This window comes from Peromyscus californicus, unplaced genomic scaffold (assembly GCF_007827085.1).
Source record: "Peromyscus californicus insignis strain IS unplaced genomic scaffold, ASM782708v3 Scaffold_13__1_contigs__length_99412109, whole genome shotgun sequence".
In the NCBI taxonomy this organism is placed as follows: Eukaryota; Metazoa; Chordata; class Mammalia; order Rodentia; family Cricetidae; genus Peromyscus; species Peromyscus californicus.
In genome coordinates, this window is record NW_026294424.1 from 47,338,342 (window position 1) to 47,410,193 (window position 71,852).

The following is a 71,852-nucleotide window of genomic DNA, read 5'->3' on the forward strand; positions in this document are numbered from 1 at the left end:
CGGTATTTTCAGTTTTTCCCAAGCCTTTGAGCATCCTTGCTTTGCTGGAAAAATTCCAAGGTGAGCCCCCATGTAGACTAACTCAGAATCTTCCACAGAAGCAGCCAGCCCCACCACCAAGCAGGAAGCTCTGCCACGCACAGTGCTTAAAATCCTAGAAAAGAACACCGGTCCGTGCACCCCAAATGCTTTTTAATAAACCCCTTTCTGCTTAGCAGCTGAGTCTGCTCAGTTGCCTGCCCCCATGTTTTAGCCAGGGTTCTCTTCAGAACAGACCAAGGGATGGATACATATATGTATACCTATGATGTGTGTGTGTGTGTGTGTGTGTGTGTGTGTGTGTGTGTGTGTGTATCAGAATTTATTAAGTGAGCTTTAAAATAGTAACAATGGCCAAATTGCGCCTGAGATTCTGAGAAGCTGGTACTCAGTCCTTGAGTAGTGGGAGTAGTCCCAGGAAAGCTGTTTCTCACAGTGATGGGCCAGTGTGTGTGTGTGTGTGTGTGTGTGTGTGTGTGTGTGTGTGTGTGTGTGTGTGTGTGTGTGTGTGTGTGTGAGACTGGCAGTCATTCAGCCTACAAGCACAGTACCACAGTAGTCCCAATCTGGCACCGGGAGTCCCAGAGTTCCTGGAGAGCCACTGATCCCTCTTCCATGATGAAAGCCTGGAGAAACTGGTTCTAATGTCAGTGGAGGAATCAGCAGCAGCAGCAGCAACTGGGCAAATTGAGCAAAGAAGAGGATGAGTGTCTGGGTTCTAACCTGAAGGTGCCTCCTACAATTGAGATGGGTCTTCCCACATCAATTAGGACAGTTCATCAGGTAAGGCTCCCTACTCAGGTGATTCTAATTTGTGGCAAGTTGGCATTAAAACCAACCGTAGTGCCTCTAGAGGTGGTGTGGACATGTCAGGGACTTGGCTGGGGTCTGGCCACTCCCAGTGTCTTATTAGAATCCAGTTCCACATAGAATGAATGACCCATCTTAGTAGAGAATGACCAGGTAAGGTACCTCCTTTCAGTAGACCTCTGTTACTTGGGTAAATTGCGAAGCACATCCAATGATATCTAACTACCTGTGCCAAAGGAACACACACCTGCTGGACACACACAGGGCATTGACAGCTAATCACTTTTTGAGGCTTAGGGGATACTCCTTAGCCTCTGGCAGCTTGGCAAACCATTCTTTTCAGCTCACCCTCTGGCTCCAGCCCAAGAACATTTGATAGAGTTACACACGGGATTCCAATTCTGGTACCAACAGTCACGTGTCCTGAGGTCTTAGGCAGGTCACTTACCTTCCCTGAGCTTCTGTTTCCTCCTCTCTCAGGCTATTGTCAACAACACAAGAGCTGTGCCCTACGCCTCCATCCCCAGCTTCCTCCGCTGCTTCCTGTCTTGCTATGCACCATCATTAGGAATTTTCGAGTAAAGGGCCCACCTTTCTGGTTTGCATCGGGCCCTGTAGATTATGTAAGCAATCCTGCTCCTCTATAAAATAGGGATGCTATTTACCTCAAAGATTCACAGTGAGAATTAAGTGAGAAAACATCTTGTACGTGCTTAGCCAAGTAAGTGGGAATGGAATGTTCTCAAGAAACGACAGCTGTTCCCTGCCAGCCGGGTTAATTCTCTCACAGTGTCTTTCCCAGCAGTCAAGCACTGCTCCTCATTGACCTCACTACCCCAAAAGCCAATACACACTGAGGTGGGGGTGAATCCCACACCCACCGCAGCAGCGAGTAGATGGGAGTTCAGAAGCAACCTTGAAGACCCTGAGTTGGGACCTCAGTCTGAGGCGCCCAAACACACACCTGTGGAGCTGCCCATGTGATTTGACACTGCGGGTGACCTTTGCTAGCGGGCTCTGAGCTAAGGAACCCAGGCCATGGCCATGGGACTAGTAGAAATACTTCAATGTCAATCTGCTCCACCCCCATCCTCCATGAGCTGACTCTTGTCTGTACAGGAAAGTTTGAGGAATAGACACACCTGTCTAGAATGTTCCTTAAGTGCCACCCCGCCCCACCTTCCTCCAGATAGCCATTTCCACAGTTACCAGATGCAGTGGGCCTTTGGCTAACTTTGGGTAGATATAACCAGCAGCATTGTGGATACAGCTCACACCTTATTCTTCCACACTGGGAGGACTTACATCCTGAGGTTACCTTGCAAGGCACCCTGGGAGTTTGCCCATCCCAGATGTGGGGTAACTAAATATAGGGTGTCGCCCCTGGCCACTATGGAATGAAAGTTGATGACAAAATACTTCTCTTTCCATCACCTTACTATGTAGCCTCCAGACCACCAAAGTCACTCAGGAGTCCTGGGGGCCAGCTGCATCTAGAGCATCACCACACTGGTCACCTGCCAGCCTTCCCTCAGCAACTACAAATCCTATGGATCAGTAGGACAATCCTAGAATCCAGGGCTGTGCCCGTCTCTGCCTGCTCAGATAGTCCCTCCCCTGAAAGGAAATCCATTTGCTATATAACAGTCAACTACCTCCACACATACTTTATTAAATCAATATTCTGTTAGGGTTTGAGTGTAAAATATTTCCTGCAGGCTGATGCTCTTGAACATTGGGTCCCCGGCTGGTGGCGATGTTCTGGGAGGTTGTCAAACCTTCAGAAGGTGGAGTCTAGCTGGAGGAAGTGCATCCGTGGGAATGAGCCATTATAGCCCAGGTCTGTTTCCTGTTCCCACCGTGTTTCATTCAGATGTAAGGCCATGAGGTTTCCCAGCTAAGCTCCACCACTTCGAATGCCTTCCTGCTGTGATGGGTAGAACCCTCACACTGGGAGCTCACCCTCTAAGTCCACCCTCCCTTACCTTGCTTTCATCAAATGTTCAGTCATAGAAAGAGAAGTTACTAAAACATGTTCTAACTGTGTTCTAAGGGGCCAAGGGAAATCGTCTATTTCTAAAATGAAATAAATATCTTTCTATTTGCATCTACCACAGCCACAGTCTCCTAAATATACAAGATGGCTATGAAGTCCGGACACCTTCCTGCGGACTTATCCTGAGAAGAGCTGACCCTGGGGAGGGTCAGGGGCCACATCTGCCCTTTTAACCCCATGGGGTATTTACTCCTTCGCTTTGAGCACCCGTTTCCTCGAGGCTGGAGTGTGGCCTTGTGCCTGTGCTGTCTAAGAAGTATTCCAGGTCTCTCTTGACACCGTCTTCCAATCTTCTGCCTTTGCTGGGTGCTCATTTTCTCATTCTGGCCTCCCCGTCACTGTTAGATCAGTCGCTGCTGGTGAGAATATTAATCTAATGGCTTTTCCTGAGCATGTACACCTGTCAGGGATGGACATGACACTCTCACTGGGAGACACCGTGGTCCTGAGAGTAGATGACCATCTGGAACGATGGGATGGGTCAGGGAATAGCTGAGGACAGAAGAGGCCGTTAAAGAGATTCCCTACAAACATCATCCCACAGAGGGGCCAGCCTGAGTAGCTGCTTTCCAACTATCCCCATTTGGGATGCCTGCTGCTCCAGTTACCACAGATGTACAATGAATGACCCTAAAAGCTTGGAGCTTAAAACCATAAGCATCTGATTTTCTTTCCATGTGTCTGTTGGCCCATAATTTCCAGAGGTACTCAGCTAGGTGTCCAGGTGGTGGATGGAGCTGCAAGAGCAGGAGACTGAAGTGGCCAAGCTGTGACATCTCTTGTCTCATGGAGGTGCAGGGTCTCTCCAGAGATCCCCCTACTTGAGCTGGCTTGGACCTTCTCATAGCATGGAGTCATCAAGACACTGGCACTTCCATATGGAGCTCCAGGAGCAAGCAGTCCAGAAAGGAGTGGCCACATCTTTTGTGGTGGCCATTCTTAGAGATGCCCCAGGAGTGTTACTTCCCCAACCTCTACCGTGTGTAGAATCTTTTGAAGTCTAGGGTGCATATAATTCTCTAAAGTCTAGACCGTGCACAACCCCCAAGGTCCACCCTGTGTGTGTCATCCCCTAACGTCTACATAGAAAACATGAGGCAGTGTCATGCTTAGTCACCAGAGTGTGACTAACATGCCTTTAGTGATACAACTTTGGATGTCACAAAATCACTTCTGAAGCACTGTGTTGATGACAAGCGAGCCATAGGCCCACCCATCCTTCAATATGGGAAAGCAACATATTACCACGGCTGGACAGAAGCACCCAGCCTGTGACGTCTGCAGAATTGAATTTAAATTTGTGGCCCACTAGAAGTGGAGCTGGCTCTCTTCTTCCACATCATCTTAATCTGCACTACAGGTCTCCTGTTCTTCACATGGGGCTTCACGGGAAAACCACGTGAGCACTTCTCAAGGGTGTCGGCCTGTCCCTTGGTAGAGTCCCTGAGTCACACAGGCAGGATCCACTGTAAAGCAGGCTGCTCCAAGCACGCCCCCTGTCCTACGTAACGTCTTCATAGGTAGGAATGTGACAGGCTCACATCTGAGCCTGCAGGACACCCACTGAAGCTTCTAGAGTCTCATGTCCCAGGACCGTGAGCTGTACCAGGGACACATGGTTAGCAATGGAACTAGAGACCATTTCTTGAGAAAGGAAGTGCTCTGACAATCAGAGTGGGCTAGTGAGCAGGGAAAGAGCATTGGCTCCAAAAGCACTGAGCCACCAGACTCATGCCCCTTTCTTTATATGTCATTTACACAAGATATCTCCCACCTCTGTACACCTGGGGATCTTCTTGAGGCTGCTCTGTTTGTTGTATGTAGCCCAGGTGGGGGAGGGTTTCTAGTCTTTTCTTGTCCTTTGGCTTCTTTTCTGTTAATATTCCTCTTCCTCTCTCCAGTCTCCTGACTCACTTACTGCAGAAACCGTTGTGTATGTCTATGAATTTCCCTCATCCCCTACCTTTCCCACCATCACCGGGCTCCACTGGGCAAACCGGAAAGCCTGGGCACTGACACGTGTGTGTCTCAGCCTCTTATGAAGTGGCTTCTGGCATAGGTGCATCCAGCCAGTTCTCAGGGCTAAGCCTGCTCTTAAAAAGTCCCTTCTGGTCCTGCACTGTTCCAGAGACCCAACAGAAAAACCCATTAGCTATGACACGGGCTCTTGAGCCCTCAGTAAGGAAGGACATTTAGGCCAAGCAGATTGAGCTGGGGCTGAGTTGTCTTCTGCAATACCCCCACCTAGTGGATCTGCTGGAACGCTTCTCCAAAGGGGATCATGATTCCCAGTTGCCCCAGGGAAGGGAAGGAATAGTTCCAGTCAAAGAAAGAGACCACCGGGCAGCTGGAGTCAATGAGCAGCCTTCCTTGACCTCTTCAGCAAAAGTATAGACTCGACGGCAGGCCCTGTCCAATTGAGACGTGTTATTGTAGACACCCTCAGTTTCATTACCACACTGAAGCTTGACCGGCTGCATCACAGAGCTTTTACAAAGACACAGAGGAGCACACAGCTGTGGGATGGTGAAGAAGAGGGACCACCATGCCTTCTGATCCAGGAGATGGGGGATGGACATGGAGGGAGGCAGGGGGAGCAGAGAGCAGCTGACTGAGGTCCTGGGTGTTGGAGGCATGCTTGGAGGTCAGGGGAAGGACCAACAGGAATGCGCAGCCTGGGCCGCAGCATCTTACACATTCCTAGAGAACTTTCCTCCCCTCCGTCCACACCCCATACACACATACACACAGCCCCAGTAACCAGGGGGAAATTCCAGTGGGCTCTTTCAACACGGCAACATGAGGGGTAGCCTCGCTGTCAGAACTTCTGGCTCCAGGGAGCTCAGAATGTATACATGCACCCTGGTGAGGTCAGGTGAGGGGACCGGCAGGGACTGAGAGGGTGGGGGAGGGGCCTGTCAGGGGGAAAGGCTGCTGCAGGGCTGTTCTTGCCATGGGTCAAGTGGTTGCTATCCAGAAATATTCTGGTTCAACTGCAACAGCATTGGAGGCCATTGGACCCCCTTCCCAAATGTGCAGCCTCATATCAGTGCGGTCCACCCATTCTCTCAGGCCAATCTTCGAATCGGGTGTTTAGAGTAAGAACAGTGATGACGCTCATTTTGCACAGGAGGAAGCTGAGGTTAGACAGAACCAACTGGACTGCAGGGGTCATGAGTCAGGTTAAACAAAGACAGGGCAGAGGACAACCAGGATCCAGAAAGCAGCAGGGTCCCTCCTGCTCCAAGGACCCTGAAGGAGTCCAGGAAAAACTGAAGACGGTGGGAATCTGGAAGATGATGCACTGGTAAGGCTCGCTAAAATATCACCTTAGTTTGGGGTTATTGGGTTAGTCTGCGAATACTGGATTGGCCTACATGTGGTTTCCTTGCTACTTAGTGTTGCGGGATCCATAAGGAAATATTAGCACAGGCTGGACTTGGCGTAGCAGTAATTGCAGAACATAAGAGACTGGAGCAGAAGGATTGAGAGAGCTCAGGAGCAGCCTGGGATCCATAGCAAGTTCCCGGCCAGCCTGGGCTACTTATCAAAACACCATCTCAAACAAGCAAGCAAACAGGCCAATCAGAGGGAAGATGAAGAAACTTAGCTTCTGGCACACTTGAGTTGACTAACGCCTGACTGACGGCTTAGCCCCGTCTACCCGAGGCACGTCTTGGTTTGAACTTGAAAGTCAGGCCGTTCTGGGTCGGAATGCAGCTGAGCTGTTCGTTACTCGATCCACGCACTCGTGGGGGCTTCATTTTCTTCACATCAAAGTGAGTAGAACAAGTGTATTTTACGTGTGGCAGAGACCAGCAAACATCTTTTACAATGGGCCAGAAAGCAAATACTGAAGGCTTGAAGTTCACAGGGCCTCACCTGCAGCTGATCCACTCCACCACCAAGACAGGAAATAGCAGCAGACAATACTGAGTATGCCCTATGCATGGTGATATTTTAATTGTACTGAAATGTGATTTTATTTTTATGTTAATAAATAAAGCCGGGCGGTGGTGGCGCACACCTTGAATCCCAGCACTAGGGAGGCAGAGCCAGGTGGATCTCTGTGAGTTCAAGGCCAGCCTGGGCTACCAAGTGAGTTCCAGGAAAGGCACAAAACTACACAGAGAAACCCTGTCTTGAAAAACAAAAAAATAAATAAATAAATAAATAAATAAATAAATAAATAAATAAATAAATAAATAAATAAATAAATAAAGTTGCCTGGGGTCAGAGCTAACAGCAAGCCATAGGAGAAACTGGGCGGTGGTGATGCACGCCTTTAATCCCAGCTCTTGGGAGGCAGAGCTAGGCGGATCTCTGTGTGTTCAAGGATACAGCCAGCATGGAGACACATGCCTTTAATCTCAATACCAACTATAGAAGACCTGGAGGTCTGCACAGACAGTGAGGAGGAGGTCATGTGGTTGGGTTTACAACCAATGAGAAGGCAGAATAGAAAGTCTATAAAAAAGACAAACAGACAGGAAGTAGGTCTCTTGCAGCAGCGGCAGTGAAGGGTAAGGTTTTTAGCTCTTAGCTGTCACTCTGACCTCTTGGACTTTCATCTTTGCATTGGCTCTGTGTTTCTTATTTAATAAGATGGTTACATCTACACCTATGTGCCAGCAAAACTTTATTTACAAAAGCAGGCAGACAGAAAGCCAGATTTGCCTCAAGAGGAGTAGTTTGCCAACCCCCGATTGTGGTAGAGAGCATCTGAAACATCACCCCTCAGGCAAAAGTATCACTCCGCCTCGACAATTTAGAGAAGACCACATAGGCACGGCAGCTCTGCTCCCGCTGTTCCTTAGGGACCAGGCTTGCTCTCGGAATGCTGAGGACTGATCCACAGCAGCAAGGCCAGTGAGGCTGTGGCTGTGTAAAGGGAGATTGCAGGAGAAGACAGAGACAGCAGTTTTGCAGTGTGGTGGCTCCAGAATGAAGAACATGGAAGCGACATAGAAAGGAGCTGGTGCTTGAAGGCCACTGTGGAGGTTTAGTGTCTGTGACTGATGGGAAATGGTAGCTTTGCCCTGAGCCACCTGGACTTGCCTTTTCTCAGGATCTTTCCAACCCGAGTGCAGAACAGACTGCGGGATGGAGTCAGACAGGCAGCTGGGACCCACAAGGCTGCCAGAGAGGAGATACAGGAAAGACAGCAGTGACTGGGCGGGAAGAAGCAGGCAGATTCGGGACAGATTTTTTAAACGCTTTTTCTTTTTTCCCTTTTCTGTCGAGAAGGTTCATGATTTTGCTCAGCTTATCAAAAAATTACCAGTCACTCAGCAGTCACATCTAGGATGTGACCAAAGCCCTCCAGAAACATTTCATCTCTGAGTGCCATTGTACAAATAGCTCCACACACACACACACACAGGAGCTGCGTGTCCTCTGTTGGGCACTGAAGGATACTGCTTAGCATAGTGTTTGACACACGAGACAACAGTAGTTTGCAGAGAGAGGAAGAGGTAAGGCAGGAATCCCTCTCCACAAATGTAAGAATCTAGGCAAGTACATTGTATAGCAACTCCCCAGAGTCAGCCGTAAAGCAAACCGTGTGTTACTCTCTTTAAGATGTACACCTTTTATTGCAGAGTCCTATCAGTCAGGAAACGAGTTCCAAGGTAAGATGGAGGTGTGGCACAGCCTAGTCACTTCACTTTAAGGAGCCCCAGCCTCCTGGCATGCCTCAGGAAATGGAAAGGACCTTCACATCCTGCTTCTTCAGCATGGAGGTAGGTGAGGCTGCTGAGGGATTCCAGTGGGTATCATGCACTTCACCTTGGATGGTAAGGACAAGACACAAGCAGGAAGTGACCAGGTCACGCCTGGGGAAAGACACATCATCTGTGGACCTTGGTTTCCTCCCCAGACCAGCTAAGAGCTCAAAAAGATCTCAAACCCGCCGGGCGGTGGTGGCGCACGCCTTTAGTCCCAGCACTCGGGAGGCAGAGCCAGGCAGATCTCTGTGAGTTCGAGGCCAGCCTGGTCTACAAAGCAAGTTCCAGGAAAGGCGCAAAACTACACAGAGAAACCCTGTCTCAAAAAACCAAAAAAAAAAAAAAAAGATCTCAAACCCATTTTGGCCCCATGACTCTTGGTCAGGCTTGGTCTCTTCCCATGTCCCGGCATCAGAGGGAATGGCAGGCTGAAGAGGACAAGAGAGTGATGCTGTGGACGGGAGAAATGACCGGCCTCAGGAAGCATCAATCCCGCCTATCACTAGGCAAGGGCCACATCAAGGTCAGGTAGTGTAGCTAGAGTTTTCCTGCCTGGCCCACAGTCAGGACAAATCTCTCTCACCCGCCAGTCCCACAGCCTCTCAGACCCAACCAAGTAAACACAGAGGCTTATATTGCTTAAAAACTGTATGGCCATGGCAGGCTTCTTGCTAGCTGTTCTTATATCTTAAATTAATCCATTTCTATAAATCTATACCTTGCCACGTGGCTCATGGCTTACCGGCATCTTCACATGCTGCTTGTCATGGCGTCGGCTAGCAGTGTCTCCTTCCGCCTTCCTGTTCTCTCAATTCTCCTGTTAGTCCCGCCTATACTTCCTGCCTGGCCACTGGCCAATCAGTGTTTTATTTATTGACCAATCAGAGCAAGAGATTTGACATACAGACCATCCCACAGCAAGATAGGACCATTTTCCATATCACTCTGGGCAAATGTCATGAACTGTGTCTCAACTTCTTCAATCATATTGAAGTTGCTCATGTGAAACTTTACATAAAGTATAAACTGTCCGTGCATGTAAGCTAACCTGAGGCCAGCATGGCTCTGCCAGGATGCCCTCGGGGCTTGTTGGGAAGGTTCAGGGCAAAGATTAGAAGTGTAGACCCTGGGGGAGGGTCCCAGGACTTAGACGAGTGAGGGAGAGAGAAAAAGGAAGAGACACCGAAAAACTTAATTTATACTCCAGGGCGGTAGGAAGATGGCTCAGCCTTGCAAGCGTACCTGTTCCCCCAGCTTGAATTCCCAGCACCCAGGTAAAAAGTGGAGCCATGGTCATGCTGGAAAGTGGAGACCGGAGAATCCCTGGGACTGGGTGGCCAGCCAGTCCTGCCTCACTAGTGAGCTCCACATTAGTGAGCTGTTGTTTGTCTGAAATTTCAATTTTACTTAGCAATCCTCATTGTATCTGGCATCTCTATTTTAGGGGTAAAATGGTTGTGTTGTGTTCTGGGTACAAAGCTGAGTAAATTCCTTAACCATTCCAGACCACATCACCCTAATTTTGCTATCCTTTCACTGTGTGACTTTGGTGAAACCCTCAACCTCTCTATGAGTCTACTTCCTCATCTGTAAATGAGCAGGGGGTGGGGGCGGGAGGTGTCTGCCTCCCAGAAGACTCCTGAGAACTACGGAGTAAAGGTCAGGTCCACTCTGCTTGGTGCCCAGCACCTAACAAGGGCCCATCCCTCTCTGTACCCACATGGCCAGAGGCCTGCTAGAGGGGTAGTGGGAGCCTACCAGGCCCAGCTCTGCAGCCAGCAGTCCCTCCTGCCCCAGCTCCCCCACCACCACCCCTACAACAGCTTTGCTGAATCTGCTCTCATTCACTTTCCCTTCCTCTGAGCGGTCAGGACTATAAATCATTGTCTGGGATTCCTGGGCTAGAAGGAGCCTGGGCTAGAACCTACATATGGGAGGTTCTGTTGGGGTTATTTACTGTGACAGAAGATGCAAATGGCTGGCCTGCAGAGGGAGGGAAAGCCACCTCAGCAGTGTGTGCCACCGTAAATGCAGATGGCGAGGCCATGGGGAGCTGCATTTTCAGTGAGTAGAGCAGATACTCCACTCAGCTGGACATACGAATCACCAGACACTCCTCACTTTCTATGTGAGAAGTGGCCAGCTTCTTTCAGGACCCCGGATGACACTGTAGTTCACGGTCCTCAGGACGTTGCGATGTGAAAATCTGATCGCAGTAAACTGGTGAGCCGGGAGGGGTGGCGAGGAGATTGGTTCCCGTCTCTTTGCCTCGGCCTGGTTCCCATCGCAACCCTGGTCACCCGCACTGCAGACGCGTCCTTCCTTAACAAACAGGTCTCCTTCCCTAACCTGCTTCAGAGGAAAAAGATCTTCTCCAACAGGGTAAAAATAGATGCCCTGGTCGCTGGGCAGAACTTGCAAATGGAATCAGGAGATGGGGAGCCAGGCTCTCGAGCTTCTCAGGGACACCAGAGTGTTGTCTTGTCCTCAGAAGAGGACATACTTGACAACTGACCTTGGTGGAAAAGGTTTTGCTCCTACTTCATAGGATTCTTTCCCCATGGTGGAAGCCTAGCCGTGAGGCGCCTGGCAGCCTCCTTGGGGCCTTGCTCTCTCCAGTTTCTACACGGTGAGCTGGGTGACTTAGGAGCAGGAAACTGGGCATGGAGATGCTTGCCTCAGCCTGGCCTCTCTGGACTCCTGTATGGAGTAAGAATTTCTGCTAACCTTTCGGCAAGTCTGCACCGGGGGGAGCATTACAAATCCACAGTATGATCCTTACTGCCCAAAAAGGTGCTGTTCAGGCATTTTCCCTGCTTTTCAAAAGGTGCAGCACTCAGGTGAATATGTGGGTTAGGACAAGGTGATCTCAAATCCCAGGAGCTGACAGGGATGCTATTCTCTAAGGTCCAGAGAATGTTGTGTGGTAGCCATACCTTCGGTTTCAAATGAGTGAGCTTAAGTACGTAGCATAGCAGTAGTCAAGAGGTGGACAAACATCATCCAATCAGGTGCTTACAACATCCAATAGAGACCACTAGACTTGCCTGATTAAGAAAGAGCAAACAGAGGTGACACATGCCAGCCTGAGTTTAAGTTATTTATAGAAAATGCATCTCTCAGTGGTGGGGCATGTATATGTTGGTTCCTAACCCTTCTCAAAGTAATGAGTCCATCTACAGTGACTTCATCCTATAAGACAATAAAAAGGGAATATATTACCCTTTGATTTGTTCCAAACTTCACCCAAACTCAACAGTTTTAAAACAATAAGCACTCACCAGGCGGTGATGGCATACACCTTTAATTCCAGCACTCAGGAGGCAAAAGCAGGCAGATCTCTGTGAGTTCAAGCTCAGCCTGGTCTACAAAGCAAGTTCCAGGACAGCCAAGACTACACAGAAAAACCATCTCAAACAAACAAAAAACATTCAAATCTCACATTGTTTGTGAGCTAGGAATCATTCAGTGGCTTCATGGCACAGGGAGGTGACGTTCAAGATGGCAGCCAGATCTGTGGTCATCCCAAGGCTTGGCGAGGTTGTCAGGACTATATTAGCTGTTGATGAGAAGCCCGTTTCTCCCATGGGCTCCCCGATAGACTGCTGGAGGGGCTCACATAGCAGACCTTCCTCAGAGAGAGTGATCCCGGAGATGAAAAGACACCCAGTGCATTTTAAGACCTCTTCTCTTGAGAGGCAGAGGAAAGCAGATCACTGTCAGTTCTAGTCTAGCCTGATCTACATAGCAAGTTTCAGGCCTGTCAGCACCGCATCAAGAGACCTTGTCTCAAACACAAACAAACAGAAAGTGCCTATTCTTATAAATGTTTAACCCTTCTGTTACATTTTTACCCTAGAAGCAAGTCTCCAAGTACAGCTCACACCCCAGGGTGAGAATTCAGGCCCCACCCCATGATGGGAAGAACATGGAGACATTGGGAGAATGTCAAGTAGAACGGCATAGAGGAGGGAAGCAAAGGCCAAGTGACAATAGAAGTCAATACAAGACTATTAGCTGCCTTAGGGCATCCCCACCCCACCCCCCCTTTCACCTGCTGAGGGAGATGGACGTGGAGAAAGGAGAAGAGGTTGGGCATGAACAGTGTTGATGTACAGAGTTTGAAGAGGATGGAAACATGAGAGAATTAGCTAGAGAGAATCCAATGAACAAGAGGATTTCATGTGACTTAGGATCTGATGTGCGGTATAATGTAAAGGGACTGGAAAGGGTGTAAAGTTGAAATTTAAACAAATTAAACAAATCTTATGGAATGGCGATGTGTCCAGAATTCATGGAAGATTGAAAGGAAACGAATGTGGAAGCCTTGGCCGGGACAAGTGTTCAGAGTGCCACTTTAACTGCAGCCCTTCCCCTGTTTTCGTTGGAGTCAAAGGCTACAATACCCTCTCTGAGCAAACAGGGTTGGCTGAAGTGGCTACCTCTCACCCAACCTGGAGCTGAAGACAGGGCTCTGAGCTCTGTGCTATCTTGAGGGGTGAGCGCAATGACGGTCTTGATGTGGTGAGCTAAACTTTCTCCTCCTGCCCTGAGGGAAAGCTGTCCTTTACTTCCTGTCTGGTGGAAGTCTCCTGGATTGGACACCCAGAGGTCTGGACAGGAAATTCGGGAGCATCTGTAGAAGGCAGCAGTTGCTAGGCTGCCTCCAGAGGAAGCCTTTCACCTTCAGCGGCCTCCTTGCCTGGTTTGCTGTCTGACTCCAGGCTGGACCAGAAGCTCACACTTAAGGAGAGACTGCCTGGAGCAGAGGCCAGGAGGTAGGGTTTGTTGGAGGCCTTCAGGATCACCTCTGCTACCAATTTGTTGGGTTTTTTTTTAGTCATTTGTGCCCATTAGACCCTGGTTAGTAAAGGGATATCCTGTCTGGGAGGCAGATACAAGCCAATTGATCGGTGAAGCTGACATGTTACTCGAGGCTCCAAGTCTTCACCGACTTCAATTAGTGCTCTGAGAAATAGAGGAAGGAAGTATTCTTGCCTCTCTCGGGTTGCAGAACCTCAAAGAGCTCTTGCTATCCAAGACCAACCACACCAGGGTGTTAGAATGCGCCTCTAGCTTAATGAGTTTCAGGATTGCAGGCTTGTGGGTTTTTACTTCTTTTCTTTATGAAACAATGACTTACGAGCAAAATCAGAATGCAAAGCCCCAGATGCTTTTCCTGTGTCTACTGGTCAAAAACGTATTTCCTATGGCCCACAGTGACCTTTCCCCTAAGAATCGATTCTCTTATATGTACAGTTCCTGTTGCCCTGGGTCTGAGTGATGGCTGTTGATGGTTGGGGCTGGTTCTGATGAGTGGGGCATCTGATCTAGAAAGGAGACATTTTAGGGTGACTTCTCAGTTCCCATAAACCGTGTCCTCGGAGGGCCCTTCAAGGGGTGAGAGTGGAATCCATGACCTGCCTCAAAGCCAGAGAACCAGGCCAAAGTGATGGATTTTCTCTTCTGGAGCTCCAGATGACCTGAAGAAGCCACCAGCTGTAGGGCTGAGGACCAATGGAGAAGGGGAAAGACATAGGTGGGCTCTAGATGCTGAAAGAGGCCTCCAACCAATGGCCAGCAAGGAGGTGGGGATTCCCCCATCACAGTCACAAGAAGATAAATTCTACAAATAATGTGAACAAGCTGGCCCTCCAGGAGGTCTTGGGAGACCTTGAGGAAAGGCACGAGCTACGCCATGCCTGGGCTCCTGCCCCTGGGAATGGGATACAGTTGTAAAATTAGAAAGCCAGTACTGTCATTGCCTGAGCAGTCATTAGTTGTCTAATTTTGACCTTAATGACTGTTTTTATTGCTCAACTAGTCACACAGCCCTCTATGATGGATAATTGTACCTACCTGAGCAATTTATAAGGAGCCCATAACACATCAGAGTGCTCTGCACACAGTAGGTATTTTTTTAATGATTATTAATGATTTTTTAAAGGATTTTATTTATTTATCATGTATACAGTGAGTGTTCAGCCTGCAGGCCAGAAGAGGGCACCACATCTCATTGTAGATGGTTGTGAGCCACCACGTGGTTGCTGGGAATTGAATTCAGGACCTCTGGAAGAGTAGCCAGTGCTCTTAACCTCTGAGCCATCTCTCCAGCCCCCACAGTAGGTATTTATAAGGAGCCCATAACACATCAGAGTGCTCTGCACACAGTAGGTATTGCCACAGTTATATGAATTAGGATCTTGACCTTTCCTTTGTCCAGATAAACCAATGGGTCTTAGGTTAAGGAACACGTGACAAGCATGGGCTGTAGACCTACTATGTGCTGGTTAGATTTTTAGACATGCAGAGGGACCAAGGTCCCTCCCTCAAGGAATTCAGCAAGATTTAGACATCCCCCCTTCTATCGATAATCAGATAATAATCGGTAACAGATAATCACAAGCTCCTCAGGGATTCCTAGAACTTGTAGCCCACCCACCAGGTTTCTGGGTCCGCAGACCAAGTAGACATATACTGGGCAAGTTCTTCAGTGGTTTTTAGTGACTTTTAAATGAATTCTTGGTTTCAGGTGAAAAAAACAAAGGGACATCCCATGGCACCCGTCTTCCACTTAAACAGCAAGGAAGCCGCAAAGGTATTTCCATCCTCCCAAACCAAATCAGCTCTCCGCAGCACCCTTCAGCTGTGACTCAAGTGGACACTTCCATTTTTAAACAGACCAGAGATCAAAGCTGTGTTAGGCATTTGCTACTTTTTATTCACAGGATTACAGAATATATAGAATTAAGAGGCATATCATGTGTTGAATCTATTTTCCAAAAAGAGCTAAGTATATCTACAGCTTCAAAACACATCCATCATTGTCAGACTACTGTAAAACTTACTTCCATATACATATAAAGTATTATTTCACCTAAGTTGTACATTTAAAATACATAAAAACAGTACCAAATGGCATAGTGGCCTATTTTATCACAGTTCTCGTACATTCCTGATAGTCAAGGGGTTGGAGAGGGAATGCATAGTTTCCCACTAGAAAGAGGTGGCTGCTGGCACAAGCGATGAGCTAGGGTAAGGGGCAGAGTGCCTGGGCTGAGAGCTCAGTGGCCAGATGATGTCATTGTTATCTGAATCAGCATCACAAAGGATGCTGTTCAGTTATTGGCATGCTGTTGATGAGCCTGGTCATTCTACCCTCTGCTAAGGAACAGAAATTATGATTGCTCTTTTCTTTCCTTTCAAGCTTATTCCCACTTGCCCCAAAGCATATGCTCCATGGCCGTCTGCCCTGCGTTCCTCCCCATTTTTCCATGGTGCCCCAGATGGGAACCACCTTGCTTACATCACCTGCAGCTAGACTGCTGATTCTGCTCTAGCGCACTGTCGAACAAAATCCTCGGCACTGCCTAATGAGGTAACTTCCTTCCAAAGCTTCACACAAGGACTGACTCTTCTGCAGAACAATCCGGACGCGGGCTGGAGGTTTCCTTTAGGTGGCAAGCAAACAGAAGCCCCTCCCACAGACATTCGTCTGGCTCGCATGGGACACCGCGCCCCCGGCCCCCCCCCCCCCCGCCCCCAGCCAGAGAAATTTCCATCATGAGCAGCCCAACTTCCAGCATCTCACACTGATTTCTTTCCTAAAAACATGGCAGCCTCACTCCGCAGGAAGAACACAACACTGTCTCTCTCTGTGAGCTCCCCAAAGGCTGGAGAGGGCCCCAGAGCAATTCATCATCGCTCCTGCATTTGGGTTTTTAATTTCTCGCTCGCAGAACTCATCTTATCTGGTGGACATCGTGACAGGAACCAGATGTGTCCAGCCTCAGCATTCCTGTAATGGGATTGTGGGAGGAGACACAGTCGTGCCTGCTAGAAACCCTCTCTAGACAACTGAAGCTATCCAACGTTTCTGGAAGGCTTTCTCAAGCCTGGCTGGGCATGTCACACAGTTCTGGGGTGTTTGTTAATTGTTCAATGGTACCGATGATTGAATGTTGTCTGTCAGGCACGTCTTTCCTCCTGGCTCTTCATCCTGCTTTGTACTTTTACTTAATCTACAAGAATTGCTGTCTTCACTGTCATGGCAACAGTGTCTGTCTTTGGGTGGGCACAGCAGAGCGTTAGAGAGAGAAAATGCAGCACCTGCAGTCCAAGGGGAAGTTCTAGCTTTGCTGCTTAAAACTGGATCATCGCAGGCAGGCCATCCACTTCGGCTCTGTGTCTATTCCCTTCCCTTTGACCTTAGGATAACACCTGCCCTCTGTAAACCAAAGAGTTACATACGACACATGAGAGGGACATAGATGTACAGGGCCGGGAAATAAAGCTTCCGGAATGCGGGCTGCTCTTATCCGCAGTCCAAGAACAAAGTGCTTGTCAGCCCAAAGGTTTATTTTTAGTCTTTGGAGAGAGCTACAACCGATCTTACAGAGTCTGAGGACTCACCCTCGCTTTCAGGTTATGGCCTGAGAGCCACATGACGACTGATTGGATCAGCCTAGGAACCCAGGTGCAGAGACCACACAGACAAGCAGATGACAGTGTATGGCTGATGGGAAGGAAAGAAAGGAGAGGGAAGTCACGGGGAGAGGGAAGGAGGGAGCAATCCCCCTCAGCTGGACAGTCCTGTGCATTTCTCCACCTTGGACTTTGGTCACGGTTGCGTGGGTGGGTTTTGTTATTTTACATCATTACAGGACGAAAGGCTTTTGCAGAAATTGCTTAAAACTTCAGGGATTCTTGGGAGAGAGCAGTAAGATTAATGAAGCAAAGCTCCCCCACCTTCTGCCAAGAACATCTCTGCTCCTTCGCTGTGCTGGCCAGAACAAATATCTCCCTGCACAGCGCAGAACTCAGAAGACTGCAGACTCCAGGCTTTAGAAACTTATTTTTAAAGAAAAAGGAAACTTGACTTGCAGCTGAGAGGACTGGCAGTCCTCTCATATCCCAGCCCCACCACCTACCCTACTAGGGACCTCTTTTGCTACTCAAATGCTTCATCTGGGTGTGACGAAGCCCCCCACCCCAAGCACAAACCCTGAGTGTCTTGACTTTCCAAACTCTAAGCAACAGCCACATCAAGTCCCTGGACTTCACTCTGTGAGGGAGCACAGAACAGCTGGTACAAGGCTCTGTGGAGGTAGCACTCTGAGAGATGCCCCTGTGGGTTCCTCTAGGAGCAGCAGGAAACAAGAGTGTTCTTTCTACCTGGCATCAGTGCTAGAAGGCTGTCTGGGGAACCCATGCATGGGGGATTGGGGAAGGAGCATGGCTCAGTTGTTCTCCAGGGGAAGGAAAAGCAGAAACATCGAACTTTCGGCCTCCAACATGGAGAGCTGGGAACTCGTGGTCAAATTAAATGAACCAAGAAGACAAAAGGATGCAAAGAAAGAGTAATTTGTGCTTAAAAATTAAAACAGACCACTCTTTCTGTTTGCTTGGCATTTAGCACCAAAGTTCCAAGCAACCACACTACAGAACGTGATTGACAGGGCTCATTAAAGTCCTTGCTCCCCTAGGCTGGGAACATCAGCCAGGGATGCTGATGATCGTCAAAGCATAGCTCGCCAGTGTGGCGTATTGATCAGTCCCCGCTGCTTACAGGAAAGAACAGACGCGTTCACATTTCTGACAGACCCTCTACCTACATACAGTGTGGTGATGACCATTAAAACCCCACAGCACACTGCAGTGGGTCTGTGCTACCTTCACAGCTAGAAGAGATACAGTGAGTTACTCTGCAAGACGCTCCCCTAAAAAACATCTGCTTTATATTCTCAAAGAGAACTAGCTTCTTAGACAGAAATCCACCGTGGAACCATCTACAAAACCAGACCCCAAGAGCTCCCCTGCTGTCCCCACTGGAGGCCTATTTTGAAATAGGCCACCTGGTCCCAAGCACAGACCTGGTCTATGAGATTAAGTCTATCTGGCTCCAGCTGGTCTCTCCTGATGCTCTACCAGATACCCCATCACAAGCACATGGCCATGCTTCCCTTTGCCTAGTGTGCTGGAAGAGGGGGGTGTGCCCCTGTCGACAGCATCCAAGCTGTGATTTTGACTTTTGTATGTGCAGAAACTTCAGTGGGGTTGCACAAACCAGCCACTGTAACAGCGACAACTGGACAAAGCCCTGTTCCAGGAGCAAGGGAGGCAGGTGGGCAGGTTTCTATTCAATCAACTACTTGAAATATTAAGTTGTCCAGAGGGCAAAGACATGCATCAATCAAAGGGCCCCCTCTGAGTCTCAAAGCACATCAAGATCTGAGTAAAGTCCCCTCTGACTCCGTAAAATCTCACTTCAAAAACCCTCCCCAATGCGCATCAGATGGAAACACCTGTTCCATCCTTCTAACGGACAGATGAAAAGCACCGTTCCCGCCTTTGGCCTGTCTGCCAGTTACCCACCAACTAAAACGATGGGTTCAGAGAAGCAAGTGAGTAACAGAGCACATCAGACACACATGATTGCTCCAGCCACCTCAAGGGTCACCTTTGAATCACACACACACACACACACACACACACACACACACACACAAAAAAAAAAAAAAAAAAAAAAAAAAAAAAAAAAAAAACAAAAAACAGGGGAAACCTCTTTATCTTGCTGCTGGGCCCACAGCCCATGCTGGCCTAGACATGTGTCACCAGAATATTTTCTCTGTGGCAGAGGAAGCGATGTCAAACATTAAGCTGTGAAGACACTCAATCCAAGTGAGGGCAGAGCCAAGGTTCTGCTCCAGGGAAGGTTCTGGAAGACTGGCCATGCCTTTCAGGAGACTGGGGTGGCTCAAAATAGCGCTGCCGAGTGTTCTGAGATATTCAAACGAACGCTCAGCACATCTCTTCAGCTCACTTTGGCTTTAACCGTTCTTAGCTGAAAGACTGCCAAGATGAGACGAGAAGGGTCTGTGGGTTTAGTGGGGTAGGGGGTTTTTGTTTGTTTTTGTTTTTGTTTTTAATTTTCACTAAAAGGGCTGGCTCATCTTGCTCTGTGTTCTCCTTTCTTATTGAAAATAAAGTAGCAGCATGTTGCTTGCTAGTTGGTAAGATGCTGTACTCTTTTCTCAGAAATTACAGGCTTTAAGATGTCATATTTAAACAGCAGCATGGGTCTGTCATGCAATCAGCCAAAATAAATGCAATCCCTGGTTAAAACGTGAGTCCTAAAAGTTTGAAAATGTCTAACTATTTCCCCAATGCGTTATGAATCTTAATTTCAGAGCTCCGAGCCTGGTTTACTTTATTTTATTTCTTCTTGGTCCCTCTCTCTCTTGTGAGAGCTAACACTACACTCATCTTTGAAACCCCCCTCCCCCCATCGCACCTTTCACAAACTTAAATCAACAATGATATGTTCAAAAATCTTTGTCTTCCCTTTGAAACTGGATGCAAAAAAGAAATCTCTCCTGTCGGTGGAGACGGCTGTGAAAGACCGGGGAGCCTGCACATAGATTTCTTTAAACTTTTTAAACTGCTGTTTCTCTTTATCCCACTGGTATATCTGTGAGAAGGTGTAGTCACTCCCCAGGGCCAGGTAGTGGTTATCTTTGAAGGAGAAGGGCTGCAAGGTCATGGCCCCCCGGGATGGGAGAGCTTGGACCTCCACAAACTGCTTACTGTTCCATCTCATGACCCGAGAGTCCCCGATGAACCGGGTGAGCGAAAGGTAGAGGGTGTTCTGCATCCGGAAGCTCTTCACAGCCAGCACATCCTCCATGTTGGGGATGTCACCGTGGGGGACAAACTTCTTGGAGCTTTTGTTCCATTGCAGGATAATGGGGACCTGGGAGCGGCTAGACAGGATGAGGTGTGACTTCCCGTCGATGTCAACAAACTCTGCATCTGTGTCCCGGAACCACTCATGTAGAGACTGGTATGAGTAGAACCCTTTGCTGTTCCACTTGTAAACCGTGGACAGGCCTGCTTTCGAGCTGTCGGCGATGATGAAGAACGTCTCGTCGTCAATCTCAAACAGCTCGATGTCATTGGGCTTAGAAATTCGAGACACTTCTATGTCTTGGAATTTGACAAACTTGGTCCAGCTCTCGTCGTATTTGTAAATGTGAGAGCCACCGAAGAGCTGGGCCACCACCACAAAGACCTGGTCATCGATGAGGATGGCCTTGCAGCCCACGATGGACTGGCCTGTGACCAAGAGAAAGAGAAGGCATTAGTGTGGATGAAATGAGTGCTAAACCTCCCTGCAGACCCTGGGCCAGGTCCTGCTTGTGGTACCATGGAAGACAGCACAGCGGTTCCTCGAAAACATAAACCTAGACTAGCCAGATGACATTTTACTTGATACAAACCAAAAAGAACTCAAAACAGGGCCCAGAATAGAAACCTGGATAACAAATTGAGAGATCAAATGTTCATGTATTCCTCAAAGTCATACATAGAAACCTGACCTTGTTGGTTTCGAACCAATGTTAGGGTTGAAACAGTGAGGTTGGTGTCTTCGTTACGGTTTCTAATGCTGTGATAAAGCAACATGTGGGGGAAAGGCTTTAGTCCAGCTTACAGCTCCCCATCACAATCCATCACCGAGGGAAGTCAGAATCCATGGAGGTGGGCAGCTTACTGGCTTGATCCTCAGGGTTTACTCAGCCTGCTGTCTTATACCATCCAGGACCACCTAGGGGCGGCACCACTCACAGTGGATTGAATCCTCTCAATCATCAGTCAAGAAAATGCTATACAGATGGATGTATAGACACGCCTACAGAGACAGTTTTATGGATGCATTTCTCAGTTAAAGATTCCTTCTTCTCCCGAGGTATGTTTGGGTTAGTGTCACGTTGACAAAAACCAACCAGGACCGTCATCGGGAACATGGCGAAAGGATAAAGAAGAGGGCTTGCTGGTGGAGTCTGAGACAGCCACGCAGACCACGTAAGACGAAAGCCAGGGCTCTGGGAAAACCAACAAAGCCAGTCTTGCCCTGGGAAAACCAACAAAGCCAGTCTTGGCCAGACTGCACAGAGGCCCTCTTTGGGGGAGTGTACTGGCTGGTTTTATGTCAATTTGGCACAAGCTAGAGTCATCAGAGGGGAGGGAGCCTCAATTGAGAAAATACCTCCATAAGATCTGGCTGTACTCAAGCCTGTAGGACATTTTCTTAATTAGTGATCAATGGGGGGGGGGGGGGGGGGCAGCCTGTTGTGGGTGGAGCCATCCCTGGGCTGGTGGTCCTAGATTCTGTGAGAAAGCAGGCTGAGCAAAACCATGGAGAGCAAGCCAGTAAGCACAGTCCTCCATGGCCTCTGCGTCAGCTCCTGCCTCCAGGTTCCTGCCCTGACAGAGCTGCCCTGACTTCCTTGGATGATGAACCAGTGATGTGGAGGCATAAGTTGAATAAACCCTTTCCTCCCCAAGTTGCTTTGGTCATGGTGTTTCATCACAGCAATAGAAACCGTAAGACAGGGAGTATGCAACATTGCCCTTTCTCCCCTCCCCCCCCATCCCGGAGCTGAGGACCAAACCCAGGGCCTTACGCTTGCTAGGCAAGCGCTCTACCACTGAGCTAAATCCCCAACCCCTGGCCTTTCTCCTATTAAACCTGTTGACTGTACTGACTTCAGCTACTCTGGAGAAGAGATCACCCCCAAGCCACCCCAGGAGTGGCTAACTGGAGAAATAGTCGGTCAAGGATTGGAAGTCCAGATGTAGAGGTGGCCGACTGCCATGGCTTGGCTGGGCCTGTCCTCCATTCTAGAGAGTATACTTTACTTTCACTTATCTTCCCATTAAGAATCAAAAGACTGATCACTCTTGCTGGGCCCATGTGAGTTTCTCTCCCTTAGTAGCACAGGGATGGAGACCACTGCCATGGCGGGGGCTGGAGGCCATTCAGGAGTAGGGCTTCTCCATCTCTAACATCCTTGAGGGATGGTACCAGGAAGTAGGGTTTGGGGAGGTGACTAGGTCACTCATGACGAGAATCACTCTTACAAAAGACACCCTAGGGATCTGCTTCTGCACTTCTACCATGAGGAGACTGAGGCAGAGTGTGACTGGACCTGAGGGACTAGGGAAATGTCTCTGGGTGTGACTGCAAGGACCTGAGGTCAAATCCCCAGGTCCTGGAATCCCTGTGTTCCTATAGCAAGATGGGAGGTGGGAAAGAAGAAGTCTACTTGGTGTAGGAGACGGAGACAGGAGGAGACAGGAGACGTCTACATGGTGTAGGAGGAGAAGGAAAAGTCTGCTTGGTACAGGAGAAGGAGTAGGAGATGGGAGACGCTGGCTTGACGCAGACAAACAACAAAAGAGAATCCATCTCAGACACGAAGGAAGGCGAGGACTGATGCCAAAGGTTGTCTTCTGACTCCAACAGATGTGATGTGGCACATGTAGAACGGTGATGTTACATCAGACATTAAATATGCCAATATCTTGATCTTGGATGTCTCAGACTCCAGAACTTGCAAAATAAATTTCTGTTGTTTATAACCCTTCCTGTAATAGCAGCACCAAAATGTGCCAAGACAGTCCTTTTGAAAACATCATTATACACAACAGCTGGAAGGTGGATGCAGTCCACACTCCCACAGAGAGACAAGGAGATAAACCAGCTGTGGTCCATGAACACCAGGAAGAGTATTCAACCTCCCAAAAGAAAGGAAGCCTGCTGCACACTGCAGCATGGACTGGCCTCGAGGACATTCTGCTAAGTGAGCGAAGCCAGCCCTGAAGGGACAAAGCTGTCAGTCTACCTGCAGGGAGGGGGTCACAGGCATAAAGACTGGACATTGAGGGCTGTGGCGAGGGACAAGCTGCTGTTTAGTGGGTGCATTGTGAAAGAGATGTGAAGATGGGTCATGCAGAATACCAGTGTGTACCTAACACCACAGCACAGTGCATAAGAAGCGGTCAGGATGGTGAGTTTTGCGCTGTGTGTCTCCACGGTGGGGTCCTCAGGGTCTCGGGAGATGTCAAAGAGTGTGCAAGACTGTTGAGAGCAGAACTTAGTGTGTGGTGCTGGTACACAGGGGTGTCATTACAGGATAAGTGAAGTAACCGTCCTGACAATCATGAAATGCCTCCCACCCCCCTTAATGCTCGTCCACAGTTCAGAAATGCCTGTGGAATTTACAGTGGTCTGAGACCCAGCTCGGGTGCCACAAAGGACCCTGCTCCCACTCTGCTCTGGGTCACCACTGGCATGCTCTCCCCCACTGAAGAAGGCCACCCAGCAAGCTGGAGGACCACTCAGATCTCAAAGAACACTGCCCCCCCCCCCCCCCGCGCCCCCCGCCGCCGCCGCCGCCTCGAGATCATTACAAGTTTTGTCTTTCTTTTAATTTTCTCGGTAATTTGACCAAAGTGAATTTGGTCTGTAAATTACAAGGATAATGACCCAATTTCTGTCCTGCAGATTAGCTTTGGGGACAAAGGGAATCAGTGGCTTCCAAAAAGGTATTTACTTTTCTCTTTTGTTGGACTTCTTGGAACCTGACCCCTTGCCTTTGTTTAAAACAAAACTCTTGTATTGTTCTTCTGAGTTGCTTGTTCGCCAAAATTTGGAAATAATAACAAGAAAAGCTTAGAAAGTGGGTTCTTGTAACCAGGCACTATTCTAAGCACTTTTGCATATCTAGTCACTCTTTCCAATCACCGCTGGAGACAGGTATGATTCTTACCATCAAGTTCATTTTTACAATGAGGCACAGAAGGGTTCAGTAATTTCTATAAAGTCACACAGCCAGTATGTAGGAGTACCTGGGTTTTAAATCTAGGCTACCTATACTCCATCACCAAAGTGCCAAAAGACGCATACACAAATATAATCTATGTATGATGCAACCAAAAAAAAAACCCTTGATATATTTCTTTCATCTTTAATCTATATATCAATGTCTATATATAGCTATATATGCTTCTTTAAAAACATTGGGGCTATACTATATACATGCTTTCTAAAACCTATTTTTATATGTATGTACATGTGTATCTGTGTGTGTGTGTGTGTGTGTGTGTGTGTGTGTGTGTGTGTGTGTACATGTACATTCAGAGACCAGAAGACAAGCCTGGGTATCATGTCTCATAGCAAGTTCAAGGCATCCACCTATCTCTGCCTACTCAATGCTGACATGATAAGCAGGAGGCACCACATCTGACTTTTTTTTTTTAATGTGGGTTCTGGGGATCAAACTCTGGTCCTCATCCTTGCCAGCAACACTTTCCTGACTTTAATTAAAGAGCATTTGATGTTTTTCCAGAGGACCCAGGTTTGGTTCCAAGCATCCTCATGGCAGCCATCTGTAACTCGACTCCCAAGGGATCCTATGCCATCCTCTGGGACTTGTGGTCACCAGAAATGCAAGTGGTGCACATATATACAGGGAGGAGAAACATCCACACAAATAAAGTTTAATAAAACTACAAAAGAAAAAACACAATACTATACAATATTAGATGGCATAAATGCACCAAATCCTATTCAACTAATCCTCTACTGTTGGACGTGGCAGTTCTTTCTAGTTTTTCATTATTGATAAATGACATGTTTCCTTTCACATATTGTTAAATAAACATGCTTTGAAACCATCTGGCAGTGTTCTCAACTGTAAGAAGCTGCTAGGATAAATGTTGGGTGTCTTTTTAAGGCTTTAGGGCATGAACTGCCAAAGTACTCAAGAACTCCCACCCTACAGATGGCAATTTCTAAGTCAAGCTTCCTTTACCGCTTGGGCGGAGGTCCCTATGCCTGGGGGGTGGGGTTTAGAAGTCTATCTGTCCTGGAGAAGGACCTCAACCCCACTGCCCAGGTGACTAGCCTGTGGGTGCATCAGCAGCAACAGAGAGAGAGAGAGAGAGAGAGAGAGAGAGAGAGAGAGAGAGAGAGAGAGAGAACGCTCGTCTGTCTGTCTGTCTGCTTGTCCATTAGTATAGGTGCAAAGATTACAGGTTAGAACATGCAGAAGTCACAAAACAATAAAAATACAAAAAGCAAGAAAGCTGAAGAGTGACAAAGAGAAGAAGGAGAGGAAGCAGCAGGCATTGGTGTGAACATGACCACGGGTTTCTCACCTGGAGACAGAGGAACACCTTACCCGAGAACCTGGGTGTCTCTCTGATTCCTCAGAGACTCTGTTTAACAGACACAGACAGAACACACGGAAAAGCTCCTGCTGACTCTAGAGTCACCCCATGACAAAGCAAAGTGACGAACGAGAAAGGCCCAGCCCACGGAGGGGAGAACCATCCACTCTCTCTTCCTCACTCTCACTCAAGGCTACTGGCTCCACGTGTGGCTTTGCCTGTCCACCCACACCAGGAGACTTTCACACCAAGCTAAACTTCAGCTACCAAGAGACAGGCAAACACTCCCCTGCCTGAACAATTCATTCTTAGACAGTCTCTGCCAGTTCTGGGGTTCCCTGTGCCTATGTAAGTCTTAGAAGTCTTAACTAAAGTCAGAAAGTTGGGGTCTCTGGTGGAAGGAGAGTGGGTCCCATTTCATCTGTAGTGGACAAGGTTGCCATTGGCCTTGGGCTCTGCCCATTACGGAGGTTACCCATTACATCCTCACCAGACTGCCAAGTTCAATACTACACAAATCTCGTTGAAAAGAGAAGCCATAAAGTTCCCACTGCACAGATGACAGAAGCATATGAGCATCAATGAACTTGCCCAAATACTCTGTCCCCACCCACTAGAACACAGCTGCCTCAGAGGCAGTGCCCAAGTAATCCTCATCTATGAATGAATGCACGAAGGAGAAAGGATTTGAAGTCGCCACCAGTTAAAAAAGAAAATCCCTGACCAAGTGAATAGAATCTCTGGGTGAGATGGAGTCCTACCATTCCATCTCGGCTGGATCAATCAACTTGGCTAAGGAGCACCTCTAAGGAGGAAGGCTCCCCTTAAGCCATGCTAAAGAGTTAGGTGGAGCAATTAGTCCTTTAATGAGATTTTTCTTTCCCAGAATCCCCATCTTTAGTACAAAAGCTTACAAACTCAGACCACGGCCAGGTAGGTTCCTAAGTCTGTCTGATTTTCTGAATTATTCAGGTAAGTGTTGAACTTTTCCATTTCTACCTCTTTTCTAAGCCTGCTTCCCTTAACACTTTGGGCTTCTCCCTGCTTCCTTACTCTCTCTAAAGGTTCCCTCCCCGCCATGCGGCTGCTCGTTCACCTGTGTCTGACTGTACCAGCTTAAATGGCATGGCTTTTTCCTTCTCGTCTCCATTTACCCCCGCCAGGCAGCTGCTGAGGTTTAGTGCTTGCGTGCCCTGCACTTTTCCTTTCAATACTAATAAAATTACCTTTGTGCTTACATTTGCGTTCATTCTTAAGACCTTGTATTAATGAGACTAAGAACCCTAAAGGGGGACCCCAGTTTCCCCTCTATTGCCAGCCGCAGTGAGCGGCAAGGACAGGTAGACAACATCATCATCAACCTGGGACAGGGACACACGTAGAGACAGGTTCTGTCCCTGAATGAATAGAGCAGGTCACTTGTAAAGCTGTGCCGACTGCACGGATGCACAGGCAGAAGCCAGCCCACACATCCTCCACCAAGCACCAAGCCCCAAACCATGGAGCGAACTCCCACCAGGATTTTATCGGATCTCCTTACATCCAAGGTTCTCCATGCAGAGCTACGCTGAGTCTGTGCTTCCAAGCCATGCTCCCTGGACAGTAAGCGCCACGCTAGAAGACCAGGCGGCTGTGGCAGCAGCTAGCTCATCTGAGATGGCATCTCCTGGGCATCAGGACTCATGATTAGACTCATTAGTAGCCTGTCCCCCGGGAGTGAAACGCCACTGTTTCTGACGACCTATGTCCCGGCCTTTGCTGTGTAGCCACTTGTGCCTGAGAAACTCCTAGGATCTTCCCAAGCCAGAATTTCTACCCTGGTACACTCCGGAGAAACAGTTCAAGGCCTCCCGGAGCTTGGGCAGGAAATCTCTCAGAGGACAATGATCAGGCTTCCAGAGTGCTGTTTGTACAGCCAGTATCAGTTACACTTGAAAGGCTGGGAAGATTGAAGAATTGTTTTGATCTTAATTTTTATCCATTTACTTAAAGAGCAAGCAGATAGTTCATTTTTAGTATCACTAAAGCCCTGGGAACCCACAGCAGCAGCACTGAAAGAAGCCAACGGCCTGGATTTATGATCGGTCCATTCTCATTGCTATGCTTTTACTAAGTGTGAGCAGTGATCAAGACCCAGTAAGAGAACAAGCAATGGGAGGAGGAGTGATTGTGTGTGTGTGTGTGTGTGTGTGTGTGTGTGTGTGTGTGTGTGTACGTGTGTGTATGTGTGTGTATGTATGTGTGTGTGTGTGCGTGCGCGCGCGTGTATGTGTGTGTATGTACGTGTGTGTGTATGTGTGTGTGTGTGTGCGCGTGTGTATGTGTGTGTATGTATGTGTGTGTGTGTATGTGTGTGTGTATGTATATGTGTGTGTGTGTATGTGTGTGTGTGTATGTGTGTGTGTGTGTGTGTGTGCGTGTGCTGGTATATTAGTGAATCATCAGCTTCACAAAACAAAGCCGTGGCTTAGCTCTGGTAGACAGGCTGCCTTAGCTATGCAGGACCATGGGAGTCCCATGTGACTTCTTACTGCGGAAGGAAGATGTTTTTTCACCTTTCTCGCGGAGGCCCCACCTCCTCTTTCCCAACGGGATCACCACCAGTGGGAAATTACCACCTGAAGTTCTGTTGTTGCCACCAATAGCTGACCATATGGACAACACCTTAGATGACCAGTGTCACACGGCCAGTGTGGGCTGGAATGTGGTCCCCGCCTATCCTCAAAGCTCGGACTTCAAGCCTTCCCTTGATTGCAACAGGGGATGTTTCTTTTCACAACACACCTGTGATATTGTCATAACTTCGGAAATTCATTTCTATGTGGTCCCACTCCAACACCATGCAGTTCTCCATGCTGGGCTGAGCGATGGCCACGTACACGTCGTTCTTGGAGTTGAACGTGTCGACTGACACTGACTGGTACGGCAGAGTCTGGTGAACGACGAAATCTGAGAGGATGTGGAAAAACAACTATTAGTTCATAAAAACCCTTGTGAGAATTCCAACGGACATTCTCTCTGCTATGTGTCATCAGCGCAGGTACCGGGGAAGGAACGGGAGGGTGGGGACCAGGCAACTCCACACAGCCCTGTGTCACATTTTGCTCTGGAAATTCTGCAACATGGGACCGCCAGGCCAGTGGAGTTATTGATACTGCTTCCCAGACGCAGTGTCACAAGTTACCAACAAGGCCTCCACTGTCTAAGTGAATCTGGCAGACTTGGCTATCAGAAAAGCAGGACAGAAAGAATGCTGCAGGAAATTCATGAAGCTGGCATGCAAATTCTTCTCTGACAGGGCATGCTGTGTTCTAGTAAGTTCTGAGACTGCTACACTTCTAGCCCTCTCAGAGCAGTCCCTTTGGGAAAGAAGCTGGCTTAATATGGCTTGATGTACCACTTCTCAAACTCACAGGAAACAGGGATCCTGTGGTCACCTGTCATTTACATCCAGTTCCACACAACCCTATTGGGAAACAGCACCTGTGCAGGCCATAGTGAGTACTACACTTCCATACATGAATGGAGAAGTAGGGGTGGGATACCTTCTGCAGGGGGTCTCAAAAGGGGTCTTATAAGCCGGGCGGTGGTGGCGCACGCCTTTAATCCCAGCACTCGGGAGGCAGAGCCAGGCGGATCTCTGTGAGTTCGAGGCCAGCCTGGGCTACCACGTGAGTCCCAGGAAAGGCGCAAAGCTACACAGAGAAACCCTGTCTCGAAAAACCAAAAAAAAAAAAAAAAAGGGGTCTTATGAAGAAGCCCCGAGGAAATTGGGGGGGGACCTAAATGAGCTCCCTGGACATTGGACTTGGTGTGCTGTGCCTAGGGTCTGGGCATCATAACAGAGCAGGAAGAAGGCAATGAACTCTACAGGAACACGTTCAGCACCGTGACATGGGGACTGAGTGTTCCTCACCCACATTGAGTCCACAAGTGACCACTAATTCTCTGTGGAAGTTTAGGTATGGCACATAAATGCCAAGGGACAAAGGGGGCATGCCCACAGAGCTAGCATAGTATGTATACAAGCAAAGTAGAAATCTGGAGAAGAAAGAATTTCTTTAAAAACACACACACACACACACACACACACACACACACACACACACACACACACACACACACACAGCAGGGTATGTGGCACATGTCTAATCCCAGACCTCAGGAGGCAGATTTCTGTGGGTCCAAGGCCAGGCTGGTCTACATAGCAAGCTCCAGGCCAGCCAGGGACAGAGAGTGAGACCCTGTCTCAAAAAACAAACACCCACAACAAATGGTTTAAAAAAACAGAGATTAAGCATTCTTCTGGCCAGAAATGCTCCAACATGTACAGTCCCTTGGTTATGCATCCAGGAGGAGATCGTGGGTTTTGCTCAGCTCTTCCTCACCCAATCCTTAACCATCCTCATTCAAAGTTCATATCACCAGCAATGCTGTGTTTACATCTTAGCCACATGACTCCAAACAACAGCATCAGAGTCCAATTTGGAGACGTTGCCCTATCAAAGATGTCACGTGAGCCATGCATCCAGGGAGCCTGATCAATAGAAGAGGCAGGAAAGGTAACAGCTGGGCAAGAGTCAAGGCGGCAAGTATGGGGCAGGATGAGAGGGGTCAGTAAAGACAGGCGGCAGGAGAAAGTCAGGGCTCAGGGGACAAGGACTATGTGAGGCTCTAGGAAGACCATTGTGCTTAGAAGTGAATGGCCTGAAGCTACTTCCTGCCCTTAAGACCTAAGGTTAGTCACTTCCAGGTCTTGGTTTATTTGTCCTAAGATGAGGTAAGGAGGCTGTCCCTCCAACTCTGTGGCAGGGACAGATCAGATCACAGGGGGTGAAACTGTCTACCTCAGAGCTCACTCAGACACAGGCTGTCCCACCTCCGTGTCTATATCCTGGCCATCTTTGCAGACAGGGTGTCTATTTTAATAACATTTTTGCCAAGTAGATTCTTGATGTTCTAACTTTGGGGGAAATGACATGACCACTGTCTGCCTTCCTATGCATGGGGGCTTATATGTACATCTGTACATATCTGCATGCACACGAGAACCTCTTAGCCTAACACAAAAGGGAGTTCCATACACCTTCATTTTAAGAGGCGCCCCTCCCTCATTTGTGGTACACAATAAGTGCTTAATACATTTTTTTTAACTTAATGGGTGGGCATAGCCTTAACCCAAGTCTGTTGTGAAGACTGTGGGTAACAGACAAGGAAGCTGAGTACAGCAGGCAGGTTCTATGAGAATGGAGAGGAGTTGTGTCACTGGGAACTAAGAGGAGGATGCTTCTGTAGCCCAGCAGATAGAAGGTGAGCAAGGGGTGGTGGAGGGACGTATGGTTCTAGTGGACAAGGTGCCCCCTAACAATCCAGAAGAAAGCAAAGAGTCCAGGAGAGGCCAGCCTTGGAGGTCAGGCAGATCAAGCTTCTGTGTGATTGAAGGTGGAAGATAGAGCCTCCATTTTAAAGGTGTGAGGCACAACACCCAGCCCACGCCATTCAGCAAGGATTTTACTTCTGCAAGCAGACAGTAGCAAGCCACCTGCTGAAGACTTAGGGAAGATGCCCAGTAGCCTCTAGCCAGCTCTGGACACATACTTGCGACCATCACCACCAAGAAAGAACTACCAAGCTAGTCAGAAGGCAACTAAGCACGTGTTCAAGGCTGCTTATGTTCAAGGCAGGTGAACAGGAAGGAAGGAGGCAGTTCCTGCACGCTCCCTTTTGTGGGCTCTAGAACATCAAGGAATGCAGTTCTTTTCATTTCAGCAGAGATAGTGATAAACTCCTCTACATTCGGCCGCTTTCCTTTCATCATGGAGGCCAAGGCTCTAAACTCCCGCTGATGTCTTCGGCTCCCATATCTGCTAGCTCCCACTGCTTGCCCAGATGTGCTCTCAAGTCTCAGAAACGTAAGCTTCTGAGTTAGAATGTGTGTGCCTTAAAGTAGAAGATTTCCACCTTTACTGAGGAATCCTGCAATATAGAAAGGCTACCAGAATAGGGGCTGGAGAGATGGCTCAGCACTTAGGACTTGCTGCTCTTGCAGAGGACCCGAGTTCAATTCCCAGTATCCATGTCAGGATACTGTAACTCCGCCTGTAACTCCAGCTCCAAGAGATAGTACACCCTCTTCTGGCCTCCACAGGCCCTGAGTATGCACAAAGTCATAGGCATAGACACAATTAAAAATAAAAAGAAATTTTTTTGTTTAAAAAATAGTTCTACTAGAATACAGAACATGTTATACAAATCAAGCTTCCACGACTCTGTTTTAATTTATTTTTCCAAATTAAATTCATCATTTCATAATATTTCCTATACGCTGACTATCTGGCATGACACAGACTGTTAATCACATAAATGACTAATCCTTCATAGAAGACAGCCCTACTCCCACCACCAAAGGAAGAGGAAGAAAGGGCCGAGGGACAGGGGACAGAGACCGGCATCTATACACTGTGCAGAAAGGCCCTAGACAAATTCGCCTACCTTCTCCTCCCCACACCTGAACCGGACTCTCACAAAGCCAAAGGCATGGTCATTGTAGAGAGACCTCAAAGGACACACAGACTAAAGTGACATCAATTTACTAGCATTAAAATATTAATGGTACATTCCGCCATGAGAGCCACCGACCGCTTCCATTCACATCAGATCAGGTTCATGATGTCAGTGGGTCTCTTACAATTTCGGTCTTTCTCCCACTGGAATCCACAGATTTTTACATAGCTATTTATAGAAGTTGCAGAAAATAAATTATACATGATGCTGAGCCTATGGGGAGAGAGAGTGCACATTAATGCATTATTTCTCTTTGCATTTTCATCAGCCCGAACAAGGGAGGCTAACAGGACAATTAGGATGCAAAACTCACTCCCTCTAAGGAATTTAGTGAATTATCCACCTAACATGGGATCATCGGTGGGTAACAGGAATCTCTGCCTGGTTAAAAATAGACTTGAAGGGGAGGGTGTAGAAGAATTGTGATTAATCTGAAGAGCTGAGGCAGCCTGGTAGTGGCTGCCTGCTCTTTACTCCCCTCTGTGGAGGAACAGCATGGTAACAATGCCTTCCTCTCTTGGGCCAAACAGGGAGAGATTGAGCTAAGAAAAAGATGGCTTCCTCCAAAGTAAGGAAGCCATAAAGTGACCCTGGGCGCTCTCTCTCTCTCTCTCTCTCTCTCTCTCTCTCTCTCTCTCTCTCTCTCTCTCTCTCTCTCTCTCTCTCTCAGTGAGTCTGCCTCTCCATCCTCCAGGCATCCTCTCACCAAATTTTCCCTGGCCTTTGGTAAAGCACCAGAGGCCAGGACTTGATATGAGCAGAAGACAGACATGTCAATAACCTCACAATTTATTGACCACACACTTATGTGGCAGGGACAGTATCTGGGGACAGGTCATCTTATTGTGTCATCACCCCCTTGGACAAAAATCGTGGAGCAGAGCCAAAGTGTCCATAGCTTAAGGCAACTGAAAAGAACAATCAGTTCCTTCCTTCCTGAAAGCTCCATTTGGACTTTGGAAGGAGTAGGAACCTTGTTAGCAAAGACAAAGAAACCCAAGAGATGGCCCAAATGTGTTAGAGGACTCACACTGTCCCCATGGATTCTGGGACTCAGGTCCTGGCTGCTGCAGTTCCAAGCCGTCTGCTTTCCAATGACAGTTCTCAGTCCCAGAACACAATTAGAACCATCCACAAGGTCCTGAGGTCAGACATCCTATTTTCTTGTATAAATGCTGCTCTGTTCCCAGAGCATTCTATAAACCTGTGTCATCTTCTCAGAGATGGACACTGTGACCAGATGTGAACAGAATGATGGGAAATGCCAATCTCACTGTGGTGTTTAGAGAACTCTCTAGAAAAGAAGTGAAGGCCAAGAGGAGTCTCAGAAAGTTACAGTCCAGCACCTAATGCCAAATGGTCTTGAATGACACCTTTTTGTACAAATGCCATTGACCATGACCTCTGATTTATTGCGCTGGCCTGATACCACAACAAATAACCTCTTCGTGGCCAGGCTGAGTAAAAGGCGCCTGCCAATCACACAGCTGAATACACCCCAGCTCTGTGGGTCAAGACAAGGCTACTTTCTTGAAACTTCCAGTTTCCCAAGCAGAACTTGTGAGTATCTGCAAGCATACATGTGTACATGCACATGAACACCTGGGATTCCTATCGACTTGGTGGGTTTTGGCTTGTTTGGAAGGGAGTAGTCGATTTGGGCCTAAATATGATGCCTTGTTCTTGGGATTTTTATGTCTTCAGTATTTCTTTAGCTGTTTTCTGAGTTCTCGACATGCCTTTAGGCTTTGTAGATAGCAACTCCTAGCCTCACCGTTTATTTCCACAAACATCTAGAAAGCTGGCTGCACACTGTGGATTGATCCTCTCTCCTTGAAAATCCAGCTTCAGAAGCACCGGAAACCTGTTTGAGCTTTTCAAACAGAGGGACCCCCTGCCCTCTACCTGCGGGGACTTGGAGGTAGTCGGCATTTTAATTTTATTCTGTAACCTCAAAAATGTGGAAATGGAAACCCTGAGGCGGGTTCTGAGAAAAACAAAGTCACACTACCTTTACAGTTTTCCCTCAATGTGAATGTTTTTCTTCAGTAACCGCTTGTCAACTTATATATTCTACTTTGCCACAGGCTATAATTTTCCTAGTTATCTCTCCCTACTTGAAATGGAAAATAACTTATAGATATAAAAATCTGATATTAAACTTATAATAAGTATCATCTTACTGGAGGAAAAAAAAAAAGCCAGTCATCACAAAAATATCCAGACTTTTCTGTGCTGACTTTCCATGAAAGGCAGGCCAATTTAAAGAGGGTCTCACACCAAATTCTCAAGTCTGTATTTCAGTCTTCAAAGACAGACAGACAGATGGGCAAGCTGGAGAGCTAGCTCAGTCAGGAAGGTATTTTCTGCATATGCAGACTTAAGTTTTCTTCCCCAAAACCTACATAAAAAAGCTTGACACGGTGAGGTGCACACGGTGCTGGGGAGGCAGAGCCAGGCAGACCGTGGGGCTCACTGGCTAACCAGTCCAGCTGAATCAGCAGGATTCGGACCGAGAAACGCTGCCTCAAAAAGCAATCCTGAAGAATGGCACCCAAGTTTCACCTCTGGCATCCACATACTCATGCATGCACATGCATGAACATGTGCACACACTCAGAAACGCACATAATTAGAGGGAAAAAAGAACACTGGAGTACTTGGATTTTGTTTGCAAAGAATCAAAATTAAAACAGGCTTGGCAGAAAAAAAAAAAATACCTGTAATACCCAGCCCTTGGGAGGTTGAAGCAGAACAATGCCTTCAAATTCAAGGCCAGCCTATTCAACATAACAAGAATTAGGACAGCCTGAGCTACATAGCAATACTCTGTCTCAAGGCTAGGGAGAAGGGGGGGGATAATGAAGGAAAAAAAAGAAATTAAAATAAGAGCTAGTGCAGCTAACAAAATCCTTTCTAACTGTTGAGGTATTTTCCTAACCAAATTGATTCATTTCTTAAACATTTTACATGATGTGTGTGTGTGTGTGTGTGTGTGTGTGTGTGTGTGTGTGTGTGTGTGTATGTGTGTCCACATGCGCACAAGCGTGAGCAGAAGACAATTGGTAGGAATCAGTTTTCTTCCCACATAGGTCCCAGGCATTGAACTCAGGTCACCCAACTTGGTGGCAAGTACCTTTACTCAATGAGCCACATTGCCAGCCCTGATTCACTTCTCTTAAAATCCTTACACTTTCTCTAAAATGGCTTTGATCGAAAATGCCGATGGTCACTTTCCCTCATATGCAGCTGGCAGTCTACCAGGAAAAGAATGACTTGCTCTACCCGTCCGTCTTTGAGGAGAGAGGTTCTGCCTACCTGTGGTGGTACACTCATAGTCAAAGCTGCTCACATCGTTGAGCTTCTTCTCCCGGTATTCTGGTGGACCGATACACAACACATCAGACACAGTGGAATTGGTCATCTTCAGCCATAGATACAACCATTTGGCTTTGCAGTCACATTCAAATTTGTTACCCCTTAAATCTCTGAAATACAGAACACAAACACATGCACAGGGAAACAGACATGTTTGGCATGTTTTGGGTGTCATATGAAACACTGGGGTTATTCATAGCCTGATACATCTAAAACAATCCAATTATGGAATTTCTTTAAAATAATTGTGTTTCATGCATATTATTTTGTGTACTTATTGTTATCTTTATTGAGTATTCCTTGATGAAGTGATTTAACTGAATGGCATACAGAGAGTTCTCAGAGATGAGACATCATCCCTCTTAAAAATTGTCTCAGTTCAATGTTGGAGGTGGGAAGGGATGGGAGAACATCCCAATATAGGTTCCCACAAATAAAAACAAGATGTAATAGGAAGACAGTATTCACAAACACAACTGGAACATCCCAGGTCTTGTTAAACTGCACCCAGTGCAATATGCTACAGTCACAATGCTTCTAGTGAAGCTTGAGGAGGCAAAGCAGATGGAAAGTCTACACAGGCACCACTCATCCAGCAAGCCTAACTTACTATTGGACACAGGATACATTATCTAATGGCTGAATTCAACCCAAGACAATACACATGCTGTTCCTCAGTGTGTACTACTCTGTGATAGGTCTAGCTAGTCAAGAGCAAAGGGATTGGAAAGCCAGTTGGCTGGGGCCTGTGACCAGTACACCCAAACTTCATTTGCATTACTTACAGTTCAATCAGAGAATCTAGATCACTAAAGACGTCCCTTGGAAGTGCTTTAATGTGGTTGTTGGCCAAAGAACTAGAAAAAGAAAGTCGCATTTTAATGTGGTTACTCCCTTCCCGCTGTTCCTTCTGAAGTCCCTTTAAGTACATCTAATGATTCAAGGAGAGCTCTGAATGGCTTTGATTGTCAACACCGAAAGACAGGAACTCCATGACACAAAGACAACTGGATTTCAATGGAAGCCTTTTTGTTTTGAAAGTAAGCACTTTATTAAGCTCTTTATGCACAGCTATTAAACTACAAATGGCTTCTCTGGTTCTTGGAATAAAAACCAAGGTTCCAGGCCAGGCCTTGTGGAGCAACACCTTCAATTCCAGCCCTTGGGAGGCAGAAGCAGGTGGATCTCTACGAGCTTGAGGCCAGCCTCGTGTATGTAGTGGAGTTCCAGGCCAGCCAGTCCTAGACAGTGAGACCGTGTCTTGAAAAAAAAGGGGGAGGGGGACATGCCAAGGTCCCATTTCATGGTGTGTAGGACTCTTCATAGTCTAGGAACGCCCCACCCCAGTAGGTGAGACTTCACCATCCACTCCTCTAACCCAGCCACATATCGATGGCTCCTTGAACTTCATTGGAAGACAGTCATTTGCAAGTATGTTTTAATTATTTGTTTGCTTCTTGACTGGGTACCTTCCTGACACAAAAGCAGCAGAGATTGCTGCCTGTCCATGGTGTCGTCCCACCTCCAGAACAGTGAAAACACTCAGAAAATTGGGAAATCTTTGCAGATAAAGAAGATGGACATGCTATTCTGGAAAATGAATGAATGAATGAATGAGGCAACAATATGAGACTAACCATGGAAAATGTACAACCTTTTCCCAAGAAGTTCTCTTACGGTCCATCAAAGGATATTTGATGGTCCATGTTTCTGAAATGGACTCAGTGAATACTCTCTGACACACTAGGATAATAATAATGGAATCTCAGTGAAGCGGCATATTTAGTGAATAACTGATTATGATTGATTTCAGCTTTTCATTAACCAAGGCTGATGAGAAATCATTTCCCTGTTTCTTCTTAGTGTTGGACAGGTTTCTGAGAGGCCAGTCCACACCTACCTCCAGCTACGGCAGACTATTCTGAAGAGCATCAGCTCCTGAAGAGCATCAGCTCCTATCGATTCAGGATTCTGCAGTGCCCCGTTACCAGCCTGCTGAGGATGGAAGCCCACAGTGCAGTGTCCTTACAGGAAGATGTTGAGTGTGGAAACAATGTACATCAAGTCTGTGCTTTCCCCAGATACCACCCACGAATGTAAATTGGCCAAGCAATGGATGCCTTCTTCTAGAGTCTTCTTCAACTCGTGAGTATAAATGGCAACATGTCTAAGTGATAAACATGTACGTAGTTTATAAAACAGGTATGAAGTGAGTCATACCTGGCCATAGCATGGTCATGGCCCATCCCAGAAGGATAGTTAAATAAATGAGTACTTCTTTTTACAGTCAGTGGGCTGTAGTAGAAAGTTTAAGCTCCTTTTTACTCCAAACATTCTTCCTTCAAATACCGACTGAGAATGGGGAGGCCAACAGTTTCTATTTATTCCCTTCCCACTCAGGCAACCATAAATGGATTAGAATACCATTTCGTGTGCTATTTTACCTTGCTTTTCTTAATGAGGTACTTGCACATTTTTGGATGTGTTGGGAAATAAGCTGATTATATAATCACACTGAACGTACACTGGGGTAACTTTTTGGAAATGTAAAAAAAAAAGGGGGGGTGTTTGTTTTGATTTGGAAAGCAAAGCAAAAAGAAATTAGCTAAATATCAGTTAGTTATTTAATTAAACTACGTGGCTACCTGGATGCTGCTGCACTGAAACGGTAATAATATAATTAGATTTGGAATGGCTAAAGCAAGCAAACAAACAAGAATATTTAGCAATTGCTCCAACTTGCAAGCTAGGTTTCAGAAGGCAGCCCTCTTCTCATGAGCTATCCACCCTACCCATGCAGAGTGCTTAACATTTGCATCTTCCTTTCCATTTCATTTCATCTACAAACCCAGAGCACTTACTTCATTTCTCCAACTATTTAATAGCTTCCTGTCCCCTGGGTTCTATAAGACTGCTGGAAAACAAATGTCCTAGATTTTAGTTACAGATTGGCATGGCTCCCTCCATGCTTTGGAACCCAACTCGTGTTTTAATATGAATGTGGGTATCTAAGTGTTGGGAAAGTTCACAAAAGGCCAACATCAAACATTTCATTTAAGTGAGAAGATTCTGGGCAGGGACTTCCCTAAGGAAGTGAGTAAATTTTGGAGCTGAGGCTTTCTCTGTATGAGAAGTTTAAAAGGGAGATAAGGGCAGTGCCAACTACAAACAATGTGTAGGTTCTGCCTGTAGCGTGTGCCTAATATCAATGGTCCTCCTTCCCAGCTTTTGGTACCCACATTTATGTGCCTCAGCTGTTCCTCTCCAGATGGAACTCCATCCTTTCAGCAGTCTCTGTCTGGATACTCAAATGGTCAAGAAAATGTATCAATCCAGAGAGAAAAATCAAGACCTTTTTAATGACTGGAAGGATGGAATGGTATTGTCATTGAGGAGGAGGAAGATGATGATGATGATGATGCCAGCCATTTTCTTGTCATTGGCATTTACTGTGGGAAGTAGGGCTTTGGTCTTTGCAACCAAACATCATAAATGTATTACGTACATCAACCATCCACAGTCAGTACAATTATCATTATCTTGAGAATGAGGACATCAAGGACCAGAAAATCTAAGTAATATCAATAAGGGATGACCTGGAGTTTTGAACCCAAGCCTGAAACCTCAGTCCATGGGAGGTAAGGGCTCTGGCATACAGGCTGACTCTGAGAGAAGTCTGCACTTCCAGAGAAAAACAAACCCGAGAACAATAATGTCAACAGGACACACATTCTCTGACATGCACTGTGCTGACAAGTATGCTCCAATCCCCCATGGTTGCTCCCTCTCCCCTTCCCCTCCAGCCCTGGGCTCAGGTGGGCTTCTGCTTTGGCAGCCCCAGAACCCAGGCTTACTGTGCACACTGGCAGATGCCTTCACCAGGATCATTATGGCTTAATGAGAAGACTCTTTTAAATGACTATGTTCCTACACTACGGTCAGGGTTACACTCAAAGGTACCATCATCCCTGCCCAGCCCCCAGAGTCAGTGCCCTCCGATTTCCTCAATTCTCTCTCTTTTTTTTAAATCATAGACAAAGTGACTATGGATATAGGACTCATCATATTCCTCAGACAAAAATTATCTATTATGCAAATGAAGCCCAAGTCTTGGCTAATAAATGACTCCGACCATGACAATGTCCGGTTTTACATTTTCAGAAACACAGTCATTATTTTTTTTCCAATCTTATCAGCTTCTCTAAGTGTATGTGCATGTTTTATTCTGATATGCCGATCAATTCAGATCCGTTCCTTTTTCTCCCTTTGGCCTCTGGCAAGCGAGTAAGGAACTGGAGAGCTAACTGAAACTACAGATTCCTCTAACATAACAGAAAAGGCGGCTTTCATCCTAATGGGGGGACACACGATGTCTCTATGCCACTTTCCCTCCTCTACCCGATGTCCTTCACTGAGTCTCTCAAGTGTCAGTTCCCAGTTCTGTAGAATGGAGACTCGCAGATTATCATGAAAGACGGAGAAGGCGTCTGGGTACCAGGCCGGCCTGGCACCTGGCACCAAATGGGTAGAAGAACCATGCTTCTATCCCACTTCCTCCACGAGCACAAGGCCTTCGGAGCACTGAGGGTTTCCTACTTCACATGGAGTTATGTGGGTCCCCCTGGTGACACAGGATGGTGGAGACCAGTGTACAAGTTGGTCACCACAAAGAGTAGTGTCTGACAGTAATGGAGTCTCTCGGGCAATCTCAAAATGAGTTTCCTTTGAGAGGTGTTGTGAATACAGAAACGTCAAGGAAAAACAATTCTATGTGGGTGCATGTGTGGGTGCATGCGTGAGTGCGTGCGTGCGTGTGTGTGTGTGTGTGTGTGTGTGTGTGTGTGTGTGTGTTCGTGTATACACATGTGACCACAGGAGCCATCCACCTTATTTTTTGAGATAAAGTTTCTCCCTGGGACCTGGGGCTCACTGCTTCAGAGAGGCTGGCTGGCCAGCAAACCTCAGCAATCCTCCTGCCTCTGCCTCCCCAGCACTGAGGTCACAAGTATGCACCCCCATGCCTGTCTTTTTACATGGGTTTGGGGGAGCCAACCAAGGGCCTCGGGGTGTGTGCATGGCCAGCCCTTTGCAGACTCAGCCATCTCCCCAGCACCTACAGCGGATCTCGGGGGACTTACAGGTGAGTCAGGTCACGGAGACCCCGAAAGGCGTTTCTTGAAATGGTTTCTATTTTGTTCCCTTCAATGAACCTAAGGAGAGAAGCGACATAAGATGACCACATTCCCTCTCCTGAATATCTCTAGCAGACGATATAGTGTGCTTTGGCAGTAAAACTGGAAAGCACTCATGAAGTACCGACACTCCCAAGTTAGCAGCAAGCTACGCTCAACTCCACGAGGGAGCCAGGCATGTGAGCAAGAACACAGGCATGCCAGCCTCTCTGCTCCTTCCAGATCAACTTGATGTCTCCAGATTCAGAGCTGGCAACAGGGGCGATAGCATCTTGGGTTTGAGGAAGGGAGAAGAATGTGCTGCATGGAAGCCAGAAATTCTCCCATCTCTGCAACACTGGAAAGCTTCCAGGCATTTTTCCCTGCTCTTCTTACATTGCCAAACTCTGCCTGGCTATCCATATACTTTTGCTTATACCATAGTCCCTAGAGGGGAGCCCATTGTGTTACATCTCTGGGTTTTAGTTTTTGCTAGGAAGAGTTCCATTAAGCCTGGCTTCCAGCAACCTTGAGCTCATCCTGTCCTCCACAGCCTCGTCTCTAGACAAATGGTGACATGGCAGGGGTGTTCTCAAGCTCTGAAGGATGCTAGAAAGCAGAAAGGAGGGTCCAGGGAGCAGGGCTGGCTTTCTTTGTGCTGAGATGGTACAGGACTTACATAGAGACCCCGTCACAACGACACTGGTCATGCTATAAACTCTCAGGATATGACACGAGAACACTGTAACTGTTCCCAAGGGCCAAAAAGCTAAGTCAAAAGCTAGCACGTCTTTGATGAGATGGTCCAAGGGAAAGGCTTTGCCACATCTGTGACACAATCAATGAGTTAGTTCTCACCGAGAGAACTCTCTGATGCCTGTTTTTAAAAACTCTGGTGTCTGTGTAGTCCTAGATTTTAGCATACCCTGATAAGCTAACTTTCTCCCTGATGCCCTGGGCAGACATGAACTTCCCATCAGAGAAAATCCCAGGTACCCCACAGCTATTCATGGGCTTTTAGCAGACCCCAGTGGCTTCAATCCTGCAGCTGTGACACTCTCTCCACATCAAATACATGCCCAAAATACCGGATTATGACAGGGTTCTCCAGAGAAAGAATTCCTGGGGAGACACCGTTCCCTGAGACCTCACACCAGCAGAGAGCGTTTTCTACCTGGGATGTGTCTGGAATTCCAACATCTACCTGTTCACCTCAGATAAGACAGCAGGAACAAGGCTTTGCAAATCCTCTGAATGCTAAGCAAGAAAATCCCAACTGATAGCAGGATTAGCATTATTACAGACTCACCAGACACAAGGCTGGGACAACTTAAGGGGAATGGAAAGACTTGAATGTGATAAAGGCTAAAATAAGAACCACAGCCAAGCTCGAGGCTAGAGGGGGAAATGGTACGTCTGAAGAGGGTGGATAACCCCCTCTCCTGCTTTTTTGTTGCTTTGGTTTGGGTTGGGTTTTCACTTTTAGGAAAAGGAAAATCTAATCAGACCCTCAGCAGAACTCACAGGAGATAGAGCAAATGGGATATGGGACAGCTGGATACAAACCAGACAGTTTACCCTCAAATAGGGAAACTTTGTTTAAAAATAAGTAGCCCTGAGAACCGTCCAGCTCTATTTCTGGCCCCTCAGCAAATCCATGCCTAGTTATGGAGGTAAAAATATCCAGCACAATCTCCAGTCGTACTTACTACATGACAAATTAAATGTCAGCAGAGAATGAATGAGTGCCTCCTCTCCTGAGCTTTGTCCCCAGCCTCCTCCTGCCCCAGCATGCTGAACAGTAAGTCAGCTCACAGGCCAGTGCTGGCATGAGAAGGAGGCTTTCTGCAGTCCTCTCCCCTCCACAGGACACAACTTTAGAAAGCCCCTGGAGGAACCAAACTTTGAGCAACACTTACAGGTATTCGAGATGAAAAAGGCCAGCAAAGGCATCATCCCGGATCACCGTGAATGAGTTAGAATTCAGCAATCTGAAAACAAGACAGGTTTTAGTAGAGACGGAGAGGTCAGTCATGAGGTGAAGCCGTTTCTTTTTCTTTTGTTAGGTGCTGATCCGTGGGCAAATGAAGGCTCTTCTCAGCCTAAGGACAACTGCTTAGGTTCCCAACTGTCCTCACCACTGTGATGGGGACAGTGAGGAAGGGATCCCTTGCTGGCTGAATCTTCTGCTGTCTCTCCAATATTACCTCTCTGTCCCCATCTTGGAAAATATGGACCTTGGGAAATATGAACTGATGGCCACTATTCAAAACCAATTTTCTGCTAGGCACAATTGCATAGCCAATGAATACGTCATGATGCCCAAGAAACCATGGAATCATAGACTTACAGGAATCTAACCCAACTGTATTCTAGAGATATTTGAGCCCAAGGAAGAGAAGAGAGTTGACTGAAGTCACACAGTGGAAGCAAAAAAGAAAAAGAATCCAGTCTACCATGCTATACATTCTCATGAGAAAGAAACATCTTTAAAAGGTTAAGAAATCTCTAGAAGATTATCACTATGTGGTTTTCTATTTGAGTAGCCAGGTAAATAATTTTCTGTAAAATATTTATAGAACCACCTAAGTTTATTTGGTTAAATAATATTTAAGCTGTATTTCTATTCTGAAAGAACTGAGATTTAAAGTTGTGTTTTGTTTATTTATTTATTTATTTATTTATTTATTTATTTATTTATTTATTTATTTATTTATTTATTGTATGGCATGTTGGCAGGGCACAAGTGTGCCACAACACTTATATAAGGCCAGAGACTAATTTCCTTCCACCATACAGGCCCCGGGGATCGAACTCAGGTCATTAGGTGTGGTGGCAAGCACCTTTGCCTACTGACTCATCTTGCTGGCATATGAACTGAGATTTTAAGTGGTAAGTTTCATGTTACAGTAGGTATAAAACATATCAAGAATAAAACTATCAGTGGCAATTCATGGAGGGTGGTTAGTGATTTGTATCTCTGTCTTTTTTCTATAGTGCACTGCTTGCTGTACTTACAGTCTCGCTAAGTCCAAGAAATATGACAGAGTCTGTGCTATGTACTCACGACGGCCTGCTGATTTTCGATTTTGCTTATGCAGTGCTAAGGATGGGACCCAGGGCTTCCTGCATGGTAGCAATGCTCTACCATTGAGCTACACACCCTCCATACACAAACCCCAGCCAAGTGAATTACTTTCACAAAGTGACTTTGGGATGTTTATTGTCATTATCAAACATCAGCTGACTTTGGTTTCAGGGCCCTGTGTGGGCATTCATCACAGTGACTTGGGCATGGTTCACTAAGAAGACCTGGGACAAACATAGTTTTGGGCCATGGGCTTGGATCCTCACTCCGTGGATCAAGGTAAGGCATTTACCCTTTCTGAGCATCCATTTCTTCATCTCTCAGATGGGGAAACAAAAGTACCTTTCCCGAAGAGATGTCAGGCCAGTGAGATCAAAGCATGCCCACCTCCAATGCCAAGTATACTGCCTGCCTGCACGTGTGTGAGACAAACTGGAAATGCTCCTATCTGAAGAGCAATATCAAGATTTTTAAAGATAAGTTTCTTTTGGTGAAGTGAGATGTTTGGGGGAACTATTCATTGAGGTGAAACTCAATGCAGCCACCTCCCACTTGCCTGATCTGTGAGTGGGATATACACAAAGCCCCAGGAGAAAAGTGGGTGGAAACTTAGGTGATGAACTGGATCAGGACACTGGTTCAATGTGGACACCACAGGACAAGCTAAGAGCCAGCAGGGGTGACTCGGGTAGCTGTTGTATTATAGGAAGACCCACACTAACGAGGCAGAGACCACCCATCAAGGACCACACTTTGGGGACTCCATTTTGCAGAGAATGTCCCATACTCACAGCAGCTGCAGGGAAGGCAGATGGGAAAACATTCGGTCCTTGATTTCCAAAAATGTTCCATTGACTAGGCTCCTACAGGCAAGAGAGGGACAGAGGGAAGCCCAGGTTGCTTTCAGGAAATGTCAAGCCGTGTGGGCACTCGGCCTCATCTTCCAACTGAGCTTCACACTCTTCCTCTGCAGGGAAAAGCGTCTGTGTTTGGCCATCATCTTCTCAGGGAACAAGATGAGAAGGGGCAAGCTGCTTTCCAATGCACTTGATCAATGGGGAGCCTTGTCTGGCTAATAGGATCCTGTACCATCAGCCTGGCTCCTCGCACAGACATTAGTTCTGTCTGCTTAAAATAATCCCCTCGCTTCCTTCATTTAACTACAGGAGGCCCCTGCCAAAGATGGATAATTACTTCACCTTTGCCCAAGATACTGTTTGTGCAGACACAAAGTTAATGTTGGCCCCCAAAACTCTGGGGTAGGATTAAGCATTCCCCTTGGAAGCACATGTCTCTGGAAGACACTCAGAGCACTTCTGATTAAACGCACTGTGAAAGCCTTGGGGAAAACTCAGAAACACCTGAACTTGCCCAGGAAGGAAGAGGCAACGCCATCTGCCAGATAAATGGTCAACCCGGGATAGAAGCTTGGTTGTTTCTGCCTCAGGGTCTCCTACTCTTTCTGACCACAGCAGGACTTCCATACATTATTCAGTTAACATGCAGAACACCTCAGCTTTGATCATATCTGAGGGGCTTAACGAGAGAAATTCTAGAATCCTCCATGTGATCTAATTTAGCAATAGGAAAGTCAAACAGGCCTACTGTCCTTCCAACTTTTTACAGATGTAAACAGGGCCCCGGATCCTCTCCATCCCTGGATCATGACGCTGTTTTGCCTTGGAGAAGAGGCACAAGAATGATGACACGCAGGAAAAGGCACAAACAACGTTATCCCCAGGACTCCCTCACCCTCAGGATTCCCTCCGCTACAACTGTGGGGGCGGGGGAAGGGTGGCCCCAGCATCTTACCCTGGAACAATGGACTACCCTAGCAGGAAATGTCTCAGCAATATAGCCCCCTAAGGTCCCTTCCATAGCAACATTTATGCCAGTGTGACTGTGTGAGACCTAGTCGAAAGCACTTAACAAGTGGACAGGGGACCCTTTCTGATTAGTTCTGCCCAGTGCTGGTAATACAACCCGCTATGGGGAAAGGTGGTAAAAAGACAGGCCCTCTTGAACTCAAGGCAAGAAGTCAGGTGCCTTCCTACCCTAGGGGCTCAGCTGGACACCTCATTACCGCAAGACACTTGGAAGCCCTCTTTGAAGCCACGTGGAGCAGCCCCTCCACTTCCAGAGGCTGCGCGCCTTTGCCCAGGCTAGCCTCTTCCCAGCCTGTAGTGTGGAGAGGTCCGGAGGGGGCCAACCTCACAGCACCTCTCAGGCTGGTTGCCATGAGGCCTCACCCATTCCTAGTTAGTCCACTCAATCCGGGCACAATGAGCTGCTCTCCAGTCACACACCCACCCACCCAACAACACAACAGAACCACTCAAAACTTTAAGGCACCCAAACGATCATCGCGGGGCGCGATATACAGGCTGTGGACTCTGGTGGAGAGACCCTACCCCACTGTGGGCCCCGGGTCTGCAGTAACATCAGCTCCCCCAGGTAGATCTGATGCAGGTGGCCGCGGGCCACAATGAGAAACTGTCACGCGGACCTAATGGATTCCCGCACTCCGGGGTTCTGAGTCCCCCTAACCTCCCCGCGGCACAGACTCCACCCACGCCCCGTGGTGCGCCCCCAACTCAAACGCAAAGAAAGGGATTAGGGAGCAGGGTCAGGTGGCGCTGCCCCAGCACCAGCCGCAACTCCCTGGTGGCGGCCGGCGCAGGGCAAGGCAGGGCAGGGCAGGGCGGGGCGGGGGTGGAGGGGTCCCACTCACAGGGAGCTGATGTCGCCAGGCACGATTCTGGGCACCCAGGAGGAGCCCACGCAGATGATGGACTCCTTGGTACAGCTGCAAGTGGCGGGGCAGCGCGCCAACCGCCTCACCTGCGCGCTCGGCGGGATGAGGCACGCGGCGCTCAGCAGCAGCAGCCCCAGCGCCCCGCCGCCTCTCCGCAGCGCCATGCCGGGTCCCCCGGTCCCCGCCCGGGCCCGGACCCCCGCTGCCGCCACCGCCCCGCGCCGCGCGCTCGGACCCGGCGCCGCTGCAGACGCGGGTGTCGCTTCCCCGATCGGCCGGCGGCGCTGCTGGCGAGGACGCGGGCGCCGCGGGTGTGGGAGGCCGAGCCGCAGCCGAGCAGCATGCTGGCCGCCACCCCCACTCGGCGCCCCCCCACCCGCGCCCGGGCTGCTGGGCGGCCGCCGCACCCGCCTCACCCGCGCTGGCCTGACATCAGCACCCGCGCCCGCCGCGGGCCGGGACCAATGAATAATGCACGCGGGGGGGGCCCTCCCCGCGGGGGAGGGGGAGGGAAAAGTTGGATGACCTTGGGGGAGGGGCCGGCCGAAGCGCAGACCCCTTGGGATCCCCGCTGAGCCTAACAGGAGCCGGGACCCGCAATCCTCCTGCCGGCTGCAAAGAATTTCAGGGACACTGGACTCCTTTCTGCGGGGTCAAACTGTGAGCTTGATTCCCCGGGGGGAAAAAAGTAGGAGCAGAAAGGACTGGAGGCCCCATACCCCTCAGAAAAGTAGGGGTGGGGAGAACTAGCTTGACCTGGGAGAGGGGTCTCTGCCCTGAGTGCTCGGAAGAGGCCAGACCTTTGAGCATACTTCATTGATTTTTGAAGAGGACCTAAGTGAATGTGGCAAAGGGGCTCGGCTGGGCAGCCTTGGCTGGCAGTCCACGTGACTGTGGGGTCTAAGTCTCCACCGCACCTGAGCTCACTGAAGCCTGCCACTTTCCATTGCCCAAGGAAAGTAGAATCGCAAAACAGCTACAGCCTGGCATCTCCTGCCACGCTGGGCCTTGGGAGGGGGCGGGGGGGAGGAGATCCTGCAAAAGTTTCCCCTGGCTCAGCACCGTAGCCTACGCCCCATCCCCCGGATTAAATGATAGGGACATGGATTGTAAAGAGAGATAGAGTTTGATACACCAAGCACTGCGCCTTTCATCTCCTAACCCTTAGCAGATCCTATTCACCCTCCAGAATTTACCGAGGAGAAAACTGAAGCCCAGAAGGCCTCGGTAGCAGTCGGTCTGGTGTAACAGCGCCAAAAAGGAAGACTGGAGCCTGAGATGGGAAGTTGTAACCGACCCCAGGGAACCTCTTTTCTACTCTGGAATCTGTCTCGAGGAATTTGAATGTTATCATAAGGCACTGTGCTGCTGGGGGAAACGGAGGAAAAGGCCAAAGCAGAACGAAACGTTGTAGATTCCCCCACCCCCACGGCTGCAACTGCTCAGAGCTGGGACCTGCCCGGCAGGCTGGGAACCTAGGCAAACCCTTCTGATGTTAGTTAGCATGCGCCTGAAACAGGCACAGCCAATGCAGAAGATCATCAATACTGTCGCTTATTCCTGAGTCATTTTAGCACCATTCACAAGGGAAATACCGAACTGTCCACCATGGGAAAGAAGAGAGACACAGTCCCTGTGAGCAGGGAACTTCAGTCAAGCTGGGCAGATAGCCCAAAGGGAGAACTTTCCCAGGGTTCCATGGATGTGTAGACCGGCCAAAGGGCTCAGGAATGGAAAGTGGGCTGTTAGTAGGGGACTTGGTGGGAGGAGTTAGACACTGTCTCAGTTACTTTTCTTGTTGCTATGGTAAAATACCCTGGCAAAAACAAGTTTAAGGGAGAAAGCATTTATTTGGGCTCACATCCAAGGGTAGTCCATCATGTCAAGGAAGTTCTGGTAGTAGGGGGCTCAGGCATCTGATCACATTGCCTCTGACGCCACGAAGTGGAGAACGATGGATGCCCATTCACGGCTGGCTTCCTTATTTTTTTTACCCAGTCCAAGACCCAAACCTAGGAAATGGCACCACCTTATATCTTGGTGGATCTGCCTGCTTTGGTTCACCTAATCAAGATTATCCTGCACAGGCATACCAAGAGGCTAATCTAATCCAAATAATCCCTCAAAGGTGTGATTGAAGGCGTGTCTCCTTGGTGATTCCAGATCTGTCAAATTAACACTCAACAGTAACCATCCGAGAAGTCACTGGAGTCACCATGTATCCAACAACTAGCAGCGATGTGAACTGCTCATCATCAGTCTCTCTCTCTCTCTCTCTCTCTCTCTCTCTCTCTCTCTCTCTCTCTCTCTCTCTCTCACACACACACACACACACACACACACACACACACACACACACACACACCTTGGCGAAAGGATCTTTCCATTTTCTGGGTGGGAAAGCTGAGCTCAGAGGCATTTTCCACTTACCCAAGCTTACCAAGGACCCAGCCAGAAAGGTTATGCTCCAGAACTGGCTGCTGGGGGTCTGAGGAGGGGAGCAGATGCCAGGGCTGCACAAAAAGTGACCCCACCCCCAACAGCACTGTACCCTGATCTTGAAAGGGCCACAGGCATGAGCAAATGTAGAGGCACATGTCTAGGCCTGGCCCCTTCTCTTACAGGCAGCCTTCACCCGTATGTTTTCTCCATCACCAGATTTTTTTTTCTCACCTGTATGTAGCACAAGGCTAATCATCACTATCACTGTTATTAACGCCTCCAAGGATCTTAGCTCCTATTCTACTACTATGAAGAGACACCATGACCAAGGCAGCTTATAGAAGAGTTTATTGGGTGCTTAAAATTTCAGAGGGTGAGTTTAAGACCATCACGGCAGGGAGTGTGGCATCAGGCAGGCAGGCAGGCATGGTGCTGGAGCAGCAGCTGAGAGCTTACATCCTGATATGCAAGTAGGAGGCAGAGAGAGGGTGCTAATTTTGGGAAATGGGGTGGGTCTTGAAATCTCAAAGCCCACCCTCAGGGACACTTCTTCAACATGGCCACACCTCCTAATCCTTCCCAAACAGTTCCACCAAGCATTCAAATTTATAAGCCTATGGGAGCCATTCTCATTCAAACCACCACGCCATGCTAGAGCCAGCGGCAGCCCATCCCGGGCAGAGTGCAGGGGAAGAATGGAGGAGTGGGGCTGGCAGAGCTGTTGTTTGTTGAGGCTCTGGTAGAGACACTAAGTGGGTGCTTGTAAATTATAAGGCACAGTTTATAAATTAAGACATAAAAATGGAAATGCAGATTACTTTGGTTTGGTTCCAGGATCTTCAGCAGTTTGGAAAAAAAAAAAAAAAAGAACGTAATAGACAATCAGAGAGACACAATCTGTTTCCAGGAACTAGTAAGAGTTTGTGAAAATGTAAATGTCCTCGTTCGGATGGACATTTGTGCCAGGGAGGCCTGGTGATATGAATGCCCAGTCCTGCAGTTCATGAAGTGGTGTGACTCCTGTGCCTTTCTCTGAGGCCCAACGGGCTGTACCTTACATTACTGCCCATGCTTCAAGCTCAGAACTGTGTCCGTTTCACGCCCCTCCATTCAACCACCAGTCAGCACCAACTGGGAGCTCGCTAGAAGCTGGCAGTCAGTGATAAAGCCATGCCAGAAGAGACACACTTCCGACCCCGGTTGGAGACAGACAATAAATAAAAGAGTGTACAAAGGAATACGCAATTACAAATGGAGGAAGAGATGGGGGGAGATCAAGCTCAGGGGTGAAGGACACAGGGAGAAAGCAGAAGGTGCAGCAGTGCAAAGGCCCAGGACTGAGAACAGCAGAGTGCTTGTACAAACCACACTCAGCATGTCCAGAGGACAGAGAACGGGGGTGGAGCGAGCTCTGGAAAGTAGGAGCAAACAAGTCATGCAGGACTCCGCAGGCCAAAGCAAGGAGGTTGACTGTCCTTCTCAATGCCAGAGGGAGCCGCGGAAGGACTTGAGTCAGATGAGTGACATGATGTCATGTACTTCCATAGCTGATTCTGACTGATAAGCCAGCCCTAGAAAGTGACGATGGCAGCTGGGCTCCACCTCTGGCAGGGAAGATGGAGAGTGGCATAGTTTTGAGAGTCATCCTGAAGAAAGGGTCAGCAGAACTCTCTGTTGGGTTAGACTCGGGTGGGAAGTCAAACGAAATGTCAGGGTTGCCTCTCAAGATTTGGCTAGAGCCTATGGGTGGTGGATGGTGGTGCCACGTCTTAAGATGACAACATCTGGAAAAAGAGGAGGGTTTGGTGGGAGAGTGGTGTCAACAGTTTGGTGTCAGGAACATTGAGGTTTAAATGTCCAAGAGGCACCCAAGTAATGAACATGCTGAGTGGGTCTTTAGATACGCAATCATAATGGTTGCGGGGAGTTGTGAGCGGTGGTCTTCACACCCTAAGCGAAGCCTCGGTTCTTTCTAAGTTCTCGGTGTGCTGTTGCTTAATTGCATAAATGAGCCACGTTTCAGAAGTACATTAGAGAAAAGACATCTCTCAGATGTAATTCAGCCAGGAACAATGCATATTACAGAGAACTGTGGAGCTAAGAATACTGCAGTTGGGGGTGTATTTTTAGATCACAAGTAATCTTCAAATCCAAAACCGACTATAATAAGTCTTGTGAGAATCCCAGAGACCTCCTCATATTGTCACTCTCCCTTCCCAACTTGCCAACCAAACCCTGCCCATAGCCTCGCCTGATCTTCCCCCACAGAACCACAAGCCTTGAAAAGCCACCCCAACACCTAATGTTCCTGGCTCCCAACCCTTCTGAAAAAGAAGTTGGAGAGAGAAGCTGCCCATTCAGACCTCAGAGGCCCTTGGTTTGAATGACTGCTCCTTGATGATCCCTCAGGACTGGCCTCTCCCCCCCCCCCCCATACACACAGAGTTTGCCAACCCCAGTTTGACCACATCACCCCAATCTGCCACTCTTGTGTTTGGCTGCTCATCAAACGAACAGAGAAGCTATTTCTAGCTTTTGCTCAGAAACTCAGTGGACCTTCCAGGCTGGAATTCATTCTTAGCTGCCCCTTGATTTCACTCAAATCCCAAAGGGCTGCCTGTGGGTGTCTGTCGTATCCCTATTCAAAGGACCCCAGGACAGTGACAATAGCTTTTAGTGACTTTTGTCACCTCCTCCTCGCCCCCCAAATGGAATACTATGTGAAGGGACTCTGGCCAGCCCAAGCATGGCAAACATGGCTCTGGCAGGCCTTGCCCTTCTCCCCAATTCCCTCTGTCTTGCTAAAAACCATTAGATTACATTCCTAAAGCTAGCTGCCAAGGTCCATTCCCTTATTTGGCCACTTCCTCCTCCTGAGACTGACTACCGAGGTTCAGCTATCAAAGAATAAAAGTCCACCAATCAAAAGACCCCCTTGGTTCACCTAATTAACAAACCTAATTAAAATAAAACACTTGATCCTAACATGGGGTTTTCCCTTGTACCTTTATAAACCGCCATTTTTCTACGGGCCACATCTGTCTCCTCTCTATCCATAGACAGCGCTTTGTGTCCCATGCCCCCACTCCCTGGACAAACACCCCTGCCCCCTCCCTTGCCCCCTTTCTCCTCTCTCCCTTGTTCCCTTCCCCTTCTCCCTCTTCTTCTATCTCCTGTCTTTGTCCCTTATCCCTACCCTCTGTCCCTCTGGGGCAAATAAATCTCCTTTGTGCTGAGAACTTGGTCTTGGGGGTCCTGAGCTCATAAGGATCACTTCACTATGGATCTGTTAGCCTGCACCAGCAGTCACATGTTCTCATTACAACAGATTTTGCATCACGAAAAATCACACCTCTTTGACAACATGGTTCACTTGAGGAACATCATCATCCTCTGTTGCAGATGACCTATCAACTACATTGTGTAGCAGAAATCTTAAAGGGTCTTATTAACAAAAACAAACCCAGGGCCTGGTATTGGGGTGAATGCTGGAAGATCAGAGAAACAGAACAAGCCACAGCTTCCTCACCTCGCCAATTCCTCAGCTGATCCTGTTCCCTCAAACTGGAAGTTTCTGTGTCCTCATCCAAACAGATCTCAGCTGAACTGCTGCTCTAAAGCCTAAAAGCTTAACCAGCTCTAGTTCCTGGTCCTCACGCCTTAAATACCTTTCTGCTTTCTGCCATCACTTCCTGGGATTAAAGGCATGAGTCACCATGCCTGACTGTTTCCAGTGTGGCTTAGAACTCACAGAGATCCAGATGGATCTTTGCCTCTGAAATGCAAAGACTACAAATCCCCTGGAACTGGAGTCACAGCTGGTTGTGAGCTGCCTTGTGGGTGCTGGGAACTGAAACTGAGTCTTCTGCCAGGGCAGCCCGTGCTCTTAACCACTGAGCCATCTTTCCAGCCCCAACTTAGTTCTTCTTTCTACTGTATAAAACTCTGGTATCTGTGGACCACATTTTCTTGACCCATTCATCTGTTGATGGACATGCAGGTTGTTGGTCCAATAATTTAGCAATTGTAAGTAGTTCTACATTAAACATAAATGTGTAGGTTTGGTAAAAATAGAGCTACCATATGATCAAAATTTTTTTGATAAAGGGGGGCATCACGAAGGATATCACGACACTGGGGCAGAGGGCTGGAGGGATGGCTTAGTCAGCAAAGTGGTGATTGCCTGTAAGCATAAGGAGTCGAATTTGATGCCTGGGAAGCACTGTAAAAATCTGGACACAATGTCCTAGTATCCCAGTCCTGGGGACATGGAGACCGGGAGGTCCCCAGGGGTGTCCTGGTCAGCTAGTCCAGCTAAATTAGTGAGCTGCAGTTCAGTGAAAGATGATGCTGTCTCAAAATACAAGGTGGAGAATTATTTGTGAAGATTCCCCAGGTTGACCTCTGGCCCCACCTCACTCTCACACACGCACATACACGTACACCTGCACGCATATGTACCAAACACCACCAAACAAACAAATGACAAAATGGGGTGGCCACACAGAAAAGGAAGCTGCGTTGGCTTTTGTTTGGGGTCCTTCTGGGCTTCCTCTCACAGTCCCTGCACATTGTCCTCTGCCACTGGTGGTGGCTGAAGGGGGGACGTGGACCTATTTGATTGCTGTGGAGTTAAACCCAGACTCATACTACTTAAACAAAGGGGGATGTCTACTGTCTCAAATAATGGAGCAGTTGAATGAGTTGCTTGACTTGCAATCCCTAAAATGCCCGAGCAGCTCTCTTGCAGGTGGGGTTTTGCTCTGGAAGTCTGAATTCTCAGACTCCCAGCCATAAAACTCCCTCGCCTGTGGAAAAGAGAGTGCTCCCTCATGTTTCATGAATGTGCTCGATGAAGGGTTTTGTGAGATCTATGTTTGGCTTCCTTTTCTGTGGCATTCTTCTTCAGGCCTTGAAAGGTACTGCATGCATATGGTAGGCACACCTACATGCAAGTAAAACACTCATAAACACAAAACAAAATCTTTGGAAGTACAATGAAATTGTATCACTTGAGGAAAAGCAAAGGGAACAGAGGTCATCGTATCAAATGCAGTAAGCCTGACTCAGGAAGACAAATGCCACATGTTTTTTCTTACATGTGGAATTTTATATACATGCATATATAGAATGTATATATTGTTTATACATATATATATAATGTATATTTGAGAAAATAAGGACTGGTAGGATAGAGGGGTGAAATAGAATAGTGAGTAGTGAATATCAGCAAAGTGTATGATGCACATGTATTGATATATCATAAAGATGTTCATCACCTCTACAATCAATACATGCTGCTATTTTTAAATTTTACTTAGAAAAAAGAAATGTGTGCACTCAGCAGTGCCCTCCTCCTTCTCTTGAACAGCTTTGCTGGGGCTTTAGCTGTTCTGTTGGTTTTTCTCAGGGAGCCTTTGTCGGTTTATTCTTTTCTGCCTTGGTTTCCTATGCTTTGACCCTACATTAACTCTCTATTCTATCGGGGATTGCTGTATTCTCTACGCTTACCTGTTTTCTCCTACTCATTCTGGAATTCTGCACTTTCTAAAACGACTCCACTGGTTAGAGTCACTTTATTATACAAGTCACTTTATGTGTAACTTACTTTATATACATTTTTTCTTCTTTTTGTTGTTGTTTGTTTGTTTGTTTTTGAGACAAGGTTTCTCTGTATAGCCCTGACTGTCCTGGATCTCGCTCTGTAGACCAGGCTGGTCTTGAACTCACAGAGATCTGCCTGCCTCTGCCTCCTGAGTGTTAGGATTAAAGTTGTGTGCTACCACCTCCCAGAGACTTACTTTATATTTACAAACCAGATGCCCTTAATTATGTTTCTAGTTCTAGGATAACATGCTAAATTGAGTTGAGTTAAACGGGATAGAAGCACATCTTTGAGGTCATACACAGTGGGTCTATGATCACGTCACCTAAAATAAGCACAGTATTCTGCATGAAAAGTGTTCAGTCTCAAATTCACATGACTGCTTTATGGGATTATCTCTGCTCTTCTTAGTGAACATTCTCAGAAGAAATTTTACTTTATTAGAATGAGTGTGAAGTAGAGAGTTAACTTAGATTTATAATAACAGGCCTGCAAATAGCCTCTAAGCTGCTCTCTTATCCTAAATCAAAATGAATCCCATGCTTTATATTCTGGTCTTTTGTCTTATCAAGATTCATATTTTTGGAGTAGCCTTTGGTCCCTACTTATTTTTAACCTATGCTAAATTGAATTTGAAACTTAACAATGTTTCTGTTCCATAGCATCTGAGCTAGTCTCTGGTCACATGCTCCTGATCAACTGGCCCAGCCCACCAACGAAACGTGCTCTGAGGGAATCATCTGAAAGGCTCCCACATGAACTCAAAGACTGCCTGTTTATTAGACTACCTCATGTCATCATTCAACCTGAAATGTCCCCTAAAGGCTCATGCTATGATACTTTAGTCTCCAGTTTGTGGAACTATTTAGAAAGCTGTGGAATCTTTAAGAGATGGGCATTGGCTGGCAGAAGCAAATCACGATAGATGGGCCTTGAAAGGCTGTAAAATGACCCACTTCCAGCCTCCTTTTTCTGCTTTCCTGGTCTACCAAAATGTTAGGAGCCCAGCCACATAACCTACACCCTGCCATAGGTGCAACTACTCCAATCCCACCACAGACTGACCTGCTCCACAGTCATACCTTTCCCACTCTGGTGAACTGAAATCCCTCTGAAACCATAGGCCATCATGAACCTTTCCTCCTCTGAGTTGCTTCCAACAGTATTTTGTCACAGAGGCAAGAAAAGTAGCTAATACAAAAATGGTACCAGGAGTGGGGTCATTGCTGTGATAAATCTGACTAGTAGTGGCTAGTAGTCTTTATAAATGGTTTGCAGGAGGAAGTGTTTGGAAATGGAGACTAGAGAAGCTTTAGCATGCTATGAGCAGAACTCAATAGGCAATATGTGGTAAGTGTTCAAAAGACTGGAATTGATTGGCAGGAAGAAACAGAGCTCTCAGCCTTCAGCCAAGAGCCGTGGTGAGGATGGAAAAAGGACACTCTTGAAGTCAGAAAGTGGACCCAGTTTTCCACTGCTCCCTGTAAGCCCAGCTATGGACAATTCCTCCTGACTTCACTTACGTCTTATGGGAAGAATTCCTCAGAGCTTATTTCTGGTACCTGCCCCCACACCTTCCTTTTCTGAGCACTTTAGAATGTAGTACTATAATCCCAGGAGCATGGAATGTGACTTCAGAGTTCATAATTTGAACCCCAGTTCCACTGTTTGTGTCCAAGATCTTGACTTTCTGTTCTGCAGGTGGGAGAGGATAGTGCATGGCCCCTTGTTGTTAGGAGAAGGAAACTCCTTACATGGAGTACAAGGTAACTAAGCAGTTAGTGAGTTGGTCTCTACCTGTTTCTTAAGAGCCATAAATTATCACAGATGCAGATACTATGATGGGTGTGCTGGCTAGTTTTATGTCAACTTGACATAAGCTAGTCATCTCAGAGGAGGGAACATCAGTTAAGAAATTACCTCCATAAAATCAGGCTGCAGGCAAGTGTGTAGGGCATTTTTTAATTCAGGATTGATTTTGAAGAACCTAGCCCATTGTGAGTGGTACTATCTCAGGGTTGGTGGTTCTAGGTTCTACAAGAAAGCAGGCTAAGCAAGCCATGAGGAGCAAGTCCATAAACAGCATCCCTCCATAGCCTCATCAGCCCCTGCCTCCAGGTTTCTGCCCTGCTTGAGTTCCTGTCCTAACTTCCTTCAATGATGAAGAGTGATGTGGAGCTGTAAGCCAAACAAACCCTTTCCTCCCCAAGTTGCTTTTGGTCATGGTGTTTCCTCACAGCAATTGTAACCCTAAGACAATGGGTAAATAGTTATAGGTATTGGTTGATATAAGTCTAGACACAGATAATTTTCCTCTAGAAGCTTCAAATATTCCCCTGGAAATAAAATTCCCTTGTGTCAGAAAAGCCCTCTGGGAGCTCAGAGGTATCTTAGTTCTTCCTCGGCCCTATATTTCTACAGCTTCAAGAGATGGAATCTGTGTGCCCAGTTGAAGAGTCAAGGGACTCTTCAGCTCCTTTCTGAGTGGCTCCTATGGGCCTGGCTCTGTGCAAGACTGAAGTCCACCATAGACAAGGTGATGTCTGCTGCCTCCAGACTGCCTCAGGTGTCAGTGAATCTAGTGGACCTTGAACTCTTCAGTTAACAGCCACCCCACTCTCAGGCAATGGGACTCAAGGAGTTCAGTCAGGGGGCAAGATGGTAGAGGTGCTGATCACCCCTCACCCCACAATTGCCCTTATGCCAGGGCAACACCAGACCTACCACTGCACAGAGGTACATGCCACCCCTTAAGCAGGCCTAAGCCTCTTTGTTCTCTGTCTTTCAATGACCTTGGAGCTTAGAATTTATGAGGCTTCTAAAGTCATATAATTTGGCAGGGTAGCCCATGATCCATCATTTACGGAAGGGCAAAGGGTTTGAGAGTGTCTGTTCAAAGCATGCAGCATTGTGGAGGTATTTCCCTTATCTACTCACTTTGAAGAAGAGCAATGGCCCTTAAGGGCACAATGACAGTATCTGACAGTCACACTGAGTGTTCACGGTTTACAACACTTTTTACCGCTCTTATCTCAGCAGCAGCTCATGATAACCCTGGGACAGGGGAAGTAACCTAGACATGGCAAGTGGCCTGTCCGAGAGCAGGCAAGTAGTGTCCCTGTGGTAAACTGTACTGATGGAGTTCTCCTCCACCAGTTGAGCTGCTGAGGGATGTGTAGGTGAGGGAGACATGTTCTAATGCTTCCACACTTCGAGAAGGCAGAAACCTGGCCACTCCTTCCTCCTCACCCCAGCTATTTTGAGGGCATCTTTGGTGTTCAAATTTGTCCAACAGCAAGATGAAATATGAACATTTTTTAAGCCCCTTAGAGAGTAAGTCTTAACAACTCAGACACATGAGAACTACAAGATGACCATGCCCAAAATATCCCAGGAGGTCCCAGTTGACTATTGAGGAAATGTCAGAATGAATGCTCTTGATAAACTCTCTCCGTGTAACTAAGATCTGGATTGAAGCAAAAAAAAGAAAGGAAGAAAAAAGAAAGAAAGAAAAAGAATTTCCAGGAAGCAAAAGAGGGTTGCTGAAGGTTGAAAAGAGTAGAAAGGAGAAGATGTGTTCACCCTTGGAGATCATTCTTGAGGGCTCTAGACCAGAAAAGAGCCAGCTGGAAAGCTTCCCCAGCTGCCCGCCATAGCCCTCGGGGTTCTGGTGCGGCCTCTGCAGCTCCCGGGGGGTGCCATCCCAGACAGGACTATTTATTTTTATTTTTTATCCTCTGATAGAAATAATAGGATTCATCAATAATGTCTTGGTTTTAGGCTCATTTGGGAAATCCAAAAATGTGCCACGAAAATAGCATACTCTGATCGATTTTACTATAATATTTTGGACAATGTAATTACAGCTGGATTCCCCAGAAAGAGTTTTAGTGTCCTTTCTGGGCTAAGGACAGGTCACTGGGAAAAGCACCTGATGGCCTTCAGATGGCCAAAAATTGATGATGCTGGATCAGTGGGGTACTCTTGGTTGTTCTTTCTTTTTTTCATATGTGTGTGTGTGTGTGTGTGTGTGTGTGTGTGTGTGTGTGTGTGTGTGTGTGTATTTTTAAATGTTTTATATTGTGTATATGTATGGGGACACTTGTGCCACCGTGTGTGTGTGCGTGTGTGTGTGTGTGTGTGTGTGTGTGTGTGTGTGTGTGTGTCAGAGGAGTCAGTTCCCTCCTTATACCATGTGGGTTCCAGGAGTCAAATTCAGGTCACCCGGCTTGGCAGGAAGTGTCTTTAGCCACTGAGCCATCCTGCCAGCCCACAGCATGACGCCCTGTGATTTCACCTGCCACAGTGTGCGGTGGCACAGGAGTTCCCTCTGTCTTTGGGCTCACTGTAGGCTCTCTTGGACCCCTGGCATGCAGTGGGTGCTGTCTGGCATTGCTTGAAGGTACAGCCTGATCTGGGGTGAGAGGAAAAGGCCCACTGGGAAATGGAAGATACAGGGGGAAAGGCAGAAGGAATCTGGCCAGGGGAGCCATCTCTATGGTAGGGCAGGCATGAAGACAAAATCTCTGCCAGCGCACCAGAGAGCTGGAGACAGAGCTGTCGCAGGGAGGAGTCTCACATGGGTCAGGTGGAAACGGCTGGGTCTTGTACCACCACCTAGCTCAGTCACAGTCTGGGGTTCCCTGGATGAAGAGGGACCTCAGCTTGCAAGCTGAGGAGGATCCCATGAACAAGCAGCTGGAGGTTGTCAGCTAAACGCAGGGCTAGTCCCTTTGTGAGGAGCCATCTGAAGTACCATTCTCTGGTTCTGCTGCAAAGGGCGAGAGGCGTCTGGGTTGGGCCAGGGAACATACAGAGAGGACCTTAGTGGATACTGCTGCACAGTATCTAGGCCTTTCTAACTGAAAGAGACATTAACTGTAACTCTTCACAGGAACAGCACACTCTATAGGACTCGGTGATGCTCTCTCTTACAGACTATTTGTAGTCATTGCTGTTAGCTGTTCCATAGGAATTGATAACACAGGTCAATAACGATGGAAAAGAAGGCCTGGGGTATAGCTCAGTGGTAGCGTGTTTTCCGGGCAGAAGGGCAAGGGAGACCCACATCCATGTAATTGTAGAAAGTGTAGGCACCAGGTCCTGGCTGGTCACAGGCTGAAGATTCAACTTCATCTACCATCTTCACCATGTACCAGGGACCAACTGAGAATAGTTACCACTGAAGAAGCTGCAGAGGACACCATGCCCAGTGAAAAAGGCTACTCCGGGTCAAGGAGGCCATGCCCAGCTGAGTCTTAGCCAAGGGGGACCCTGAACCAAGCTGGCCTTTTGGTAAATCAGCTGAAAGCCTCAGAGTCTTGGGTCCCCAGGATGGGTTCCCAGCCCCAGTGACCCCATAGCTGTTAGCTCTTCTGCCTACAGGGGGAGTGTGATGGAGGGCAGCTCCCAGGGCCCCTGAGAGCTGAGCCCAAGAAGGTTGGGAATGTGGAGCCACCAACTGGCTGGCACAAGGGCAAAATGCCTGTTGGGAGAGTAAGCACAAGATCAGAGCTGATTCTCCTGCCCACAAGTCTCAGCCCTACCCTTCCTTCTCAGTGAAGTGCTGAGCACAGGTCGGGTGTTCGGTTCTGAGCACAAACATTTCCATACCTGAGTCAAGTGGACCACGCTGGGGTACATGTTTGGCATGGCTTCCTGCTTCTCCAGGACAGCACATTTTGTCCTGCCTGTGGACACGCTTCCCAGAGCCAGGTGACAGGAACCCTGTGGCCTCGGAGATAATTAGTTTGTGATCCAGCAGTTTTAGGAAATGACTCACCCGCCCCTCCCCTGACAGGTGAAGGACTCTCAGGAGATGGAGGAATGAGAGAGTGTGTGTGCTTTGGACTTCTTTTCTGTCCCTGGGTGACTGTCCCCAACATGTCACTATAGTCTCCAGCTAAAGAGGACATTGAGGATTCAGGGATGAGTTCATCAGTGGGTGGATGGAGATGCTGGTAAGATCCCACCACACTGACAAAGCTTGGGCCCACTCAGTTGCAGGGACTGTGGCCCCACGTGATGCCAGATCTACGCTCATGGCCTGTCTCTCACCTTCACTGAGCCATGGCTCACCCCTCACCTTATGCACACCATCTCTCAGAAGAGTCTCCTGATTTTAAACAGGCCAATCCTACCCCTGCTGCCTTCTGAAATGGTCCCGCCCTCACTTCCATGCATGCACACAGCTTTTTGTTCCTAAGCGGTTCTCGTACTTGGCATATTTGTTTGCACATTATTTGCATGGTGTTCATTTTCTCATGAGAACATGACCTGCCTGGAAGCAGAGTCCTTGCTGTCTTGTTCTCTGCTCAGTCCTGGAGGCCCAGAGTAGCCCTTACTGGACAGTGAAAGGATGTATGGATGGCACTGAGGCTGCCCCATCACCCAGCACATCCCATGGTGTATCACTACCTTGACTATTTATTGGATGAATAAATGGAAGAAGAAGGTCAGGACTCATGCTCATCACAACAATCCCCAATGTGACCAAGGAAGGTTTCCTGAACAGCATTGGGACGGCGGGCCTTTGAAGAAATTGCCAAAGAGGAAGAGCCACATGGCAAGAAGCCAAGGAGAACCATGGGCTCTCTAGACCCCTGGAGTCATTCAGAAATCTGGTCTAAGAAAGGAAGGAGGAAGGAAGGGATGGGAAGAAGGAGGAAGTGAGGGAGGGGAAAATTGTGCAGATAGAACAGGCTTATCTCTAAGTGGTCTTGAACTACTTACATCTATGAATCATTAAGTCAGACTTACTCTGTACTTGCCGCTGTCCATATTTCCCATAAGCTGATGGTTTTCTTTGAGTTCTTCTTTACACTTCTGTAGTCAAGGTTCTTCACTACAGCGCCCCTCATCAGCCAGGGGAGGGATTGCAGGGAGTCATTTACCCCATAGATTCCAGATCTCATCCATCAAGTTGATAACTGAGCTTAACCACCCCAGTTGTTATATAACTTTGGACAATCTATGCATGTGCAGGTCATACATCCCATAATTTTAAGCATCACACATACATAAGAGATTGTAAATATGTTTTTTTTTCTTCTGACAGGTCACTTCAAGGCCAGGCATTCTTTTCACTGGTCCCAGGGAACTAGAAATCCTCTATCCTGTGGTCCAATATCATCTTAATGAGTTACATCAATGGTGACTCTATTTCCCTCCCAGTCATATCCCAATGCTGTGTGTTAGGCCTTTGACATGTGAATTTTGAGGAGACACAAGTCAACGCAGATATTTACAAGATGTTTTCATCTCAACTTCTGATCAATATAAAAATATTGAGCTATTTTTTTTTCATATTAAAGCTCTGAAACACAGAGTTGAATTTTACACCAAGCCATCATCTTTGGTGGTATGTTTTGCAGTTCATGACAGTTTACACTCACAGCACTAAATTTTTCTCAGCTACATTTCATCTATGCTTACTATTTAACACATTTCTAGCTGAAAAAGAAGCATATGCTCAAAGTTTTCAAAACATACTTTAAAGTTGTCCAGTGATTGAACCGAGTAGCTAATGAACCCTCTTCCATCACTAGCTGCATGAGAGCACACGGTGTTCTTTACCCATACAGGCTGCTGGCATGCCCTTGAACTTCCTCCAGAACCACAAGCAAAATCAACTGCTGGTTTTGACTACATGCCTGGTCTCAGGGATTTTGTCATAGCAACTAATAGTCTAAAGCAGACGTTCAGGAAAGGGAAACTGCTGTGTTAGCACGTGGACCAGCAGATCTGAAGACACTGGCACCTTCCTTAGCAGAACCTGGAGGCCAAGTCTCATAGACTCTCTCACTAGTCTTCACTGCCTTCTCTGTGATAAGGAAGTTGGGGCTCAGAGAGGTTCAACAACTTGCCCAGGTCACACAGCATACTGGGTTCAGAGCTGGCATAGTCCTTCAACAGAGGCCTGCTTTAGGAATGCTGGAGGCGGCTCTGTTCTTTGCAGTGATTTCCAGTTGTTCTTTCTATCTCCCCTGGGTCTTTGGTCTGCTCTTCTAATTCCCCTAGATCTCATATCTCATAGGAAGCATAAATACAATGCAGTGGATACAGGCTCTCACGTGACTTCATAGATGGTTCTGGACCCTAGTATTTTAATGGCTTTCTGATGTAGAAGGATACTAACCTCCAGTTTAGCTTTCTTCTCAGTTCACAGGGTGTCCAGCTGTACTGGGTGAACGTATGCACCTTCTAGGGTCCTGAGAAAGCCTTTGTTCTGAATCAGCCTGAGGCTTTGGAGTGTCTAATTCCTGCTCCCTACCTTAGAGTTGGTTGAACCTGCATGGGTCATTTGCCCAGAGGAAGGGAGACAATATCAGTGAGATTTCTGGTGCTATTGCTCCATGGTTGGAGTTCAAGCATGTACAATTTTAAATTAGGAAGTGATAATCATGTTGAAATATAAAGTGTGCCTCTTCAAACTCCAAGCTGGAGAGACCACTGTGCATTCAATCCGTTGTTCGGTTCAATCATTCAATAGGCATTGACTGAGCACCTAATTTATGCCAAGCTCTGTACCAGGCCCTGGGGCTATAGAAGGGGTGAGGAAGTTGGTGTTCGTGGAGACCCCTCTTCCAGTTTTGGAGACTGACTGGTCTGCATATGTCGAGAAGTGTCCCAAAGGGCATATGAGGAGATGGATGGCATTTAAGAAGCTGAGTAAGTGCAGGGAAGGTTGGCAAAGTCATTCTGAACAGAGGGGACAGAAGGCAGAAAGGCCTTGGGGCAGACAAGGGCTTGGTGTTTGTGCAAGGACAGACAGAAGGCTGGGGCAGCCAGCCCTGACTGCGGAAGTCGGCAGGCTGACGTCAGAGCAGTCAGGGGGAGCTTGCAGGGCACAGGGAACAGTTTGGAGTGCAGTGGGAGTAACTGGAGGAAGATGAAAGGTTGACAAGCTAGGGCATGCAACCTCCAAAGGGCTTGCTGTGCAGAAGACAGGCCAAGGCAAGCAAGGGGAAGCAGGAAGGTCCTGTTCGAGAAGGGTCCTGGGGAAAATGTCACCCAGGCTTGGGGTAGTTCCAGTTCTAGAGGAGTGTAGGCCGCCATCTGTACTTCCAAGAGTTTCAAGCCACACTTAGCCTCATCATTTAGTAGACACCAATCTTGGAGGTAGCTAACATGTGGATAAGTAGATGCAACACACAAACATTAGGCTAAGAGCTATAGCAGACCAATAAAAGCATAGCAGCCACTGTAGTGAAGAGTTTAGATGGTCATCGAGTATGTAGCCAATGAGATCAAGTGAGGAAGTAATGGACCAGGATGTGGACCCAGACCTACGTAGCTCTCACCTAACATCAGAGAGATGCTCTTCGAGGTCCCCTTTGGGGCTCAGCTTTGTGTTTTCCCATGTTATCATCACAAGTGGGGTTTCAGGCTCTATGGAGAAGACAACAAGCGCCTCCAAGAGAAAGAAGCCAATTTCTTTCCTATGACTCTCACGGGAGACCAGCCTCCACTCACGGTGAGTTTTAGTAACACCTGTCCAGTAAAGGACGAAAGAAAGGAAGGAAGGGAAGGAGGCAGGAAGGAGTCAGGATGGAAGAAACCCAAGCCATTCAGTCTTTGCCCGCCCAAAAACTGCTTTGTCTCTTTGCCCACAACACCTTGTTCATGAGCAGAACAAGTGGGGAGCTGGCCTGGGAGTGTGGGTCCCGGGCAACAGTTCTCACGCATTAGCTCACAATGAATAAGATAAATAGTATTCCGTGACACATCATGAATAAATTATCATCGCGTTGAGGTGTTCTCCAGATGACAGGGGGCCAAACTGTTGTTTGTTGAAACAACTGCAAGAACAGCAGTTCAAATACTTGATTCAAGAGTTTGGCTCAAGCCATACCAACCTGGACGAATCTGACCTGCAAAGATTCGGCGTCTTCAGCTTCCAATCTGGCTAACCAGACTTCTTTAACAGGGTTTGAGAACCAAATGTGAACCAAACAAAGGCCACGCGAACCACTCTCCCAACAGAGGTTCCATGCAGTTAAATTCATTACTGTATCGTGACTGCCACTGTTATCAGACCGTTAACGCTGGGTGTTAAGAAGTCTGGCTCCCTCTGATTGTCTGTCTTCTTTTCATTTCCTTTTCCCTAGAATGGAGAAAGAAGACAGGAATGGGATGTGGGAGCCATGGGACTCTGCTATTAATTGGGCTGTGGAAACTCGTGCACAAACCTGAGCTATTATGATGGGAAATACCCTTTCCCTTCCCACTCCATTTATCTGAATCAAGTTGGCTGCCTTTCATGAGGACACTCAAACAATCCGGTAAGACATTTATCATCACTAACAAATGCCACCCCAGTGATGCCAAAGCAAAGCGAGTGCCTACAGGTTAGAAGGGGCATTTGTCAGAGCCTGGCATGATTACCTGCTGAGGACTGGGTAAACGCCGCTCTGTGAGTGAAAAGCAAGCTTCCACACAAGATTGCTGTAACATCACTAAGTACAGCTGCTTTCCCAGTTCCATGCTGGAGAACAAAACACCCGGGGGCTCATGTGTGCTAGGGAAGCACCCTATGCTGAGACATGACCCGAGCCCACAACATGAGATAGGAGTGGATGAGAAGGTCAAAGAAAGCCAAGTTGGCTGGAAAAAGTCATGCTGATGTTTGGCCCTCGTGTTTGAAGTAGGAGAGGCATTCCCGTGTTTTCTTGATGCTCTGACAACTCCCCAACCCAGAGCATTGGCTCAACTTGAGTGTGTTATCTTGCTGCCCGGAGCACAAGGTTGCAGTCAGTCCTCTTCTCCCTCCCCTGAAGGCTTCTGTGGACTCTGTAGGAGAACCTCTGTCACCTCACTCCTTTGCATATTGTATAGGCTTCCACGTCCCACAGCTGGGGGCCCTTTCTCCATCTTCAAAGCCCATCACTGTCACTACCTCCTCTGTTTATATTGTACCTCTCCTCCATAATCTGTGCTCCTCCTGGCTCCTGTTTCCAAGGCCCCAGTGACCTACTGAACCCACCGAGTGATCCAGATTCACCTCTCCATCTCAGAAGCCTTTGTTTACTCACATGTAGAAAGTGCCATGTGAATGCATATGGCAACCTATTCCCAGTTCTAGGGTTTAGGGTATGGGCATGTTGGCCTGTCTGCCTCAGAAAGGGAACTAGAAGGAGGTTAGTGGGGAAGGGTGGCTGGGCAATGCCGTGAATGCCCACCCACCTCTACAACAGCTTTTCCGGAAGTATATCCTCGTGAAGGTTCCAGGTCCTGGTGGCTTTGTCCTTGGTCCATCCATAGCCTGCTTTTTGTTGTTGTGTTTTGTTTAGCTCTGTCCAAAGTAGCGGTCTCTTGAACTGCCCTGTCAAGGAGCTATGGCGTGTGGTTAGCCATTGAGAGGGACTGGGAGGAGGGAGATGACAAAGAGCGAGCTGGCATTCCAAGCTCCTCTCACCTCAGGTTACGGCCCACTGTTCCATGAAATCCAGCACACCACCAAGTCACACCTACCACGGCCCCCGCCTCCTGGAGGGAGCCCTGACCCCTGGGCTCTGGTAATGCCACCTCTCCTCCTGGGCATTGTCGTGGACTCCTGCTGCTGCTAACTTCTGGACTACCTCTCTGTGGCCTTTGACATCTCAGGCCCCTATCACTGGCATGACCAATTGCTTCATTAAATTTCCTCTGTACACAAACCTGAAGTGGTTTGTTTTCCTGGCTGGATTCTGATTGATTAAGTTGGTAAGAAATTAAATAAGCTTCAGATAAAAATAGACACTTATTTCATGATACTCTCACCACTCAAATTAAGTTCTGAAATTCTTCTTTCTCTGGGATTTGTCTCCGCCCCAGGTTTTTAAGCCAGACAAAAAGGTTCCCAGCCAGTCTGCAGGCTTTCTAGACTTGTCACAAGTGACCACAATGAGGGCACTTAAAATCACAGAAATGTGGCCGGGCGGTGGTGGCGCACGCCTTTAATCCCAGCACTCGGGAGGCAGAGCCAGGCGGATCTCTGTGAGTTCGAGGCCAGTCTGGGCTACCAAGTGAGTTCCAGGAGAGGCGCAAAGCTACACAGAGAAACCCTGTCTCGAAAAACCAAAAAAAAAAAAAAAAAAAAAAAAAAAAAAAAAAAAAAAAAAAAAAAAAAAAAAAAAATCACAGAAATGTATTCTCAGCTCTGGAGGCTAGATGTCAAAAACCAAGGTGTCGGCAAGGCTGTGTTCCCTCCGCCTGCCTCATGTGTGCAGCTTGGGTCCTGGAACCCTGACTAGGGACTGCCAGGGAATGAAGCTGGGGTCTGCAGGGGCCGTGCACACTCTGATGGAGCAGCACCTGCAACTGCAATGACCCAGAACCTCGGCATGTTTATTACAGGTGAAGGGTTAGCTAGTCTTGGTAGGAGGCCTCTAGGAAGAGGACACTGCAGTTGCTAGTTTTTGCACGCGCTGATCGTGACAGTCTGGAAACACTCATATAGAAAGAAGGCTATGTCAATTCAGACTCTGACCCATATGGGGGGAGGCTTTGCCAATTTCCGACGGGTCCAAGGTGTTGGTCCTTGTCGTGACTGTACCCATGTCAGCAATACACGTTCACTCAGGACTTCTACTCACTCAGGACTTCCTCTGCTCCTACACTAGAAAGCTCCGAAAGAAAGAGCTTGTGGCCTCTTCCAGCACCTGGAGCTATAAACATCCCTTGGCTTGCGGCTGCATCCCTCTGGTCTCTACCCCCATCCTAATGGGCTTCTCCTCTTCGCTGTCTCAAATCTCTCTCTGCCTTTCTTCGGGGGCTTACTTGTCATTTACTTGGATTTAAAGCCCTTCAGGGTAACCCAGGATGATCTCATTGGAATATTCCTAACTTAGTCACAGCTACAGATACCCTTTTACTAAATAAGGTCACAGACCCCAAACATTAAAAAAAAGACACAGGGGCTAGCGAGAAGGCTTGTGGGTGAAGGTGCTTGTGGCCAAGCCTGAAGACCTGAGCTAGGTCTCCACAGCCCAACTGGAGGAGGAGAGAACCCATTCCTACAAGTTGTTCTTTAACCCCACACACACACACACATACGCACGTAGACACACAATAAACACATGCACTAAAACTTCAAATGCTTCTAAAAGATACAGATACATCATTTAGACAGAAGGGCCATTTAACCCACTACAGTGAGTTACACTGCTATAGAGCAAATTGAAAATGTGTGTGTGTACGCGCACGTGCGTCTTTATATGTTTCTGTCTCTCTCCCTTTGCCTCTCTGTCTCTCTCTCCATCCCTATCTCTCTGTGTGTCTCTCTCTTTCTCTGTCTCTACCTCTCAGTATCTTTCTGTCTCCCTCTCTCCCCCATCTCTGTCTCTCTTTTCCCCTTGCACCCCCCCCCATGAATTCCATCCTGCCACTTCATTCACCAGACTTAGCTCTCAGTATCTTCTGCTGTTCCAGAAGGTCAGCTCTTAAAGAAACATGCTGTGTCCCCAGCAGATTCTGAAAGGCATCCTCTACCCACATCCCCAGAAGCTGGTCAGTAGAAACAGTAGCCTTTGAACACTGTCATACCCTTGGCCAATGCCAATCAGCAGAAAAGGGACCAGGGCTTCTCTGTGGAAAGATGTCATGGCTCCATTTTTCCCTTCTTGCCCCACCTCAGCAACAGCCTTCCCTCTTCTTAATCTAAATGTATGTTTCCTGGTTTATTCTTAGTAAACGTCAGTCTGCTGAGCCAGAGGTTGGCCATCAGTGCAAAGTTCCTCACAGAGTCGTACGAAGGCTTCACACGCACTGGTGCCCGTGCCTGACTCTAGCTGACGAAAGAGTAAATAGTGACGCAAATGAAGACTTCAGATGGCTTCGCTAAGACTACACCCCAGCTACGGGTTCAGAGCAAACAAAAGTTTGGACTGAAATATCGTTACACTGACTAATGCTCACCAAGAATAAACTGGAGAAATCATTCAGAGCAGAAATAGAACAAGTAATTGCCCTGAGTTTAAAAAAAAAAAAAAAGGAAATAATGTGTTTTGAAGATGAGTCAAATTCTCTATCATTTTTTATGTAGGAGATAAGCAAAGTCCAACACAGAACATCTGTACAAGCTCTTGAAGTGGAGGAGAGAAAACTGAGTGCTTTCAGAACACAGCCTAAGCCTGAAGATCAGTAGTTCAAAGCCAACCTCAGCTACATAGTGGATTAAAGGCTGGTCTGATATATGTGAGATACTCTCTGAGAAAAATAAACTAAAACAGAGTGCCCCTGGGGATGTGTGAATGGGCCTGTCTTTCCTTGTGGCTAGAACTTTTTGGATAGTATCTTACACAGTGCTATGTATACATTTGCTCTTATCCTAAGGATAAGAAACATGGAGTCAGGGAAGCTCAACAGCAAGGTGACACCACTGGGTATGGGCTCCCAAAAAACCTTCTGCTGTGGTGATTTGAATGAGCATAGCCTCCATAGGCTCATATGCTTGAGTACTTGGTCCCCAGTTGGAACTATCTGGGGAGGATTAGGAGGTGTGGCCTTGTTGGAGGAGGTGTGTCACTTGGGGGTGGGCTTTGAGGTTTCCAAAGCCCATGCCATTCCCAGTTAGCGCTCTCCACCACCAGGTACTTGTGGATCAGATGTAAGCTCTCAGCTACTGCTCCAACGACATACCTACCTGCCTGTTACCACAATCCTCACCCTGATGGCTATGGACTCACCCTCTAAAACTGTAAGCCCCCCACAAATTCTTTCTTCTGTTAAGTTGCCTTGGTCGTGCTGTTTTCATAGCAATAGAAAATTCACTAAGACAGCCTACCTCCATGTAGAAAACAGATGGTCAAAATCTGGGCTTCGTGGCACACACCTATGATCCCAGCGCTTGGGAGGCTGAGGCAGGAAGATGGGACTACATTGTGAGTTCAAGTCTGGGTGACACACAGAGCCCTGATCTAAAAAGAAAAAAGAAAAGAAAAGAAAAGGAAGACAATTAAAAATAAACAATAATAAGGAAAGGAAAGCAGCCATGATCTGGCCAACTCGAATTGGGGCTGTAATGGGATGACAGATGAGTATGGTTGCTGGGGTAGAGATGACAAGAGGGGCAGCAGGAAGGGACAGTCAGAAAGCAGAAGATTGGGGAGAGGAGAGGGAACCCCTGTGGTCAGTGTCACCATCCCTCCTGGTGACAGCCCAGGAGCTGTGCTCTGTGGAAGGAAGACCTCGGGCCAAACAAAAACAAAAACAAAAACTAAGAGGGATATTTGCAAAAACATGCAAGGAATCGAGAAAAAAAATAATAACAGGTACTGGAAAAAAACCAACACCTGTCAAGCCAGCCAGCGAGGCACACTCGCAGGAGCGTGCAGGACCCAAGTCAGGGAAAGGGTGTTCCACTGGGTCATCAGTACCTGTCATGACAGGCTGCAGGATTTACTTATTTTTTGATGTTCTAGAACCAGACAGTGGTACAGTCCCTTTGTCTATGGTTCTATTTCAGGAGTGAGAGGTTTTGAATTTCTTTCCACTTGTGGGCTAGGACAGTTCCACTCTGATTCAAGGTGGAGATGGTTTTCATCCTCTTTGGTCTCTCCCACCCAACTGCTGCTTCTGGAACTCTGGACAGACTTCCCAAATCTTTGGAGGAGTCCACCTACCTCTCCACACTGCTCCCTGGCGATCAGTGTCCTACCTGGAAGGGACTTGGAGTGACAGGAGTTTAGAGCCCTGCTGTGGGATGTTCTCTATGCTGTGAATGTATTGCTACAATTGCTTGATAAATAAAACACTGATTGGCCAGTAGCCAGCCAGGAAGTATAGGTGGGACTAACAGAGAGGAGACTCGGGGGAACAGGAAGGCAGAGTCAGGGAAACTCTGCCAGCTGCCACGAGGAGAAGCAGAATGTAAGGTACTGGTAAGCCACGAGTCACGTGGCAGCTTATAGACTAATAGAAATGGGTTAATTTAAGATATAAGAGCAGATAGCAAGAAGCCTGCCACAGCCATACAGTTTGTAAGTAATGTAAGTCTCTGTGTGTTTAATTGGGCCTGAGAGGCTACAGGAGCTGGGTGGACACAGAAATACTCCAGTTACAGGGCCCTAGGCAGATGTGCCTGAGAAGCTGCTGGGCTCACTTCCAAGTCTTGGTAAGGGAAAGTAGGGGTGAATAGTGACCCCCAGGTTCATGTCCACCTGCAGTGCAACTGTGTTTATTACTTTACACGTGGCCAGGACAATGAGCTTGACAAAAGCAACTAAAGAAAAGGCTAATTTGGGGTCACAGTTTGGGGTTACAGCTCATCACAATGGGAAGTCATGGGCAGAGGAGGGTGAAGCAGCTGGTCACATTTCATCCACAGTCAGGAAGCAGCAAGAAATAAGTGCGGTACTCAGCTTGATTTATCCTGTTTACTGAGTTCAGGACCTCATCCCATGACTGGGGTCACCCACCATTGTGGAATATCTTTTTTTTTTTTTCGAGACAGGGTTTCTCTGTGTAGCTTTGTGCCTTTCCTGGAACTCACTCTGTAGCCCAGGCTGGCCTCGAACTCACAGAGATCCGCCTGCCTCTGCCTCCCGAGTGCTGGGATTAAAGGCATGCGCCACCACCGCCTGGCTAATGTTGCATTCTTTTATGTTGCATTTGTTTAACTCTGTGAAGCTGTGTTACTTTGCCTGTCTGAAACACCTGATGGTCTAATAAAGAGCTGGCCAATAGCAAGGCAGGAAAAAAAGATAGGTGGAGCTGTTGGCAGAGAGAATAAATAGAGGAAGAAATCTGGCAGAAAGGGCAGAAGGAGCAAGAGAACGAGGAGAGAAAGATGCTAGGAGCTAACCACCCATCCACACAGCCAGCCCCAGAGTAAGAGTGAAAATAAGAATACAGAAGTATGTTGTGGGGTGTCTTTCTGTATGCTGTGAATGTGTGTTGCTCTGATTGGTTGATAAATAAAGCTGCATTGGCCTATGGCAAGGCAGCTTAGAGGCAGGCAGGAATTCCAGGCAGATATGTGGAGAGAAGAAACGAGAGAGGGGGAGAGACACCAGCCTGCCATCAAAGGAGCAAGATACCCACAGACCAGTAATGCCACAGCCACATGGCAACATATAGATTAATAGAAATGAGTTGAGTTAAGTTGTAAGAGCTAACTAGCAAGAAGCCTGCCATAGGCCATGCAATTGATAATTAATATTAAGCCTCTGAATGATTATTTTATAAGCAGCTGAGGGACCAAGGGGCCAGGTGGGACAGGACCAA

General features: G+C 47.6%; 1 protein-coding gene across 1 annotated transcript; it reads right to left on the bottom strand.

The window, feature by feature from the left end:
• Positions 1 to 15,331: 15,331 nt before the first annotated feature.
• On the bottom strand, positions 15,332 to 46,820 carry Lgi2 (leucine rich repeat LGI family member 2). Its single transcript, XM_052734926.1, has 8 exons — positions 46,577 to 46,820; positions 44,637 to 44,708; positions 42,677 to 42,748; positions 40,725 to 40,796; positions 36,372 to 36,443; positions 35,527 to 35,696; positions 28,429 to 28,593; positions 15,332 to 20,745 (listed from the first exon to the last, which is right to left on the bottom strand). The coding sequence occupies exons 1-8, from the start codon at positions 46,762 to 46,764 to the stop codon at positions 19,928 to 19,930; spliced, it is 1,629 nt and encodes a 542-aa protein (XP_052590886.1). The 5' UTR covers positions 46,765 to 46,820; the 3' UTR covers positions 15,332 to 19,927.
• Positions 46,821 to 71,852: the final 25,032 nt, after the last annotated feature.

Excerpts from the sequence above, each read along its gene's own strand:
- Lgi2 (XM_052734926.1), bottom strand. The coding sequence starts at position 46,764 with ATGGCGCTGCGGAGAGGCGGCGGGGCGCTGGGGCTGCTGCTGCTGAGC. Across the intron at positions 44,709-46,576 it reads CCTGGCGACATCAGCTCCCT|GAGCCTAGTCAATGGAACAT; the intron begins GTGAGTGGGACC and ends TCTTGCCTGTAG. Across the intron at positions 35,697-36,371 it reads CTAGATTCTCTGATTGAACT|AGATTTAAGGGGTAACAAAT; the intron begins GTAAGTAATGCA and ends TCTGTATTTCAG.